This window comes from Chelonia mydas, chromosome 1, assembly GCF_015237465.2.
Source record: "Chelonia mydas isolate rCheMyd1 chromosome 1, rCheMyd1.pri.v2, whole genome shotgun sequence".
NCBI lineage: Eukaryota > Metazoa > Chordata > Testudines > Cheloniidae > Chelonia > Chelonia mydas.
In genome coordinates, this window is record NC_057849.1 from 125,356,551 (window position 1) to 125,428,639 (window position 72,089).

Genomic DNA, 72,089 nt, shown 5'->3' on the forward strand with positions numbered 1-72,089 from the left:
AGTGTAACCCTTTCTAGAGTGAATAGTCCTAATGAAGTCAATCCCACTAGTAAATTGATCCTATAACTATCAACAATTAACTATATTTTTGTTTCAAGGCAGACAAAGGAGGGTCACTTCTACTGCTCAGCTGTGAAATTTTTCACTAGAATCTTAAATATATTTCATGTCAGGAGCTAGAAGATTTTCCAGAACTGAAAAAATATTGCTGTTCCCTTTTAGTAAGGATTTTCCTCTTCAATCGTCCTTTAATTGCAAGAAATTTACTAATGGTCAATATAGTTTCCCCCTTGTCAACTTCTGGATTGCTGCAAGCCACAATGTCATTAAAACATCAGCATTCACCATTAATTAATATACCACACTATTTCCCTGTATTTAGAATTGAAAATGATTCTCAGGTATCATTGAATATAAAACCACTGTAAATTTTGGTGTTTTAAATTTCAACCGCTCTCAAAAATTACGTAGAGTTTGCTACTGGACTAGATGTATTTTGTGAAGAAAGAGACATTAAAGCTGAAAATGACTTCTTTCCCCCCCTTTGAAAAACTTAAAACAAAACCCAAAACAAAACAATATTTGTTGTCAAAAAAATGTATTAGAAATGTTTCAAATTTTTGTCTAAGTGATTTTTCATTGGAAAACTTTTTGATGGATGATTTAAAATGGGTTTATTTCCAGTAATCACAGGATTCCTGCCCTCAAGTCATGATTTGCTCGTAGGAATCTGATTTCAATACTATTCAGTAACCAACAGGGAATTTACTATTAGACTGATTCATGGAAGAAAATAGGTCGGGATGGGCTCGGAATTCTGGATCTCTGTTACTGAAGTTAAGAGTCAATTTAAATTGTAAGATTTTATTTAACGAAGTTTATTTATTTTTCATGAAGTTTCCCAGACAGATAGTATTGGAGAAGAGACTCAAGTCCTTTTGGGGGGAGAGGGCAGGTGAAAGTGTCGTCAGGGGAAAGTATGAGCAGGAGCAATATACACTGCTAATCCTTTTCTAGAAGCACTCTTCTAGATGTGAAAGAAAGTTCATTCTCCTTGGATCATTCAGATCTTGGCCTCTCTGCTAAGAAGATGAACTGGGAAATTAACATTGATGAAAGGTTATTTATTTATTTGGACGATAAGGGCAGCCAGCACATCCCACAGCCCACGCCGCTTCCCGCAGCCTCCATTGGCCTGGAGCGGAGAACTGCAGCCGGTGGGAGTCGTGATCAGCCGAATCTGTGGACACGGCAGGTAAACAAACCGGCCCGGCCCGCCAGGGCCTTTCCCTGAACAAGCGGCGGCCCTAGTTTGAGAACCACTGTAATATACAGATTAATATGTATATAACATAAAAGTCAAAAAGAAATTAATTGAAATGACAATATTGAAACTAAATGTGTCTACGTTGTCATTGAAACAAAATGTTTCAACATTTTACATTAAAAAAAATCGTCAACTTCATCAATTTCCTGCAAAAAGTTTTGATTTAGAGAAAACTTCATTTTTTTGATGGAAAACTATTTTGTTATTTTATTTTTATTTTTAATCAGTTCTAAAAACTATACTCAGAACAGTAAAAGTAATTGCTGCTCCTGACAGGCCAATCAGCTTTCAGAAAGCACCAACATTTAGTCCCTTGAACATGATCTTCATTTAAATCAGTGACCTACACATGAAAGAGTCTTCATCCTATCATGAATTCCTTGTGTCATCCGTTCTTTTACATTTTTCAAGTTTATACAATGCCTGTAAATTATTTTGAAGAGGATGTTTAGAAATAGTGTAAAATATTGATTAAAAATACCATATACAATATCCGCAAAAGAACTGATGGATCAGCACATATGAACAACCACAATAAATAAGATTTATCTTCTATGTTAAGTCAGTGAGACAAAGTGTTTGGGAAAAAAAAAAACTCACTTAAAGAACAATTACAAAAATACCAACATACAGGCATGCTTGACTTCCAGGTTAAAATGTAACAATACAAATGAAAGACACAGACATTATGGCTGAAAAATACCAAGCTATTTTACAAGTGAAATCCAGGGAAATTTCAGTTGCTGTGGATATGTGGTAAAGACTTATAGTATTTTAATAGAGTCAGCAACACTATGTCAAAGCTATTTTCTGTACATTCGCATCTTGCTGCAGTGTACATTAGGAGGTTATATCAGGTCAGGAGACATAAACTAGCCAATACACCATAAATTTTAGAAAGTTCTTGGAGAGCTTAGGAAACTAGCTTCATTCTGTCCTGTTAATGATTTATTATGAAAGTTTTAACAGCACATTTTTTTAAAAAGTAAGAGCAGCTACCAGCTTAGACATTTACTACCTCTCCCATGGGTTCAGTTAGAGGGAAGATCCATTTTGGACTCACCTGATTTCTGCAGGCCTCAAAGGTCCCAGTTAACATCTCCTCTGTCATAATTTGAAGGGCCCACTTGTACAAACATTTTCATAGACTATACTAGTCCCCAGATGAAGGATACTGATAGTTGTTTGTATCCACACTTTTGTTTGCTCCACTACTGGAGTCGACAGGCCAAATTTTCTGCTGGTGTAATTCCATTGATTTCTATCAGTACCAGCAGTGTTCATAATATATTCATCTACAACAAATGCTTGCACTGGTCAAATTTGCTGTAGGGTGAAAAGGATTTCTCCATGTTATGTCTCCATGTTATTTTTTTCCCAGCTATTTTACTCAGTTTATTTATTTTAGCAGTTCATCAGCCATATGTTTCTAAACTCAATGTAACAAATGTTTGCCTGTAAAGCACCAGCCAGACTTGATATTCCCAAATATGGTGATATGTGCAGCTATGTTACAGAAGACAAGCATCCAGTTAAATGTAACCTATAAGTACAGTTTTGGCTAACCAAGTCTGAGTAACTAAACAAAATTTAATATAATCGTTACATGTTCCTGGTACATCTCAATTGTCTCTAGGGCAACCATCCCATACGGCAATGCAGCTCATACAATCAGGACATGGTTTTCAGTACTTCTCAGCTAGACCTTGCTGAAGATCTCACAGAGCCACTGTGCACTGGAGCAGCCAGAGTGGTTGGGCATAATAGAGAAAATACCTGAATAAGCATTCATCTAATTATGCTCACAGTAAGGATTCCTAGACTTCTGGATTTAATTTCTGTTTGATAGCTGGACTCTTGTTCTAGATACCCATCACAAGAAACTATAACAGTAATAGCAGACTACATGACAGCCTAGTAATAACCAATGGAGCAATGAATTCTCTGGAGTCAGAAAAACTTGGTTGTCTAAACGGTAATTCAATATTAACATTAGAAAATTGCAGATTTGTCCCCTGAAGCTGGGTTTGACAGAATAGCAGAGCAACATAAAGAAATAATCAGAAAAAGATCATGTCCCATACAGTAAAAAGTAATAAAGAAATGGCTAATTTCACATTACAGTCATGTTGAAAACACAAATCTCTATGTGGTTTTCATACAGAGTAATCTTTGCTCAAAAATGGGCATGGTTTTGCTTGAAAAAAAATTGTGTAGCACAGCAAAATACTCAAAAAAGTCTCATTTTAGTGCATCATCAAATACAACAACAAAAGAATACAGCATAATTTCAGAGTGTTTTTTCATTTCATATAACTTCAGTGAAAATTCAATTTACTGTAAGCTAAAGTAATAATTTATGAGTAGCTAGTTTTGGATTCACTTTTTCAGTTACGATGTTAATCAGGCACCACAATAAAGAAGTGTTTGTGTCAGATTTCCGCAAGGGGTCAAACTGGAATGCTCAATAGTGCTGGATAAAAAGGAAACAACTCAGGAGACTTATGGTAAAACCAAGGATGCCAGAAAATGGGCCAGCCAGAGAAATGTAACCTACTTCTTTGGAGACCTGGACAAGATTTTGAGCTATTATACCACTCTTGAACCAAAGGAGGATGTGGACCTTGCTGCCCTCCCTGAGGAAAAGCAGTAAGAGTCATCACAGGAGGAACCAGAGTAGGGCAGTGAAGTGCTGTCCCCCGAAAGTCAGGGTCTCTTTGGGATGCAGGGCCTGAGGACAGCCTTGTAGGAAATGAGACTGATTCTCAGCCAGAAACCCAGGCCATGACTGAGGAGGCAGATCCTGTGGAAAGAACCTCAGCATGTGAATATCTATCTTTACAATGTATACTATACTGCTGTGCTAGCTTCTGCTCCAGGTGCCCCACAGCTGAGGCCATTTTTGATGGATGTTGGCTAGGAGACTTTCCAAGTCTCCAGCCCCCACTTCCCACTCTCAGCCCCCACCTTCTTCTTCTTTGATATCCATCTCTCCGCTCAACAGTGACAATGGGGCTGACTGAAGGCTTTCTACCACCTTCTATCCTGTACCAACTTCATGGTTTTATTCATCTGTAAATTTTTTTGCTTTATGTCATTTTTCACTGTGTCTATCCAATGCATCCTCAGTCTTCCTCTATTTCTAGTTCCTTATACTCTGGTATGTATCATCAGATATGGTATCCTTTTCTTGGCCATTCTTGACATGTCCAAACCATCACAGTCATCTTTCTTGAATCTTCTGCAACAGCCTTATTTCTTGCCTTAGCCTTTTCTCTTATCTCTTCATTTTTTATTTTCTGCAGTCTTGTAATTCTTAGTGTTCCCTTCAGACAGTTCATTTCTTCAGTCAAAATCCATCATTTGCTGACTTTCCTCATATTCCAGCTCGACAGTTGTCTCATATATGCTGGGTCTTTTTGTTTTTAATTGAATTATCTTTAGCCTTCCAGATTTTGTAGAATTTTATGAATGTAATAGCTGCTAGTTTGATTTTTCTTTTATGTCATCTTCATGTAACACTAACGCACACAAGGGTGTTGGCAGCAGGAATCAAACCTGGAACCCCTTGAGCTTAATGCATGAACCTCTACTGCCTGAGCTAAAGAGACCTCTCTTTTAGCCAAGGGTGTAACAGGCTCATAAATCTCTACCTGGCCAAGTCACCCATAGAGGGGACAGAATGCAACACCAACCAAGCAGGGGTTACATTCACAATTCCCATTTTTTCTATACTAGTCCTACTGAGCCAATAGTCAAACAGTTCCTTTCTTCTGTCCAAATGATCTGAGAATGGCTTTATTAGCCAGAGCAGCAAAGGATAAGCCAGATTTCCCAGGATAACTGGAATAATCTCCATACCATTAATGCCCATAGTGATCCTGGGGGCTAACTGTCCTCTATCCATTAAGATAAATAAAGCTGAATTCCTAAAGATCCTATTGTCATATATTTATGCATTGGTGACTGTGGCAGATTCACAAATATAAATCAGCCCTTGGAGCACTATGGAGAAATACCCCTTTCTGTCCATAAATTCTGAACTGTAGTGAGGGTAGCAAACAATAGGCACATGGATCCCATTAATTGCCCCAAGTTTGAGAACACCATCTCCTGAGCATTACCAAGGTTATTAACCTGTTCAAGACATCACACACCTGCATGACAATCGCACTAATAGTTGATCACCCTAAGCCAAATTGGTTGACTGCAGACCAGTAACATTTGGGGTGGCCAGCTTCCAGATGGCAATGATGACCCATTTCTTCAGGGGTATGGGTCACTTTATGTTGGTTCATTTCCACTATAGCTCCAGGGCTATTTCAGCACAGATCTCAGAACAGGTTGCCTTTGCTATCCTGAAATTCTCTAGCCACTACTGGTCCTTCTCAATCAATCAACAATAGTTTCCTGAACCTAGACATAATGCTTCACTGTTTGAAGATGTTTCAGGAACAGCTTCTGTAGTTGCTTGGTGTCCTTATCCTCATCCTCCTTCCTCTTCCATTGCTGCAGCTGTTGCTGGAAGAGTCACGGATTCAGCCACATCATCTGCTTGGTGATGCAGTGAATGAAGTCCAAAACCGAAGCCACCTGGCTTCAAATGCTCAAATAAAGCCAAAGCACCTCTATATATTGGAGGTTGCCTACTGCCTATTAATTTCATTGGATGACAGCTGGTTCTTTGTGATGCGTACTTTGCTTAAGAGCCTTTGGTGAAGGATCTTGTCAAAAGTTGTCTGAAATCCAAGTACACAATGTCCACTGAATCTCCTTTCTCCACATGTTTTTGACATCCCTCAAAGAATTCTGATAGAGTGAAGAGGCATAATTTCCCTTTACAAAAATCATGTTGACTGTTCCACAACATATTGTGTTCATCTATATGTCTGATTATTCTGATTTTTATGACAGTTTCAACTGGTTTTCCTGGTACTGAAGTTAGGGTTACCAGCCTGTAATTGCCAAGATCTGCTCTGAAGCCTTTTTAAAAATCATCATTACAGTAGCTGTCTTCCAGTCATGTGGTACAGAGTTTGATTTAAGAGACAGTTTATGTACCACCTTTAATAGTTTTGTATTTTCATATCTGAGTTCCTTCAGAACTCTTGGGTGAATAGCATCTGGTCCTGGTGACTTATTACTGTTTAGTTGATCAGTTCATTCCAAATTCTCCTGTAATGACACCTCAGTCTGGGACAGTTCCTCAGATTTGCCCCCTAAAAAGAATGTTGCAGGTGTGGGAATCTCCCTCACATCGTCTGCAGTAAAGATCAGTGCAAATCATTCAATAGCTTCTCCACAACAGCCTTATGTAACTTGACTGCTCCTTTAGCACCTCGAGTGTCCAGTGGCACCACTGAATTTTTGGAAGGCTTTCTGCTTCTGATGTACCTGGAAAAAAATTCCTGATAGTTTTTGTCTTTTGCTAGTTGCTCTTCAAATTCTTTTTCGGCCTGCCTAATTATACTTTTGCACTTGACTTGCCAAAGTTTATGCTCCTTTCTATTTTCCTTACTGGGATTTGACTTCCATGTTTTAAAAGATGTCTTTTTGTCTCTAACAGCGTATTTTACTCTGTTGTAAAATTTCACCTGCTTCAGCCTGGCTTCCACTCTACATCCCAGAATACGCAATGAGAAAAATCCCAGAATGCAAACCTCTCAGCAGCGAATTCAAGGACCCTCCCAGTTTGCCATGTGTTTAGTATGCACCCTCCCAGCCCCTGCCTTGTGTACACAATGATACAAATTGGAAGAGGGCACAGCTGCCCGGTGTGCATGCTATTAATGCATCTTATGTACAGCACACTATCTAATGTGCATCATCTCCCTGTGAACGAAACCCTGCATGTAGACAAGACTCAGGAGATTTGAGTTCAGTTCTAGGCTCTGCCACAGACTTCCTGTGTGACATAGAGTAAGTCCACACAAGACTCTGTGCCTCCATCCATAAAATAGGGACAATACTTTGTTTGTCTCTCTTGTCAGTGTTGGCCAATCCTGCAATTTGTTGCATGTAGACAGAGTGCTGTGACTATGCAGAGTCCCACTGAGTCAATGAAGTGCTATGTGAGCAGAATGGTTTGCATAACGAAGAATCAAGGTCTTCTCCTGTGAGGTCTCTGAAGCAGTGAGCTTCTCTTATTATGTGTTTATACAAGTGTCTAGCACAATGGGGTGTTGACCTCACCTGGGGCTTCAGGTGCTACTATAAAACAAATAAATAACATCAGTTAAATAACCAAATAAATAAAATAATAAATCAAGCATTTGCGAGATATGGGTCAAATGTAGTATAGAAAGGTGCATTAGTATTATTGATGACTTGGAATACATTTAGCCCAATTAGAACTGAGACTCTATAGTGCATGCACACAACAAGATATCATCCCTCCTCCACTGGGTTTACAGCCTAATTTAATACAAGTTCCATCTTGGTCCTGATATGAAACCACTGAGTTTCCATTGATTTCAATGGGCTTTGGATCATGGCCTACATGAGTTTAACAACAGTAGGAAAGAAGGTAGAGAGGTGAAGATGAAAATATCTGTAGCAGGCCACCTATGGACATAGCTTTATGGTTCTGAAACATTTAAAACATTTAAAGTAAATAAAACATGATCAGCAACCTTCTTGTGTTTAACAAGGCATGATAAGGAAGCATTTATACTCTCAAGGATTTATCAGATTATATTAAGTCACACAAAGATTCACCGTTTAGGCGCATGAATGTGAAAGAGTTTGGTGGTCACAGTAGTTGTCAGTTTGAAAATACTAGAATATAAGATCTTCTGTTTATCCACAAAGATGATAGAATACAGGCAACAGCTGTGTAATTCTCCCCACATTGTCCTGCAACTTTGTCTCCATCCTGATGTAGTTTCTTGTGGAAGTAAATCCACGCTGGTACACATAGGTATAAGGTTAATTATGTTCTTTTTATATGTAGCAGTTCTCTAGCAATCTGCTCCACACTCTAACAACTTGTTCAGTAGACTGACTTGCGGGAGCACAGAGGCTCTCAGGCTATAGCACTGTGGACTAAAGGGACACAACATTACACCTGACAGGTCTTTGCTATGGAAGGGAGGATAGTATAAGCTCTACACTTGGTCCTTCTTTCTCTCTTCTGCTGAGATAGACCTCAGTAGTTTTGTTGTTGCAAGTGTTTTTTATATGAACACTGGCTTACTGGGACCTTCACTGAGCCTTCCATATGGCCATTAGATGGCAAAGATGTGCAGGCACAAATGACAAAATCTGGATTCAAAGAAAAAAGTGCTAAACTATTTCACTCATTAATAATTCCCTGAGTTATCCAGTCGTTGAACTATGTAGACTTCAAAAAAATAGTCAATATCCATTTAACTTAATAATGAATCCTATTATTTAGAGCGCAACAATCATTTCTTTTCCTGTAAAAAAAAAAAAGAACAAAAATTCTGGCTAAAAATTTTTTACTTATTTTTTTAAATTATTAGTTTTTGCTAGAAATTTTGAAATTAAATCATTTTTTTGTAAAAAATGACATCATATGAAAAATCTTTTGACCAAACTCCATTTTTTCAGTGGGAAAGTGTGTCTGTTAAAAATCTCAACCTGCTTTACAGATTTAATTGTCCCTATTTCTGGTTTCTTGGCAAGAAAATACTTTTTTTACAACACTCAAAATTGGGGCTGCTGTTATAGTGGCAACTAGCACCTGGCAGGGTTTCAAGCTTTAACTGTATATGCCATGGTCTCTAAAATATGAGATATGTAATAATTCAATTAAAGAACCATCCCAGTAAAAATATATGTATTTCTCATAATAATCCATTTTTAAAAGTGTTAGAGAGGTGGGAAGACTTGAAGAGGTGACTGCTAGTACCCAGAAATTACAGGACATGATTAAAATGCTAAATTTGTAATTAATCTTCAGAGAGACAAGACAGAAGTTGGTCCAATAAAAGATATTACCTCACCCACCTTGTGTCTCTAACATCCTGGGACTAACATGGCTAGAATAACACTGCAAACAATAATTAATCTTTCTCAGTAACAAGACTGGAACAAATATTTATAAGTCAAATTCTTTATTCATAATTGTTTCAGTTCCAGTTACACAACAGAAAATAAATAAACCAAAATAAGTATCTATCTATCTATGCCAGTTAATGAGAATGAATTCAATCAGAAATTGGCTGTTGCGACAACCACATCGAATGGAGGTTTTTTGGTATTCTGGGGAGATACTTTCAAAGGCACAAAACACTGACAACATAAAAACAAAATAAAATACAATAACACAGCAGAAAGGCAACTAGACACCAAATCTCATGGAAGGTCAATGCAAGTTGGGTGTTCAACTCCCATTTGTGCCTTAAAATCTCCCCCAAAATTAGCAAAATGAAATGAATGTGAAAATGCTGCTGTTATGAGGTTGAAATTAGAAAGCTAATTTTAATTTTGAAAGGCAACAGAACATTCACCAGTGTGCTGAATATTAGTTTAAAGTAATTCGTTAACTTATGTTAACTCAAGGGACTAAAATGTCTTTATTTACAAATAAACATGTTTATAATGAATCTAAGATGCTCTTTAACTTATGTAAATATGGTTTAATTTCTCATAAATCTAATGGTTATCTATATGCAGATTTGGTATCAACCTCCCTGTTGATCTAGAAATGTTAAGTTAACAGATATTACATTTATCTTGATTAGTGTAATTCCCCCATATGTTAACAGTCAGAAATAAACAAACATAATCTTTACACTATATTAGTATTATAATGTCAAGCCAGTGTCACTGAGGTTGTGGTTAAAGAAGTGGTTTCATTCTAAGCCTATGTACATTTTAAACACTTATACATTTTACAAAAAAATAATTTAATTGAAACATTCTCTTGCTTGTCTTTGGTTCAGACATTTAGAAAAGTTTGACAAAATTCCATTTAACTTATGTTAAGATCTAAATGTGGGGTGGAGGTGGGGGTGAGGGAATGGTTTACCAGTTTGATTTTCTTTTTAGATTTTTATTGTGCTTAGATCATTTTTAAAGGGCTTTTCTAAACTTAATATATACTGTACAGAAGTCCTGCACTCAAAAGTTAGGAAATGCCAGAGTTAAGGTTGCCAGTGCATCTCTGAGTATGTGTGGAGTATGATTTTTAAAGTCTTAAAACTTGGTCAGATTTTCACAGGGCTGGAAAAAAGTACCTTCCTGAGAGAAATGCCACTACCCTGCAAAATTTTATGTCCCTGCTCAAAATCATGGGGGTGTCAGAGCATTTCCAATAAAACATCTCAACAGTTTTTAACATGAGCAAAACAATGTATTTTTCTCTAATCTCATTCTTGGAAACAGTTGAACCACTGTGGCTAATTTTAAAAATGACAAAACAAAAACTAACGAAGAAACAAAAAAAAAATCTGCCTCTCTCCCAGAAACTAGCACAAGAAAGACAACCAGCATGGGAAATTCCAGTCCAAATGGATAGAATTTGGCAAAGTTATAAACAAACGAATACAGGATCTTAGAAAGGGAAGTGTCAGGCAATCTTAATAATAGGTGGTGCTACCAGAACCATCTATAATAATAGAGTAGTACATTCAACATTTTTGCAGGATTGTGCATAGAAATAAATATACTAGCATATGAAAAAAGCAAAGCATTATGTATCCACATTGAAAGACAATGTGAAAACTGGTTATGATGATACAGTTAGCCAAAGTCTTATAATGTGTCTTTGGGGACCCTTAAACTCCCTGGTTATTCATCCTTTTCCTGGTATTCCTCACCGTGGGCTGAATCCAAAATTCACTAAAATCAGTAGGAATCTTTCCACTGACTTCTATAGCTTTAGAGCAACACACCAAGAGTTTTAACACGTTGTATCATTATTGAACACATAATCCAAATTTTAAATATTTTTGTGACTGTGGAGCCCAGAGTGCATTTCTCCTGGAATATTGTGAAATCTGAAGCTGAAATCTAAGAGAGGCAGCCAATTTTTGACCCTTCCATGCTGCCTTTAAACATTGTTCAACTCTGAAAAGTTATCATGTGTGATGAATGTGGGAGTGTTCAGTGAATCTGGACCCAGGGGTGCTGGAACCAGAGGCCCATGTCCCTGGCCCATGTCCCCACTCCGCAGGCTGTGCCACCCAGTCCCAAGGATTGTGATTTAAGTCATTAAGGCTGAATGGGTCTAATTGGCAAATGATGGTGCAACAATCACAGGACTAGTCTCTTAGATAGGCCGGATGGCCATCTAGAAGAAACCACTCTGAGAAAAAAAAAAGACTTCACACCTAGGCCCTTTAACAAAGACATTGACCAAAATGCTAGGGCCAGAGAACATAGGGAAGGTGTTGGGATTTTTTGAGAACATATCCTGGGGAGTGGGAGCAAATGTGTGGGCCACGCAACATCTGGAAGGAAAACAGAGACCAGGCTGGCTCCCAAGAGCACTGTGGGTTGAAAGAAAAATGTAATTGAGTTCTGTTGTATTCCTGAAATTCAAGGGAAAGCCTGTCTAACTTAGTTTGTGGTGAAGTGTATGATTCAATGAATCTAGATATGAATATAGGTGGTTTAATTTGCTAATAAAACCACATATCATAAGAAGGCTGTTGGTCACTATATAGCACTGCTCACAGGCTCCTGAAGAGAAGAAACATAGGAGTTCTGTGAACCTCCATGATAATAAACAGTTAGCACAGCAAGGGTGTGGTACCTACATTCTGGTTTTAGAGTGGGATAATTGCAAAATTCCATCTGAAGACAGGTAAGAGCATGAGGCCTATCATCTAAAGGGTGTGCAGGAAGGCCACAAAGGGGACAGAGGTGCAAGCAGGCCCAAAATCATGATACTGTGTATAAATGTCATTATTGGGTTCAACATTTAGTGCCTCTCAATAAATTTAATATCCAATTTTTAAATTTACAAATTAGAAGGTGTTTTTTCTAACATGGCAAACTCCAAATGGGCATTGTCAAAAAGGGTTCTTACCTACCTGGGCATTACCATGAGTCAAAAATTAGAAATTAGAAGATGCAGCCCAAATAAGCCCCTGAGCAACAATACTATGCCCAGAAAATTCTCTCATGGCAGACAAGGCCTATATATGCAGAAGCAGTATTAAAGGCTGGGTGAGATGTCTCACTAGGCTGCAAAACTTAAATCAGCAGCAATAAAATATCCCTTGTAAAATATTATACCACACAAGTATCCAGATACTGCTGGTCACCATGTATTCAGATCTGCATACAGCTAATAAGAGAGGACAATACACACTGAACACAACCCATCCAGTTTCCAGTAGACAAGCTGTCATGTTTTCCCACACACACCAATGGTCTTGATTCTCCACCATTAAAGTCAACAGGAGTTTTTCCAGTGACTTGAAAGAGAGCAGGTTCAAATTCTAAGACCCTGATCTATGCAGATGGAGAAGTCCACCCATTCGGATCACCTTGCAGGGTCAAGAGTTAAGACTGGCTACAGACAAGCAATCTTTCAACCCACTTGTTTTTCTCATCATACCAGATTCAGAGAGGATTTTAAAATGTAAAGCAAATGAAACCATTTATTTGTAATGTGCCACTGAATTAAACATGATGCTAGGGACTGCCCATTTTTGCCTAAGCAACCAAAACTGAGTAAAACCTGCATAGGTGTCCAATGGTGTCCCTTTGAAAAGTCCCTGCAAATATACTAGTAAACAACATATCTGATTGACTTGTTCAAATATAAAGGGAAGATAGAGCCAAATGAAGGCACAAAACACCAAGGATATATAAATAATGGTGAGAGGGAAAAGGACATCTGACTCTTCTCTTTTTCTTGGAGCTTTATTTTTTATTATTAAAAATATTATTTAATAATATTAATTAATTAATATTAATATTATTAAATATTATAAAAATAATATTTTTATTATTAAGTTTTCTTGAAACCTTAATAAATACAGCTGCTGTATGCAGGAAACAGGAAAATTCACATTTCCTATATCCTATAAGCACAACAATTTCTCCCACTGCCGAAGTTGGGGATAATTTCCCCACATGAAATAAACCTGAAGTACTGGATATGAATTTCCATCTCTATTCTGGATGATCTGTTTGTCACGAGGGTGGGCCAAATATGCTCATCTATCACTTGGAGAAAGGAAGTGTAAGCTCACAGAAATTTTCCTGTTCATTGTGCTACATGGTACGGTGGGATTTTCATAGTTGTGTGCCTCCAGAGTGGATAGCAGGAGTTTTCTCTAAGCACTGAGGTATGGAGAAGAGTTCTGACAAGAAACAGCATTGGCTAAAGGCTGGGTGAGCATCATGTAGAATTTGGTGAATTTACGTATTGATGGCCACCTTATTACAGCAGACACGCTCACTCTGTCCTGAGATTGTTTGTGCTCCTATGGACCGAACTTCCACACTTGACAGAAGGAAGAACATTTATTGACTTTCCTTTAGGAATAAAGATTATGATTGTGAGGACTAACTGTCTGAATTGAAAGTACAATACTGGGACACAGCTGGGAATTAGATGGACACCTTACTGAGCCAAAATGTTGGTTAGAAATTTGAAATGAAATTTGACATTTTCCTCAGAGAACGTCTGCATCAAGGCGGCCTGGCTGAGCCATCTGCTGTGGTGGTGGCAGATAAAACCAGAGGGCTTTATGGGGTTGGGTATTCCTTTGCTGACAGTGACTCACAGGTGTTGTTCTGCCCCCAAACGGCAGACAGGCTAAAATACACATTGCAACAGACCTTATAGTTACTACACTGAAGAATACATTTTTTATTAATGATCTGTGCTTCATTCAGTACAACTATTAAAAGGATAATGAGGCAAAGTTGTGTATTGAGTAGATCTGCAATCCTGATCACCCCTGCCTTTCTACTATAGTTGTTGATTGGTGTCTTACTAGTGAGGCTGGTGTCCACAGCACTTGCAACTTATTAATGGGCTGATCTAAAGCCCACTGTTGTCAATGGGAGTCTTTTTATTGATTTCAATAAACTTTGGACCAGGCCCTCACTGCAAAAGTTGTATGCTGTTTAGTTAAGAATGAACAGGAAGAATCATCGTGTGGCTAAGAACCAGGACATCTGCCTCTGTCATGGATTCTAGGCAAGTCAGTTATGGCCTGAAGTCACAAGAGTCATAGTTAGTTGGTAGCATTAGTAGCTAGTCAGCCTTTTTTTGCAAATAAATTATCTGACAAATGTAGCCCTTTTTCTGTTTGTGAAAACTCAAAAACTAATCCTGACTCCTGCAGATTCATCAGTAGTTGATGAATAGTTTATGTGAACAAATTTAAGCGTATGGGGTGTTTGTGAAATTGTTCACTTCATCTATACACTAAGTTGTTTATGCTTTCAGTTGAATTACAATATTTTTGGATCAGAGAATAACAAAAATTAGAAATGACAAATAGAGATAAAACATTTGATTGCATGTAAGTGTACCCAAAGAACAGGTATTTCTGAAACACTAGGGTGAACAAAAGCCTGTTTGTAAGAATGCTGATGAATAAGGGCCAGATCCAATAACAGGATCTGTCCAGGTGGATCTTTGCATCAACATGGAGCCCCGTTCCCTTCACCTGGAGTTCTGCAAGGACACAGAAATCTACCCCACAAACTCATGTGCACAAATATCCATTCCGATTTTGAATGAGTGTTCACAGGTTCTGGGTTTTTTTGGCAGTACTTGACCAGCTCTACATTTTGCAAAGGAAGAAAGGACTAGTCTTTCCCAAATTATAGTCAGCACAGTGGAATTATTCTTCTTAACTCAATCCATTCTTATCTAGGAAGGATCCAAGCAATGTTTATAGATTGGTTATCTTGACCTTGGAACAATATGATGATGGTTACAAACCGTGATTCAGATTATAAGAAAGATTAACATAATCTCCAGTATACTGTAGATGTATTATAAACTCAGTAGTTAAAAGTCTGAAGACATCTGACAGTTAAAAAATAACTGTTAATTAACACTACATGTGATCCAATATAAAAATTCAGAGAGAAAGAAAGAGAGAGAAAAGCCTAAAACCTTGTGGATCTAATGTTTTGTGCCCATCTTTCATCTGACAATGATTGCTTTTACTGACATGGAGTATTACCAATTCCTGATCATGGGAGAGAGAAGGAAAATGTCAGTTATGAGTAAGCAAACATTTACTTGCTTGTGGTCCTTCTACTGCCTCTATAGCAGCTGTAGTGCTTAACTAATACTAGAAGGAAACGGCCAAGTTAATTTCAGCTCCACAGGAAAAAAACTGATTGCCTAATGGACAGACCAATTGGTAACTAAATGCATTTTATTTTCAAGCCTATGAGAAATTATTGCAAACATTGGTGAGTATGAATAATTTTAAATAGGTATTTGACATTTTCCTTTCAATTAATCATTTGATAATGATGATAACTATACACTGTTTACTTCATCCAGAAGAACCTCAAATCTAGATATAGATTTGAGATTCTTCTGGATGAAGAAATCAGTGTATAGTTATTATCATTATATATACATGGCAGAGAAAGAGGACACCATATTTACTGGAAACCACACGCAGGGTTTGAAATAGTCAAAATACAACTACTGCCCAACTGAAATTTGGAAAGGTTTGGAGTATAAACTCCCTACCCTTTAGAAAATATGAGAAAAAATGTAGAAATATATATTTTTCCTTGTCATTTTCCCTGCAAAGTCCGAAAGAGGGCTGAGTCCTAAAAGGGTCTGAGGTGCTTCAAGGAATTGCCTAACACTTTAATCTTCTAATTAAGGCAATGGGATTTGAGCATATGACAGATACTGTAATCCCATGCAATATCTTTGTGGACTATATTGTATTAAATGTATGTATCACTGTGGGCTGTGGGGGAGAAGGGTTACCACAACTTCTCCAGGAACTAAGAACAGTGGGGGGTGACTAAGGTGAAGTTGTAAACACTTCTACAAAGGTACCACCCCTGGGGAGGCTTGCAAATGTTGATTCAAACTGGGATTTACAGAGACCAACAGACAATCCTTTTAATATAAAAAGGCGGGGTTTAAACTGACTCAAAGCCTTCTTTTTGATTTAGCAAACAGACATGACATTCTGTCCATGGCGGACTCCAACCCTTGCAGAAGGGTTGGAAATACTTTGGCCTAGTAGGCCTGAGAAGACTGATGGATTTAGTATGTATATAGGAACATTTATTGTTTAATATATTCTTTCTCTGTAATGCTTTTACTTTAAGAATAAATGTGATTGCTTAGATGGAGCTCTGTGTTAACTGGTAACTACTGGCAATACACTGTTGATAGCCCTGAGACAAAGCAACACAAAGGTGCTGGACATTAAGCAGATTGGCTTGCTGGGGAGAGTTGATATTGCAGTGTAAGTCAGGGAGGCATGCAGGCTTACAACCCTTGGTCAGCAAGGAGTGGGACAATAGTCCTGCCCAGAGACAGGTGATGGCTGGAGACCTGCGGCCTCCTGGAGTACACCATGCAGGGGGAGATAAATTGCAGTTACTCTGAAACTGTGACGTAGAGCACATAGAACTTTGTGGATGAGTCCTATACCCAATGCCTGCTGGAGATCCCAAAATATCTAATTATAATCATATGATGCAGGACTTGCATCTGAACAAGGGTTTCTAGGCTCCCTTCAAAAATTCTTGCAGTGCCCTTCCTATCATCTGTAAGTGACAAGCACACAGTTCTTACCTTGTTTGGAAACTTATTTCAAAGCACGTATCCTGGTTTAGTTCTTGATAAGAAATTCAATAGTGCCCCACAAATCTATTTTATAGAAATAAAGGGAACTCAGAATTTTTAATTAAAATTATACAGCACAATACAGACATAAATCAGCCACTTAGAAATTTGTAGCCTAAAATATCGTTACGCTACGTGTTTTCCTTTGACTGCAAAGAACTATAATTTAAACTCACAATTTTTAATTGGTGCCTGCCATGGTATTCATGCATTCCTGTAAAACTGGCAATAATATTTCAACAGGTAGCTGAAATAGAAATTAATATCTCATTTAGTTCTCATAGCTCACTAATGGGCAGATCTCCAGTGAAATGCTAAGCCAATAACCAATATTACTGTCTAAATGAAAATTGTATTTTTCTTCTCCAAAGCATATTAACAAATTAAGTAGTCTGCCAACAGCCACAGAAGAACTTGCTGCTGTTGACCAGTTGTCCATTCTATAAAATTAGAATTTATGCAAAATGATAGAAATAAGCATAGGATTAGAACAGGGTGAAATTTTCCAGCTTCTTCGTTTACTTGCAGAAAAATGCAGTTTTAGTTAATCTAAAACTATTTGTGAATTTGACATGAATTTGCCAAATAATGCTTGGGAAGATTTAGGAACTATTCACAATGTGGATAAGAGGTGGTTTTATCCACTGATTAGAATACTCACCTCATTTCCCTCTTCTGCTTGATGTGGAACAAGGATTGAATTTAGGCCTGCCTTAGCCACTGGGCTGTGAGATATCCTCATATGAGCAATTTTCAATCTGGCATGTCGAAACTGTTTCATTATGTATGGATAACTTAATAACTAATTTAGTAAGAATTTGAACTTGCTATTCCCACATTGCAGATGAGACCCCGAGCCACTGGGCTATAGGATACTCTGGGATGGCTTCTTTCTCAGTCTCTCCTGTTGAAGCTAGCTCACTGTGTATAAAATACTTGAATAGCTCTTGAGAGGGGTGGGGGGAGAATTACACTCAATTTGGGCTGAACCTTTTTTTCTCCTCAATTTTTGGAATGGCCAGAAAATCCAAAAATCAGTTATTCACCCAGCCCTATATAAATCAGTTATTAACCCAGCCACCTGCTTTTGCAGTCACCTAGCCCTTTGCTCTTGCATATAATCCAGTTGTCTGAGTTTGAAATGGGTGAGGCTTGGGAGGCTCTGCAAGAGCATTTCTCATTGCAGTGGGAGGGATTAGCAACTGATGCAGGTTAGTGTTGGGAGCTGAGGGAGTAGTGCATAGAGCAGGGATATGTCTACACACGGATAAAAAACGTGCAGCTGACCCAGGTCAGCTGACTTGAACTTGCAGGATTCAGGATCTGTGGCTGCAAAACTGCTGTGTAGAAGTTCTGGCTCGGGCTGGCACACAAGCTCTGGGACCCTGCAAAGGTGGATGGCCCCAGAGCTTGGGCCTGAACCTGAACATCTATACAGCAATTTTTAGCCCCACAGCCTGAACCCTGTGAGCACAAGTCAGCTGACTTGGGCTAGCTGTAAGTCTTTTATCCCCATGTAGACATATCGCAGGTGGCTGTCAAAAGCATTTTTCATTGGAAGTGGAACCTGTGGGTACATGTATCAAGTGTCTAGGGAGAGGAAATTCAGATGGTTTATCACTTCAGGCAGCAAATTAACTGCTAGCTGGAAGGTGAGAGCGGTTTCGGCAAATTGTTTAAAAACTTTCTGGGACAGCTATTTCTGGACTGTCTCTTTCTCTGCTCCAGGATCCAAGCTCCTGCACTGTGGGGTGTTTAACAATCCCTGCCAACTGTCCTTGTTCAAGGACAAGCCCTGAGAATGCAAGATATCCATTGCCACTGACCAGCTCTTATTATTTCTACTTTGACGATTGAGCTCCTGGAACACTGACATTGCCTAAATCTCTAAGTATGAGTTCAATTCTTTTGATTCATAGTCAGCTTGTTTAGGCCATACTCAACCATACAATACTAACCAGGTTTACTGGAGAGTTTTATTTGGTTTTCCAGTTCAATCAAGTAGATCAGCAATAGGATCACCTCTTTTATAAATCTAAAGAATGTATTTATGTATTTTCTTGCTAGTTAAATGCTAGTTGTTATTTTCTTTGTTAGTTTCTTTGGTAGTTGAATGTTACAAATGAGCTGTTTGGTTTGTAGCAAATGCTTATTATTTGTGTTTTGACTTTGCATTGATAAAAAATAAGAAGCAACACTGGCTTTGGTTTACCTGTCTACGGAAATTTGAATATTTTCCAGATTCCCAGTTTCCTCTGTTCACTTGTGACATTATCAATCTAAAACAATTATCTCAATTCCTTTGCATAAATACCTTCTGCCCTGACTGTACGACTACAAAGGTAATTAAAACAAAACATGTGGACTCATCACTACAAATCTACATAGTGTATAGGGACATTCAATGAACCAATCGTCAACAGTGCCAAAATAGAACAGTAGAAGCCACTAGAATGTCAGCTTTTGTCAATAATTTCTACAGATACATAGTACATAGACATTATGGAGACAAGTGTGTTGGAAATATCTGCATAAATAACTCCTAACTAATTAAAGGAGGAAACTGTTGCAGTCTCTGAGTATGTCTCTATTGCAATAAAGGATGTATGGCACAGCCATGTCTGGTCCAGGTCAGTTAATTTGGGCTCATAGAGCTTGGGCTGCAGGGCTATATAATTGAAGGGTAGATGTTCAAGTCTCTGGCTGAAGTCTGGGTTCTGAGATCCCGCGAGGGACAAGGGTCTCAGAACCTGGCCTCCAGCCAAAGCTCAGATAGCTACACAGCTTCTTTTAGTCCCATAGCCCAACTCCCATGAACCCAAGTCAGCAGACCTGGGCTCCGAGACTTGGTGCTGCAGGTTTTTTAATTGCAGTGTAGATTGAACCTAATATTCCACCGTGTGGTAACTGTTGACAAATGCTGACTTTTTTTTAGAACTAACCAGCCTAGAAACATGCAGTTAGCAAGCCCTTAGAATTAGTTTTCAGTCTAACCTATGGAGTTAGTGGAAGATACTGCTCTCATGGGCCTGACCCAAAGCTCACTGAAGTCAATGGAAGGGTTTCAGCTAACCGCAACCAGGTCCATAGGGATCAGGTCCATGTGAAATTTTATTTATCCAGTTATATGTGGGGTAACACACACATAATTAAAAATGTTACTAAATTACACATAGGAAATTATTATGTTCCAGAGAGCAAAGACCATAAGAAGAGGAGACACTTCTTACTGACAGGGAGGAAATGACTGAGAGTCAGAGGGAAGCTTGGAAGCAGTGACCGTGAGATACTTGTATTCATCATGATAATGAATAGGATCATATAATGCAGCTATATAAGGACATTAGATTTCAGGAAATGAAATTCTGGTGAATTAAGAAACCCAATATAATAAGGTGCAATGTATTATAATACACCAGTGTGGAAGCATTCTGGCAAATCCTCAAAGAGACTATGATTAAGGCACAGCTAACTACAATTCCTCTCAGAAAAGAATGTAAGGAATACAAATCAGTCAATGTGGATGCACAAGGGGCTGCTCAAATTGCTGTGGATAAAAGCAAACCTGTGTTGGAAATCGAGACAATTCAGAGTCAAGGCTCAAGGGGAAAAGACAAGGGCAACAAAAAAGCAAAGTAGGGTTAATTCTAGTCAAATATATCAAGGGGAATGAGAAAAACTCACAAATATTTTCACACAAAAAGAAAAAGAACTGTTTTCAGTAGCTTTGGGTCTGGGAAGTCAGTAGGGTTATGTCTACAGTGCAGCTGGTAGCATGCCTCACAGCCGTGCAATAACTCTGCTTGAACTGGTGCATTAAATATAGCAGTGTGGATACTGCAGCCTCTGCAGGAGCTTGGGCTAGTTGCCTGAGTCCAGGCTTTCCTAACGCTCTGGGTCAGAGCTTAGATGGCTAGACTGAGCTGCCGCCCACGTGCCAAAGTCCTCACTGATGTTTTAGTTCACTATCTCAAGCGGAGCTAGCATGTTTCTGTCTACACAGGCTGGGAGCATGCTTAAAGCTGCAGTGCAGACACATCGTAAGAATCATTCTGTTTCCTTCCATGGGCTTTGCATCAAACCCGAAATGAGACTCCTTTTCCTGTCTCATTGCAACAGAAATACTGCACGGTGACAGTTTTTACACTATAGAAAGGATGACAAAAAAGTTGTTTTGCTTTGTTTCAACTAAATACCAAAAAAAAATTTCTATTCTGAAAAAGTGGCAAATATAGGGTTGCCAGGTGTCTGGTTTTTGACCGGAATGCCCAGGCAAAAAGGGACCCGGGCGGCTCCAATCAGTACCGCTGACTGGGTCATTAAAAATCCGGGTGGCGGCACAGCAGGGCTAAGGCAGGTTCTCTGCTTGCCCTGGCTCCACACAGCTCTTGGAAGCAGTTGGCATGTCCCTGTGGCCTCTAGGCACAGGGGCGATCAGGGAAGCTCTGTGCAGCTGCCCCCGGTCCCAACACCAGCTCCGCAACTCCCATTGGCTGGGAACCATGGCCAATGGCAGTTATGGGGGCATGGCACCTGTGGGCTCAAGCAGCATGCAAAGCCCCCTGGCCCCTTTGCCTAGGGGACATGGGGACATGATTGCCACTTCTGGGAGCTCTGCGGAGCCAGGGCAGACAGGGAGCCTGCCTTAGCCCCTCTGCGCCACCGACCAGGAGCTGCCTGAGGTAAGCGCTGCCCAGCTGGATCCCATGCCCCGATCACCCTCCAACACCCCAACCCCCTGCCTCAGCCCTGAGCCCCTTCCTGTACCCCAAGAGCCTCATCTCCAGACCCACCCCAGAGCCCACACCCCAGCTGGAGCCCTCACCTCCTCCTGCACCCCAAACCCCTGCCCCAGCCCAGTGAAAGTGAGTGAGGGGTGGGTGGAACCATGTGGTGGCAGGAAGGGGGGATGGAGTGAGTGGGGTGGGGCCTTGGAGAAGGGGCGGGGCAGAGGTGTTCAGTTTTGTGCAATTAGAAAGTTGGCAACCCTAGGCAAATGGCACAATTTTCTTCCAAACACAAGGGGAAACATTTGTTCTCCTCAATACTGTACACTTATATTTTTGCATCTCTTTTTAAATAGTCTTTCAGAGTGCCCAGCCAGTCAAAAGAAAATAAAAACTCTTCTACCCTTATTTTTAACAGTAGTATTATCTGTTTAAAATGTACCTATTTAGTATGAGTCATGTTGTAGTTAATTTTATTTTGCTGTCTTCAGTTCTGTTATGATGCCAGATATTAAATACACTGGCCCTGATTATATTCCCCAGGGTCTGCTAACAGAGAGGACACTCTGCAAATGAACCACACCTCATCTTTGAGAATTAAAAAAAAAAAAATTTCAGTGCCTCTGAGGCAGCAGCCCTTTCCCCCCACGGACTGTTCATGGTTCTGGGGATCCATGCAACAAAAAGGGAGTGCAAGAGGAAATCTGCCCGGCAGAGATCAAGGGGGAGGGGAGAGATAAAACAGCCCCAGGTTATGTTAACTTTTCACCAGGCCTCTTCCACAGTGTGTTACCCAAGGTAGGTGAAAGCTGCAGAAACCATAGCAACAAGTGAGGCTCCAAAGGATCGTGCACTGCCAGAGGCGAAGCCGGAGGGAGGGCAGGGCGGAAGGGGGAATTGTCTGGGGTGCTGAGTTGCTACAGAAAAAGCATATGGCACCCACAAAGATAGTCCTGGCTTCCCAATGATCTCCTGAAATACATGGAATTTGAGTATAGGCTTGATACTTTGTTCCATGTGGTGGCAAACTCCACTCTCAGAACAATCCCTTTGAGGCCCCATTTCTATGAGTAGGGGCAATCTAGACAGACAGACAGACAGACAGACAGACAGAAGTGGGGCTTATAGCAGAGAAGCACAAAGATTTGAACAACCTAGAACAGCGGTTCTGAAACTGAACCTGGGGCTTCAGCTTTGCTCCCTCCCCCACCTGGGGCAGTGGAGCTCAAGCTTCGGACCTCCCTTCTGGGGTCATAGAGTAATTTTTGTTGTCAGAAGAGGGTTGCAATGAAGTCTGAGAATCCCTGACCTAGAAGATGATATTTCTGACGTTGCCAGTTGTGCCATTACATTTATTGCAAATATTTAAATAAGCGAGCTGTTAAAAAGTGCCTTTTTGGCATGTATTAAATGCACATTAGAGCATTACTCACCTCCGTTAACTGAAGTGGAGAGTATCTTCAACATTCTATACTGTAGTAGTTTCACGGATAGGTTTAAACCTGATTCTTTGGACACAGAACATTTTGGTAGGAGGACATTTGAATATGGGAACATTCTGGTGTTCAGGTTTTCCAGCACAGGAGGGGTCGCTTCAGAGGAGATACGGGAATTTTAGGAAGTCAGCACTAACAATATAGTGATGTGCATTAGTGAGATAGCACTAACCCAGGACACGATGAACTAAGTGTCAATTAGTTCCCCATAAATTGTATATAATAGATGGTATTACATTTTATATTCCTGGGATGTGACATAGCTACTACAGCTCAGTACAAAGGGTGCTTTACATTGTGAAATGAAAGAAAAAGGGCCTTTTTTCAAATCAGTGGATTACAATTGTTTCTACTGAAAAGGTATCTACAAGGGATGTCTATTTCCCTGGGGGCTTAGTGTGCAATCAATTTTTAGTCAGAACTCCCTACTAATTTCAATGCCCAGTTCTGTTTAAAAATTGATGACACAATAAGCCTCAGATCTTAGTTGTAATGTATCTCCAGTAATAACTGCCATCCATAACCCATGCTACCTTCCTCAGGCAACATTCAGAAACCAAGAAATGATGCATATAAATCTGCCAAGCCTAGTGTTTTCCCAGTAGGCTTTTGCTTTTTGACCTTCTGCGCTGGTCTACTGAAAAACCCAACTAACCAACTATTTTTGCTGGTGTCTTGCTCAGGGCTTCGTGAAGAAAAAATTAACATGTAATCAGTGTGATCTGTGCACGTTAAGAAATAACCTTGACACTAGACTATTTTAAAATCATCTTTTGTTTCCATGCTTCCAAATCCAGATTCCTCATACTCTCACAAGGCATAATTATAAACATTTGTTTTCTGTTTACTTTAATAACAATAAAAATCGAACTACTGCTTTTCTCAAATTTTGTCCCCGTCAGGTCTGAACATGAGAACTCTGGAGTTCACATTAGAATTGTTCATGTTATTGGAAGGGAACAGAGAATAAAAACAAAAGAAGCTCTTGATGAACCAAGGAAAAGAAAAAGTAGAACACTTTTACCTTTGCATCCCTGACTTTTCTGTGCATGATCCCCTTGTGCTGTCATTATTAGTTGTCTAATGATATGTCTACAAGGCTGTTGAAAAATGGCTCGAAATTTTTGCATTTTCGTTTGACATTTTCAAGTTTAATTATGAGGTAATTAACTTAGGAGTAATTTTAACATGCATGTGTTTCTTAGGTTCTCTACTTCTTTAGGACCTTAAATCATGGAAAAATAGGAATGAGAATAATACTGGAAATATGCCACTGCAATCCAGGCAATGATCTTCTCGTATTGCAATCTTAATACAGTATTATTTCAAAATGGACAGGCATGTGCTTCAAAGGGTTTTGTGCCTGAAATTATGTGCACATATGAACAATTATAGATATTTACCATCTTCTTTTTTTTTTTTGTTAGAGATTGTTAGCACCTATTTACATATAATATTTATGTCCTAAAATAGCAAAAGTATTTTTCCTTGAATGTACCCAAATGCAGTGTGATAAAATGACTTTACAATAAAGATTCAATATGAATTATAGTTTTAGGTAATGCCTTAGTGGATTAAACAAAAATCACCAATTAAAAAACTAAAAGAAAACCTGAACAGATTGTCTTTTAAATGGTAACACATTTTCAAATAATATGCAGTCACCTACGGAGTACCCTGTGCCATATCAAAATAGCTGTTATGTAATGAAAACTCTCACATCCTCCAAAAATAACCCACTAGCTCTATAATGCAGATAGAAAAGTGAAAATCAGTTATCTAACAATATCTCAAAATGTAACAAGGTAAATAAAAGATGCAGTATAATAAATAAAAAGGCAATGTGTGGAAAAGTTCATATTCCAGTTATATAAATCAGACTCTTTCCTGATATGGAAAAAAGAAAGTTTGAGATTGAGAAAGAGAGAGAAGCCTGCCCGGGCTCAAGGGAGACTAGGAGATCAGAAATCCCATGAAGAGATCAGAAGTCCTATGGAAAGGGGAAGGAGGGAGGGGAAGAGAGAAAAGGACTGAAGAGAGAAATCAAAATATGCAAAAGAGAGAGACCAACATATGGAGTAAAAAATTTCAGAGGGGGAAGAAAGGACACACAAAGAAAATTCATCATCTCCATTTTCCAACACTGAGGTTAGATAGGGCAAACTCCAGTTAGTTTCTTGCCTTGTGTAAATGCCACCTCAAGTGTAGGCCTATTTCACAGATGGTGAACAAAGAGGCTAAGCAACTTATTCAAGGTCATGTGGGAAGTCTGTGGAACAGCAGAGACTTGAATCCACTTCTCCCCTCTGCCTTCGACTAGTGCCCTGACCAGCCAAAGAAAAATAGAGGGAGGAAAAAGAAACACAGAAAAAGATAACCGGGCAGTAAAAGAAACAAAGAGCAGAAATATTGCCCTGAACTCACTAAGTTCCGTTGTTAACATTTATTGACGATAAGTAGAATTACTGCCAATACAGGTTATTTTCTTACTAAAATATTGAAAGAGAGAATCCCAGATATACACTGTAAGAGAACACAGCAGAGTGGTAGCAGTATCAGTTATTCATTGATGTGTTATGTTGTTATCCCTTTTGACCGGAAGTTAGTGTTGTATATTTGGTTGTCATGGTAAAAGAACCTTGTTGTTGCTACAGCAACTGAGTTAGATTATTAGGGGATAGCCCAGCCAGTTTTGGCTGGTTTCTGGTTAGTTCAGTGTGTGGCAATAAATGGCTGTTTTAAGGCTTACAGCTCTCTGTGTCTCCAGTGATTTCTTCCTAAAACTGTTGCCCCCAAAGATATAACAACATGGCAACAAGGATGGGATCTCTGTGCTGCCCCAGCAACAGAAGGAAGTAGAAGTCAAGGTACAAAAAAACCCCTTTTTGCTGCTGGAAGGGGGTGAGAACTGGCTTGTTTGCACTGACTGTGCAAACTGAAACTAAAACCATGGCTACACTTACAGGGCCACTAGAACCTTTTGAGGAGACTATAGTGCAATGGCACCTATATACTGAGCGTTTTGAGCTTTTTGTTATTGCAAATGACATCACGAAATAGAAGAAGGTGCCAATATTCTTAAGTGTTTTAGGGGCTAAGACCTACGCCCTGCTATGCAGCTTACTATACCCAGTTAAGCCAGAGACCAAATCTTAAGGTGACATTGCGGAAATCCTGGGGTCCCATTTTTCTGGGGTCCCATTTTTCTCTAAAACCATTGGTACTTGCTGAAAGATATAGGTTCCACAAAAGAGACCAGAAAGAAGACGAAACAGTTGTACAATTTGTAGCAACTTTGAAAAATCTTGCAGGACACTGAATTTAAGGAGATATTAAATGATGCTCTACATGACTGGTTAGTATGTGGCCTGCACAGTAAAGCTATACAGAAGCGCCTATTGACAGAGCTTACCTTACAGCTGACCTTACAGAAGGCTGTTGATATTGCGGTCTCCATGGAACTGGCAACAGAGGAGGTGCAATACATCGGTGCACCCCTTAGGGTGCACAAGGTGTCACAAGAACCTACCCAAAAAACTGTGCAGAGTCAGGAATGTTACCGCTGTGGTAAGCTGGGTCACCATGCCTCAGAATGCTGGTGTAAGGAGCTGGTGTGTCGACACTGTGGCAAAAAGGGACACATTGAGTGTGCCTGTAAACAAAAGAAAAAGAGGCCTGTGGTCTGGCCGACCAAAAAGGGAAATCTGCATACCCTAGAGCAGACCCAGGATGACCAAGGAGACACCTCATCACAAGAAGAAGTGCCACTCCACGTTTTGTCTTTGGCAGTGGGCTCACATGAATACAGGGTAACCCCGTTGTTGGACAGCAAACCTATATGTATGGAACTGGACACTGGTGCAGCTGTCTCGCTGGTCCCCGAGGCTGTGTATAAAGAAAAGCTATAGCATCTTCTGCTTAAGGCAACACAAATAGTTCTGAAGACGTATACGGGAGAAGCTGTGCCCATGTTGGGCACTACTGATGTTAAGGTGGAGCTCAATGGATAGGCTGCTAAATTGCCACTGTTTGTGGTGAGAGGTAATTACCCAGCCTTAATGGGTAGGTCTTGGCTTAGGAAGATCCAGCTGAACTGGGCAGAAGTGCACCGAATGACTAAAGAAGAAACCGGTCTACCCGCTATACTAAGGAAACATGCTGCTGTTTTTGGAGAGGATCTGGGAAGTATGAAGGGAATCACTGTGACGTTGAACATTAAACCTGACAGTCAACCAAAATATCTGAAAGCCAGAACTGTGCCATGTGCCATCAGGCTGAAGGTTGAAGCGGATCTGGAGTGCCTGGTCACAAATGGAGTCCTAATACCAGTTACCCATAGCTCATGGACAACTCCTATCGTTCCAACAGTGAAGAAAGATGGCTCCCTCCGGATTTGCGGTGATTTTAAAGTCACTGTCAACTCAGTGTTGTGTGCAGAGCAATACCCGCTTCCCCGCATCAATGACCTCTTCGCAGGCCTGGCTGGGGGACAAAAGTTCAGTAAGATTGATCTGAGTCAAGCATATTTACAGATGCACATCAATGAAAAGTCCCAAGAGTTGTTGACTATTGTGACGCATAAAGGGGTTTATCGATACTGTCGTCTACCCTTTGGAATAACGTCTGCTCCCGCCCTGTTCCAGAGGGCTATGGATCAGATCTTGTGTGGCTTGCCAGGAGTCCAGTGCTATCTGGATGACATCCTGGTCACTGGAAGGAAGGAGGAGGATCACATAAAGAATTTAGAGGCTACCCTACAAAGACTGGAAGAGAATGGCCTACAAGTCTGCAAAGACAAGTGTGAATTGTTCCAGCCCTCTGTTGAATATTTGGGACACATCATTGAAGCTACAGGTCTTCTTAGGCCCCTGCAAAGTTAAGGCTATTTTGGAGGCTCCCCCTCCTCGAAATGTTAGCCACTTTACTTGTTTCTAGGACTATTGAACTATTATGGAAAGTTCATCACACAGTTAGTCACACTGCTAAAACCGCTTCACGAACTCCTTGGGCAGACCAAGGCCTGGAAGTGGACTGAAGCCTGTGATGTTGCATTTAACAAAGCTAAGGATGCATTGCTAAATTCTGAAGTTCTGACACACTTTGATCCATCCTTACCCCTACACTTGGCCTGCGATGCCTCCCCTTATGGAGTGGGAGCAGTTGTGTCACACATTATGCCTTCGGGAGAAGAGAGACCTATTGCTTTTGCTTCATGCACACTAAGCAAAGCAGAAAATAACTATGCCCAAATCGAACGTGAGGCACTGGGAATCATTTTCGGAATTTGGAAGTTTCATCAGTATCTGTTTGGATGGAAGTACCTCTTCTCACAGACCATCGACCTCTCACTTCAATTTTTGGACACTCCTCCCCCTGCATTCCCCCATTATCTGCTAGTCGTATGCAACGTTGGGCATTGTTGCTATCCGCGCGCACATATGAAATCAAATATTAGAAATGCACTCTGCACGGCAATGCGGATGGTCTCTCAAGGCTGCCTTTGCCAGTCAAACGTCAAGATATTGCCCAGAAGGAAATCTTTTACTTTGAACAGGTATAGAATACACCCATCACCGCTACTCAGGTAAAGAAGGCAACTTGACCCAGTATTGTCCCAAGTTATGGACCTGGTGATGCATGGAACATCTCTATGAACCTCTCCGGTCTCACCCGACTTTTTTACCTACATGTCCAGGAGAACGGAGTTATCGATCCAATCTGGTTGTTTGTTATGGGGGAGATGTGTCATTATCCCACCACTACTGAAATCACAGATGTTAGAACAGCTACATTCCGGTCACTGTGGAATAGTGTTCATGAAGGGAATTGCACAAAGCTATTTTTGGTGGCCTGGATTGGACAGTGCTATTGAAGAGAAGGCAAGATCTTGTATGTCATGTCAGGGTGTGAGGAATGCACCCCAGTGGGCACCCCTATACCCATGGGACTGGCCTGAAAACCCATGGCAACGTATTCACATTGACTTCGCTGGCCCACTTGAAGGAAGCATGTTCTTGGTCGTGGTAGAAGCCCATCCTAAATGGCCAGAAGTCTCTATAACGCAGTTCACTACTGCAGAGAGTACTATCCAAAAACTAAGGGGACTCTTTAGTCGTTTCGGTCCGCCAGAACAACTTGTGAGCAACAATGGACCTCAGTTCGTCTCTCAGGAGTTTCAAACTTTTATGAAGACAAATTGGATACACCACATCACTTCAGCACCATATCATCCATCAGCCAATAGATTAGCTGAAAGATTTGTGCAGACAATGAAACAAGCTTTGAAATCGGCAAGGGGACAATTATCCATTCAAAAGCACCTGGACACCTTCTTACTATCCTACTGAAACACACCTCATGCTACGACCAAGGCATCCCCAGCCTTTCTAAGGATGGGACAACAGCTGCGCACTTGCTTTGGTCTGCTGAAACCTTCTGAACCCTGACAAATTGTGCAACATCAGCAGCAAGATCAAGTCATCAGGCATCCACCCAGAGCAAAAGACTGAACCTTTAGCCTGGGACAGCTGGTTTTGGCTTGGAATTATACTTCTGGAGGTAAATGGGTCCCTGCCACTGTCATCGCTCAAACAGGGCCTGTTTTCTACACAGTCTGGACTGCAGAGGATCTCACCTGGCGGCAACATGTAGATCAGCCACTGCCAGATCATACCAGTCCTCAGGACACATTTTCAGCTGAGTTGCCTGACTTCACCGCTTCCGGCGAGACACCAAATCAAGAGTCACCTGTTCCTGACTTTCCCCCTCTGTTACTGCCAGTGGCAGAGATACCCCCCTGCCTGGAACGAGCTGATACCACATCCTCACCCATTTGCCCTATGAACCCTGAGACCATTCTGAGGCCTGCACCCAAGACACTTTTGGGAGCAACAACACCAGAAGGCCGCTGTAATCCACCTAGAGACAGAAGGCATCCTCAATGGCTGGATCTTTAGCTAGGACGAATCCATGGTTACGGGGCAAAATAATCCCTGGGATTTAGCTGGGAACAGAGGCAGTCTCCCCTCCTTCTCTAGTTTAGTGTTTGTTTTATTTAGGGAATGTTCTTATTAAGGGGGGAGGAATATGTTGTGTATTTGGTTGTCCGGGTAATAGAACCTTGTTGTTGCTATGGCAACTGAGTTAGATTAGGGGATAGCCCAGCCAGTTTTGGCTGGTTTTTGGTTAGTTCAGTGTGTGGCAATAAATGGCTGTTTTAAGGGTTACAGCTCTCTGTGTCTCCAGTGATTTCTTCCTAAAACTGTTGCCCCCAAGGATCTAACAGTTAGCCAACGTTTAAGGGCCTGCAGGTTGTTTCTGTTAGGGGAGGAAATTGATGGTGGATCCAGGCATCTTTAATGCAACCCCATTTATTTACAAAGAATGTACAGATTCCTGTTCCAGAAGGAATCAAACAACAGGAGATAGCTTGTTTGTTTATAGCTCCAAGCCTCTTTTAGGCAGCATTCAGCTCTCTCACACTATGATGTTTCTCAGGGTCACGCTCTCAATAATTGTTCAGGCTGTTGTCTGGCTTTTTTGCTCATTTTCGGTGTCTGCTTTTCTGTGTTTCTCTTGCTTCTCCCTATGGTCACAGTTTGGAGGTTGCCACTCTGTTGCCCCAAGAACAGATTCAGGAATCCCAAAGTAGCCCTCCTATTGCTTGCTTTAGACTCTAACCTATTAATCTGTTCCTGGAGGGTGAAAGGTGGGCGCCCACCCTAGTGAATTGCCAGGGTTTACCAGAGATCTCTCTACGCCCTTCAGGAAACTGCTCAGAACAGACTAGATCTGTTCACCGCTGGGAGGAATGGATACAGCCCTCCACTCAAAGGACTGACACCCACACAGTACTTTTCCAAAACAAAGTGTTTCCTTTATTTAGTCTAACCAATCTGTCCTAATATAATTAATCTAAACCTAATTTAAAACATAAACAAAAATCCCCTCACACAGGTATACAAGCTGAAGTACTCAAGGCTGTACTGTGATACAGTTGGAATGCCTTAAGTGATTATGTTCTGCACATGATCAGCCATATGCAGGATACTGACAGCAATCTTAATATACTTTAAATTTTATACACAGTAACAAACATACACATAGAGACATCCAACTTTATTATCCCAAGCATACACATTCATTTATCCGATTTCTATTCTATATCCTATACTATGGCTGGCATGCTTACTGTCTGCAGGCTTTTCTTTCCCTCTGTTCTGTCAGGGTCCTTTTGCTCTGTCCCAGCAACACCGCTGCTCCTGCTGCCATCACCCTGCACTTGCTTCTTCCTTCAGGTCTTCTTCTTTGCTGTTCTTTACTCTTGTAGGTGTCTCTTATCTTCTCCTTCTTCTGATCCTGCTCCTAACCAACTAACTTTTGCCAGTCTGCTCTCTGCTTCTTCTAGTTTTTGGCCTGTTCTGATTGGCTTATATTTCAATCCTGGCATTAACATATCTATCTTCCAATCATTTTCAGACCCCCTCTGATTGGTCCACACTTATAGATCAATCACAACTGCTAAATCGATGGTGACCCTCCCTGAAGTTTTGGAATGACCTTTTCCTGACCTCAGTCTCTACCCTGCCTACAAAAACATTAGTCAATGGCTGACCCGTTTAGAACTGCCATCTCACTGTCCTTAGCTGTGTGCCAACATTGATTGCACACTTAAAATTACTAAACTTTTAAACTATAAGCCATCACCTTATTTCTTTAATGTAAATTTATTTGTTAACTTATGCATCTTAAGATTATGGTCTACTGCTGCCACCCTATTTCTTATCAATTTTAATTAAATGTTTTCCTTCTGCCCCCCCCCCCCCTTTTCAGTTAATGGTGGCAAAGCAGTGTTTTTCAGTGCTGTGCTTGAAAACAAAATAGAGCAGCTCAAAATCCTTCGTATCACCCCCAAACTGCAAGGCTTGGACAGATGTGGAATTTTTCCTCCACGCATGGCCCTGTTGGCCTGGCTAGAGCTGCCACGCACCCAAAATAGAAGTCAAACTACACCTATGCTTCTCCGTCTCTCTCTTTCATACATGCCTGTACCAAAGAATACCCTTCTAAGTCCCTCTCCTACAAGGTTCAAATTTCTGAGTGGTCTCACAGTGCATTTGGGCAGCGACATGTGCCTGTGTTGGGATGGAGGCTGCTATTGTTTCATAAAGGAGTGTAACTCTTTCTTACAGCTATCCTAATATTGGGTGATGGTTTTTATCCCCTTCCCCACCCATCCAGTTTCAATGAGATTTAGCCCAACCAATCAGAATATTATAAAAGTTATGTCAATTATTTTTATCACTTCATCCATTTGCTCCAACTTTCCTCAAATAGTTAATTCATTTATCTAATATAAGCAGGTGTCATTGACTTTTTGTTTAATTATTTTATACTTGTCAATAAGATGTCCACAGCAAGCACTTGTCTTTGCAACTATAGTGATTAAAATATTTAATGGGCTGCAGTAAGTAAAACCCTGAATAGGTGTGTACCTTGATTTAATTTCAATATATCAGGATATTTTTTCTAACACCAGCGCTGTAAATGAGGTTGTCAGGTTTCTTGAGGGAAAGAAAAGAAATTTCTGGCAGCTTTTTTTGATGTACACACACTCAAGTTATTGGAACCATTTAAAGGGGAACAGCTTCTAAACTCTGCAGTAACAAAGCATATAAGAACAGCAGTAAGTTAGATAAAAGTTTGAAAGAAAGCAATATGAAGGTACAATTAAGGAAAGTAATAAAGAAGAGTTTTGAAAACCAACAATGAAGAAAATAAAGCAGCATGGTATTTGCATCACCTCTGTATCATCAGCATTTATATACTATCCCTTCAAAAATTAGATTGCCAGAAAATGATAAATGACAACAATTTTAGGAAAATGTAGATGAAATGCTACAGTGAAAACATCTTTGCAATACTCTGGAGTTTTGTATGGTGCCATATACTACCAATTTTGAGTCTTATTTGAGGGTGAAGAGTTGTGCCTTCTCTCTCTATTCTGGAAATATACACAATGCATCAGAGTTTTGTTTACTGGACTGAAGTTTCCACGGTGATTTTTTCCCCTAGTCTTTATGCAAACTGCTGTGTTAAGCTATGATATTTCTGATTGAATGGGTTGATAACAGCAATCAAGAAACATTACAGTTTAGCATAGAATTATGCATATAAATAGGCATGCTATAACCAAGACTCCGGAACCTACTTTGGCAAACAAATTTCAGAACAGTAGAATTATAATAAGGGCTTGAAAGAGTATATAATAGTAGATGATCATACAAAACAGCAGAGGAATTACTCACCTGAATTAAATAAGATTGATGAAAAAAATGAATAATGTATCAGGAAAAAATAACTGAAGATAACCATTTGTCTTGCTGGAGGACCTACAGAAATAGACACATCCCAACTTTTAAACTGCCTACTGTTTACTCAGTAGCTCACTCAAAAAATCAGAAAATTGATGTAGTGGAAAAGACACATCTGGTCATTAATGATTTCTCCTCCATCTACTACTTTTCCCTTCTCTGTTACCCCCAATCCTCTCTAAGTCACACGCATACATACTGCCTGTTCACTGAGTACCTAGTTCTTCAACTCTTACTTGATCTGTTATTTTTAACAAAAGTCATTTCAAACTAAGAGATCAAAAGGTTTCATTTCAAAATAGTTGAAATGAAAAGTTTACTTTTTTTCAGAATTTTGGTTTGTTTTGTTTTTTTCTGACACAATTTTGTGAAGCCAACACAAATTTTTGAAATAGTTCAGTATTGCCAGTTTTGCCAGAAAAGAGTTTCAGCCAATTTTTTTTGCCCAGATCTACATTTTCTTAGTGCAGAACTCCTAAGATTATTACTGATCAGCAGATTCCTTATACTCTAACATTCATGCTTGTTTCTGTCTTCCAGCTGAACAAATAACCCCTTACAGGGATTTTTCCGTTATGTATTCTTTTTTAAAAACAAACAAACAAACAAACAAAAACAAAAACCTACATGCTTTAATTTCATATGTACACTGATGTATGAGCAAAATTAAGGGGGATGATTGATTGCTTAGTACTTGTATAGTGTTATTTTCTAAAGGGCCCAGTCTGGCTCAGGACCCTGGTGTAAACACACACAGAAAGCACCATAGGCAGCCTTAAATCTTGCATTTCCAAACTTCTATTTGTCTATGCAACCTAAATACATTTATTTGAAATTCCCTTTAAAAAATGTGATTTCTACTAAGATTTTTTTAGAGGAAAAGGCAAAAACAAAGTTCTGTTATATAAAACTGTAACTATCCCTTCCATCAAGCATAATCAACAGAGCTTGAATCATGAACCTTCATCACAAGGTTCATCACATATGAGTTACACTCCAGAAGTATGGGGAATGAACTTCTGGTATTATGTGCTGAGTCCAACAGGTGGTTGGGGAAAGGCCAGCCCAGTGAATCAGTGTCACTTATTCTCCCACAGATAGCATCCACATGTTATGCTCCAGAAATGGAGATGAACTGCTGGAGCAATGTGCTGGGTGTGGGGCATGAGTCTGGCCCAGCACTCCCTCCCCATTCTCCCCTTTAGAGTTCCAACAACAGCTCCCTGGCACTCTAAGTACCGTATATGTTGCTAATGCTGGCTTGAATGTCAGATGAGAATGCTCATGTTCAGTTATGTTTTGGCATCTTACCCAAGTTTCCTTGGCAATACAAACTAGAGAAGGGAATTATATGGGGCTAATCTCATGTACTTCTCTACCCTAAAGGCTTTCTCCCTGCCAAATTTCAAATGGCAGTTGCAAACGATAGAAGAATTGGAGAGTCTTGAAAAAAAGATGCAAGGATATTTTATAATGGAAAGTTTTAGGAAACCTAAATATAGAAGTCACTATCAGCTCCCATTATAATATACATATATCTTATTTTCTCATACTGTCCTATTATTATAACTGTGGAATGGCCTTTGATGGAAAAGGGATACATTCTTGGAAGTGCACAGGAAAATGCTGGGAAACATATTGGAAGGCAATCAGATACTAGAGTGATGAGTAAGTATAAGCACCTATATAGAATAGAATTATATATTCTATTTATGATATGACACAGGGAAACATCATGTGCTACATATACATATTGAAAAAGAACATGAACTGAAAAATTTGGGCAAAGGCACTTGGATATTTAAAAGAAAATCTGAAAAAGGTAAAAACAGTTCATGGATAACTTGATATGTGCTTTAAATGAGACATAGGTTTCAGCCCTTATCTTCAAGGTGTTCCAGGGCCTGAGTTTAGGGTATGTAAGGACTCATCTTCACAAGGGAGCCAAATCAGCACTGCTGCAATTGATGCAGTGGCATTGATTTAGTGGGTCTAGTGAAGACATGCTCAATCGATGGGAAAGCATTTTCTCATCAATTTCTGTACTCCACCTCAATGAGAGGCAGAAGCAATGTCGGCGGCAGAGCATCTCCCATTGACATAGAGTGGTGTGGACCCCACAGTAAGTAGATCTAAGCTATGTCGGCTTGAGTTACGCTACTAACATAACTTAAATTGCATAGCTTAGATCGACCAGCAGCAGTAGTGTAGAACTGGCCTAAAAGACTGACTAAAGCTTCAGGATGAAGACTTTGGTAGACAATTCAATAAAGCTCATCTGTGTAGGAGACAAAGCTTTCTTGTGAACTCCCACAGGAATTATGGACCATCACAAACTTCGTCACCTTCCACTCCATAGGCAAGGTACATTTTTTTTGATTTCTCAAAGAGTAACACATAGAAACACGTCATCACTACTTGTTCCACCTTGCCCCATTAACCAGGGTCAGTGGTGCACACCCATACCTCAGCACTACTTTTGCAAACCAGCTGGGCACACTTAATATTCTCAGACTGAAATCAGAGTTTTCCTTCTGCTAGGCTGACTGCCTGTCACTGTTGAAGAGCCCCACTGGCTTGATAGGGGCACAGAGAGAGCGAAATGACTGAACTCAGTTCTCCTTAGCCCCAGTGCTGGACATTCCCCACTGTATTACAGGGCCTCTTCTAAACACATAGAATGTGTATATTTAAAAATATCCCCCCTCAAAAAACCAACAACTCAACAGCAGAAAAATAACCTAATATACTACCAAAACAAAACATTCCATTGCACACAATTGTCCCTTTCTGGTGGATATGAGAGAACAACACATGACAGCTATATAGCCACATTGCTTAATGCACTATTGGAAGGCAATCAGATACTAGAGTGATGAGTAAGTATAAACATCTATATAGAATAGAATTATATATTCTATTTATGATATGACACAGGGAGACATCATGTGCTACATATACGTAGAAACCTGATAGTATATTTCAGTTCATTTCAGGTAACACTCCTTTGTCCATGGGTAGATGCAAGCATATTGGAGGCATTGAATTGGTATCACGCTTCACTGACTATATGAATGCACTACATTTACATAATTTAACACATTCCTGAGGGTGACTGAAAATTCTAATCAGTTGCAAGTGAGTGGATAATGCAGCTTTAAAATGGATTGTTCACACAAAATGTAAATACGTTCTCAAAGTAAAGTAGGATTGAAAAGTTGAGTATTCAACTGTTAAGCATAACAGCTTTTTGTTTCCCCCCCCAGTTTTGTATCAGTACTTTTATATATTAGGCAATAAAACCCATGAACAATGTTTTGTCTAGTTGACATGTAACCTAGAGACTGTGCTAAAGTTTTTGCAGTTTTGTACTAGACGAAATCACAATAGGAAAACAATTATACTCATGAATTTGCATATTGGATTGCTTTCCATAATGTGCTGGTTTTTGGATATCCAGGGAAAATGGGTTTTTTACAAATGTACTCCCAAATTTACAGATAAAATAACATTTTGTGGGGGCTAGATTTTGACTTTACACCTTTGAGTCACAATTTCTAACTTGTTTTTTCCTTGTTGCCAGGGTGTTGTAATTTATGCTTGGCCTCTACCAGCAGTGTATTACTACAGCTATGTCTATACTAGCACTTTTGTCAGTAAAACTTTTGTTGGTCAGGAGTGTGAAAAAAATACACCTCTGGCTGACATAAGTTTCACCAACAAAAGCACAGGTGTAGACAGTGCTGTGTTGGCAGGAGACACTGTCCCACTGACATAGCTACTGCTGCTCATTGAGGATGGTTTAATTATGCTGACAGGAGAGTTCTCTCCCTTCGGCATAGAGTTGCTACATGGGAGACCTTACAGCAGCTTGTCACTGTAAGGTCTATAGTGTAGACATAGCCTACATCCATCCCTGGACTGGGCTAAAGTTCATCAGAGAGGCTCCACCATTAGTTCTCCTTGTCCTTCTCCTTCTGTTGTGACCCAGCCTGAAAATTCTAAGACTTTCTAATTTGCTGACTTTGTTTAAAAAAAGATTGTTTTTTATTCAAACTGAAATACAACTTTTTGTAATTTTTCAGACTTGTCTTCAAACAGAAAAATCCATTATTCACCCAGAAGAACAGTGAGCTGGGACAGAAAAGGCCCTCTGAATAGGAAAGATTTAGAGAGAGGAAAGCTTGGTGAGATAGTGTAGGCCTCCAGCACCAAAACACTAGATTCAGGGCAGCCATACAGGTGCAGAAGCGAGTGGCTATTGCCCTGTGGAAGCTAGGAACACCAGACAGCTATAGGTCCATTGCAAACCACATTGAGGTTGGAAAGTTTATTTTCGGGGTTGAGGTTATGCAGAGTTGTGAAGCAATTGATACTTATCTACCCACAGGTGGTTGCCATAAAAAAAGTTCCAGAAATAATATATGTTTCTGAACTATCATATTGCCTCTATATAAATCCATGGTGTACCCACATTTTGAATACTGCTTGCAGATGTGGTCTCCCCATCTCAAAAAAGATATATTGGAATTGGAAAAGGTTCAGAAGAGAGCAACAAAAATGATTAGGGGTATGGAGAGATTAATAAGAGTGGGACTTTTCAGCTTGGAAAAGAGAGAACTAAAGGGGGATATGATTGAGGTCTCTAAAATCATGACTGGTGTGGAGAAAGTAAATAAGGAAGTGTTATTTACTCCTTTTCATAAAACAAGAACTAGGGGTCACCAAATTAAATTAATAGGCAGCAGGTTTAAAACAAACAAAAGGAAGTATTTCTTCACACAACACATAGTCAGTCTGTGGAACTCTTTGCAAGGGGATGTTGTGAAGGCCAAGACTATAACATGGTTCAAAAAATAATTAGATAAGTTCATGGAGGATAGGTCTGCCAATGGCTATTAGCCAGGATGGGCAGGGATGGTGTCCCTAGCTTCTGTTTGCCAGAGGCTGGGAATGGGTGACAGGGGATGGATCAATTGATGTTTACCTGTTCTGTTCATTCCCTCTGGGGCACTTGGCATTGGCCACTGTCAGAAGACAGGATACTGGGCTAGATGGACCTTTGGTCTGACCCAATATGGCCGTTCTTATGTTTGTATGTACGCAGGGGCCATCGATGGCATTCATATCCCAATAATTTGTCCAAAACAAAGTAGTAGAAGGAAGCAACTGAGTATGTGAACATAAAAGGTTACTATTCTGTCATTCTGCAAGGCTTATGGAATCACAGAGGCAGATTCATAAATACAAAGATAGGAAACTCTGTAAAGACTCATGACACCATGGTGCTGAGGGGATCAAGAATGTACTTGAAGGGGGAAGAAAGGACTTTATTTCACAGAAGTGATATGGTTCTGCTAAGTGTCACTCAAAATGTTATTTTGGGGACCCCACATGCCTGCTCCTAACTAGGGTCATGAAACTGTATCCTGACATCAGTGACCCCAGAAAAAGGAAATTCAGTTACAAGCTAAAAAGCTGCAGAATGTTCAGGGAGTTAATGTTTGGTAGGAAAGCTCTTTGATGCTTCCTACTCACCCATCTGGATGTCAAAGTGGCACACACCATTTGTGTAATCGGCATCTGCTGTGAACTACGTAGTTGTGAGAGTAAAAGAGGAGTGCTTCCTTCCTGAGTAGGCTTAGGACAAATCTCACTTATAAACTCTGTATAGGCAGCCAGGTCCCACTCATGCACACTGGTCGTGGTTCCCAGCAGGAAAGGGAAATCAGGGATGCCATATGTGAACACATCTTTGCACAACAGGGCAGCAGAGGATGACATCTGCCTGTGCCAATGGACACCTTTACATCCTATAAACCTGGAAAAGTACAGGAGGGAGCACGGTTACATACTTATGGGTTTGTGATGGCTTTGTTTCCCTGTAGCTCAGGGGTTCCCAAACTTGGTTCATGGCTTGTTCAGGGTAAGCCCCTGGCAGGCCGCAGATGCTTTGTTTATCTGAGCGTCCGCAGGTACGGCCACTCACAGCACCCAGTGGCTGCGGTTCGCTGTTTGCAGCCAATGGGAGCTGCGGGAAGCGGCGTCGGCCACCGCTTTCCGCAGCTCCCGTTGCCCGGAAACGGCGAACCGCAGCCACTGGGAGCTGTGAGTGGTCGTACCTGTGGATCGTCAGGTAAACAAAGCATCTTGCGGCCCGCCAGGGGCTTACCCTGAACAAGCCATGAACCAAGTTTGGGAACCTCTGCTGTAGCTGAAGGTTATTAGCTGTTTGTTCCTGTGACAATTCACACATTAAAGACAATTATAGCCGGGCATCTGCATTGGGTTGTCATCTTAGGGTTGTATTCGTGCAGTGGAAGGTGACAGCAGAGTTTAACATGATCATTGTGCAAAGTTTTTGCCAACGTGACTCACATTTGTTTACAAACCTTTGCTATGCAGAGCACTCAATCTCCCAAAGACCTTATCAACATTTGCTTTGTGTGGAAGAGTGTGCACCCATTTTTTTAACAGTTCAATATCAGTGGTGCTAACCACACTTACTGGCAATTATGCAGCACTAATCCCTGCTAAGTTTGAAATTAATAAAAGTTTGGGGTTTTTTTTGTTGATGGGGGGAAGGAGGATCCATTTAATCACAGGACACTCTCTTTGTCTGGGTTGTTATTGGAATTGTGTCTCAATTTTCTGCATTGTGAACTAAGCCATAAAGACATTTATCTACCCATTTTCTGTACTGTGAGTTCTACTGCTTTGAAAACTGGTCGTGCTTCCTGTAAGCACATAACACTAACTGCACTTTCCCAATCCCTCTCCCGTACCCTTGAGACTTTGGATACTTCTGAACCTGGGGTACAGGGTGGAGGGAGGGGCACATCCAGAAAAGTATTTGCAGAATGATGGCACCAGATAGTTACACCATTACATTCCATGTGCTGTGAATCATTGGGCCCAGTCTTGAACCCTGAAAACATTTTCCATTCATCATACTTAGGAAGGAGGGTCCATATATACAAGACAAGGAAACTAACTTTTATTAAAAGTACCGTATAGAATGTTTAATCAAGATAATTTTAAGAAAGAAATGTCAACCAACAAAATTTAAAACATTACAAGAATAAATCTGTGAACACTGGCCAAATGTTAATGTCTCTGCACCTATCTCCTCTCCCTCCCCCTGACAAGGGGGGCGGGTGGAAATGACAGAGTAAAATAGCACTTGGGGACCACTCCTATGTGGGACTTAGTGGGGTTCAGGAACTTTTGCATGCTTATCAGTCCTCTCCTGGACACTTGGAACGGGTCCTCCTTCAAGGAGCTCAGAGTGCAGGTGGAGTATGTGGTCCAGGTCTCTTGTGGGGATTTCTAGAAAAAGGGACCTCCAGCTCAGCAGCAGAAGGAGGAGGTAGCAATTCATGGACAGATGCAAATCCCACAGCAGAACTTGGACCCCAAACTTGTTCGGATGCGGGGAAGCAGTAGACTTGGTATATCTTGACTTTAGTAAAGATTTTGATACTGTCTCACATGACCTTCTCATAAACAAACTAGGGAAATGCAACCTAGATGGAGTTACTATAAGGTGAGTGAAAAACTGTTTGGAAAACCATTCCCAGAGAGTAGTTATCAGTGGTTTACAGTCATGCTGGAAGGGCATAATGAGTGGGATCCTGCAGGGATCAGTTCTGAGTCCAGTTCTGTTCAATATCTTCATCTGTGGTTTAGATAATGGCATACAGAGTACACTTGTAAAGTTTGCGGATGATACCAAACTGGGAGGGGTTCCAAGTGCTTTGGAGGATAGGATTAAAATTCAAAATGATCTGGACAAACTGGAGAAATAGTCTGAAGTAAATAGGATGAAATTCAATAAAGACAAATGCAAAGTACTCCATTTAGGATGGGGCAATCAGTTGCACACATACAAAATGGGAAATGACTGCCTAGGAAGGAGTACTGCGGAAAGGGATATGGGGATCATAGTGGACCACAAGCTAAATATGAGTCAATAGAGTAACACTGTTGCAAAAAAAGCGAACATCCTTCTGGGATGTATTATCAGGAGTGTTATAAGCAAGACACGAGAAGTAATTCTTCTGCTCTACTCTGTGCTGATTAGACCTCGACTGGAGTATTGTATCCAGGTCTGGGCACCACATTTCAGGAAGGATGTGGACAAATTAGAGAGAGTCCAGAGAAGGACAACAAAAATGATTAAAGACCTAGAAAATATGACCTATGAGGGAAGATTAAAAAAACTGGGTTTGTTTATTCTGGAAAAGAGAAGACTGAAGGGGGACATGATAACAGTTTTCAAGTGTGTAAAAGGTTGTTACAAGAAGGAGGAAGAAAACGTTGTTTTTTTAACCTCTGAGGATTGGAGAAGCAATGGGTTTAAATTGCAGCAAGGGCAGTTTAGATTGGACATTAGGAAAAACTTCTTAACTGTCAGGGTGGTTAAGCACTGGAATAAATTGCCTAGGGAGAGTACCGAGTCTCCATCATTGGAGATTTTTAACAGCAGGTTAGAAAAACACCTGTCAGAAATGATCTAGATCAGGGGTGGGCAGATTACGTCCTGCAGGCCAGATTCTATTTTAAGGAGCTCCTGCTGGGGATCGGGGTCTGGACCATGCCCCGCTCTGGCGCTCCGGCACTCCAGCCAGGGCACAGGGTCGGGGGCTGCTCCACGCTGCTCCCAGAAGCAGCCGCATGGCCCCCGTCTGGCTCCTATGCACTCCAATGGCCCTGCTCCAATGGCCCCCTCCGGCAATCCAATGGGAGCTGCAGGGGTGGTGCCTGCAGAAGGGGCAGCGTGCAAGCCACCTGGCTGCGCCTCTGCATAGGAGCTGGAGAAGGGACATGCTGATGCTTCCGGGAGCCACTTGAGGTAAGCGCCACTTGGAGCCTGCACCCCTGAGCCTCTCCCTGTGCCCCAACCTCCCGCCCCAGGCCTGATCCCTCTCCCACCCTCCAAACTCCTTGATCCCAGCCTGGAGCACCCTCCTTCATCCTCCAGCTGGAGCCCTCACCCCCCCGACCCCAGCCTGGAGCCCCCTCCCGCACCCTGAATTCCTCATTTCTGGCCGCACCCCAGAGTCCACACCCCCAACCAGAGCCCTCTTCCCCTCCTGCACCCCAACCACAATTTTGTGAGCATTCATGGTCCACCATACAATTTCTATTCCCAGAAAGTTTGCCCTCCCCTGGTCTAGATAATACTTAGTCCAGCCATGAGTGCAGGGGACTGGATTAGATGACCTCTCGAGAACCCTTCCAGTTCTGTGATTCTATGATGCTATGATTCTCAGGAACCGAAGGTTCTGCCAATTGAAAAAGAACAAGAAGGCCTTTTTTTGTTTGTTTGTGGGGGGGCTGGGTTGCCTTTAGAAGAAGCAGAGAAATCCCCCAATGTAACACAGTTTTGCTGTAGAAGGCCACAGTACTGATGCTTTCCAGCATTACAGAAATGTGACTGTTCATATCCTTGGTTCTCAGGCAACTTTTGCAGCCCACAAGGAAGGAGCAGAGGAGACTAATGGTAATAAAAATGTATTAAAAAATAAATAAAATGTCATAGTGTCTGAAGGGATGGGGAGGGGAGAAATGGTAATTCCTTCCATGGACTACGTTACCACTTTCCAATTTCTTCTTTAAAAGCTGTCCAACGTTTGGAGTACAGAACTGTTTTCAAGATACCAAAATGGAAAAGAGAGGTGGCTTTCAAGTCCTGTGGCGAGATCTAGAAATCTATGTGAGAGAGTTGTTTGTGAGAGAGTTATAGTCACCCCTCTACATATTGATGAAGGAGGGGTTTAGTCAGCCTTGAAGGAGGAACAAGCAGATTTGTGCTGCTAGTGAAGCTCAAGACCCAGCTGGAGTTTCTGCTACACCAGAAATTTGCTGAAATATACTAACAGAATTGGAAGGCAATTTGACTGGAAATTGACTATTCACAGCTAGCATACAGAAAGAAGCAAACCATGAACAACCCCCTGCTCACGTCAGACTCCCTCTGCTAATGCGAGAACATCTGGCCCCTGTGCCTGCCTGACAGCAGTGAAATGGACTGAAAGGGAAAGAAAGAGATACCACAACTTTGTTTTATTCCTTGAAGTTTCAGTTCAGCACACGAGCCCCTGACCTCTTCATTGCACAGGCACACCACACTGTGTTTAGCCAACCACCAGACCAGATCCATCTCCCACCCCGTCTATCCCAGCTTGTGAAGCATGGTCTAGTGCAGAGACAGATTAGTCACCAGGGACAATGACAATAAAAATTGTGTAACCTTCCAAGGGAGAAAGGACTGCTGTGACTAACTTTTTCTCAGGCAACCAAAGTGTTCTAAAATGGTTCCCTCCCTTTTCCTGGAACAAAGCTCTCCTCTCCTTTAGATACCCCAGCCCGCAGTTCCGTGTGGCTCTCTTGAAAGGGGACAGAGAGATTGGAGGAGCGGGGAAGAAGTTCTGAGACTGTATAACCTGCTAAGGGTCAAAGACAGCTGTTACTAACTTAGGACAACTATAATTTTTCTAAAAGTGTGCCATATCCAGTCGGGATCTCTCTGTCCCATCCTTCCCTTCCCCCACTTTCACATGGCCCTGGGATGATTGCTGTCTGACTGCTGGCAGACAAATGTGTGGACACAATGATTTTTCCTTAATAATCTGTTCATTAAAGCTATTATAACAGCGTCAGCAAAATCATAGAATCATAGAATATCAGGGATGGAAGGGACCTCAGGAGGTCATCTAGTCCAACCCCCTGCTCAAAGCCGGACCAACCCCAACTAAATCATCCCAGCCCGGGCTTTGTCAAGATTGACCTTGAAAACTTCTGAGGAAGGAGATTCCACCACTCTAGGTAACCCATTCCAGTGCTTCAGCACCCTCCTAGTGAATTTTTTTTTCCTAACATCCAACCTAAACCTCCCCCACTGCAACTTGAGACCATTACGCCTTGTTCTGTCATTTGCTACCACTGAGAACAGTCTAGAGCCATCCTCTTTGGAACCCCCTTTCAGGTAGTTGAAAGCAGCTATCAAATCCCCCTTCATTCTTCTCTTTTGCAGACTAAACAATCCCAGTTCCCTCAGCCTATCCTCATAAGTCATGTGCTCCAGACCCCTAATCATTTTTGTTGCCCTCTGCTGGAAGTTTTCCAATTTTTTCACATCCTTCTTGTAGTGTGGGGCCCAAAACTGGATACAGTACTCCAGATGAGGCCTCACCAGTGTCGAATAGAGGGGAACAATCACGTCCCTTGATCTGCTGGTAATGCCCCTACTTATACAGCCCAAAATGCCATTGGCCTTCTTGGCAACAATAGCACACTGTTGACTCATATCCAGCTTCTAGTCCACTGTAACCCCTAGGTCCTTTTCTGCAGAATTGCTGCCTACCCTTTCAGTCCCTAGTCTGTAGCAGTGCATGGGATTCTTCCGTCCTAAGTGCAGGACTCTGCACTTGTCCTTGTTGAACCTCATCAGATTTCTTTTGGCCCAATCCTCTAATTTGTCTAGGTCCCTGTGTATCCTATCCCTACCCTCCAGCATATCTACCACTCCTCCCCATTTAGTCTCATCTGCAAACTTACTGAGGGTGCAATCCACGTCATCCTCCAGATCATTAATGAAGATATGCAAAAAAAACCGGCCCCAGGACCAACTCTTGCGGCACTCCGCTTGATACTGGCTGCCAACTAGACATGGAGCCATTGATCATTAACTGTTGAGCCCGACAATCTAGCCAGCTTTCTATCCACCTTATAGTCCATTCATCCAGCCCATACTTCTTTAACTTGCTGGCAAGAATACTCTGGGAGTCTGTATCAAAAGCTTTGCTAAAGTCAAGGAATAACACATCCACTGCTTCCCCCTCATCCACAGAGCCAGTTATCTCATCATAGATGGCAATTAGGTTAGTCAGGCATGACTTGCCCCTGGTGAATCCATGCTGACTGTTCCTGATCACTTTCCTCTCCTCTGAGTGCTTAAGAATTGATTCCTTGAGGACCTGCTCCATGATTTTTCTAGGGACTGAGGTGAGGCTGACTGGCCTGGAGTTCCCCGAATCCTCCTTCTTCACTTTTTTAAAGATGGGCACTACATTAGCCTTTTTCCAGTCATCCAGGACCTTCCCCCAATCACCACGAGTTTTCAAAGATAATGGCCAATGGCTCTGCAATCACATCCGCCAACTTCTTTAGCACTCTCAGATGCAGTGCATCCGGCCCCATAGACTTGTGCTCGTTCAGCTTTTCTAAATAGTCCCGCACCACTTCTTTCTCCACAGACGGCTGGTCACCTCCTCCCCATGCTGTGCTGCCCAGTCCAGCAATTTGGGACCTGACCTTGTTCGTGAAGACAGAGGCAAAAAAAGCATTGAGTACATTAGCTTTTTCCACATCTTCTGTCACTAGGTAGCCTCCCTCATTCAGTAAGGGGCCCACACTTTCCTTGACTTTCTTCTTGTTGCTAACATACCTGAAGAAACCCTTCTTGTTACTCTTAACATCTCTTGCTAGCTGCAACTCTAAGTGTGATTTGGCCTTCCTGATTTCACTCCTGCATGCCTGAGAAATATTTTTATACTCCTTCCTGGTCCTTTGTCCAATCTTCCACTTCTTGTAAGCTTCTTTTAAGAAGTGTGTTTAAGATCAGTAAGGATTTCACTGTTAAACCAAGCTGGTCACCTGCCATATTTACTGTTCTTTCTACACATCGGGATGGTTTGTCCCTGTAACCTCAGTAAGGATTCTTTAAAATACAGCTAGCTCTCCTGGACTCCTTTCCCCCTCATGTTATTCTCCCAGGGGATCCTGCCCATCAGTTCCCAGGGAGTCAAAATTTGCTTTTCTGAAGTCCAGGGTCCGTATTCTGCTGCTCTCCTTTCTTCCTTGTGTCAGGATCCTGAACTCGACCATCTCATGGTCACTGCCTCCCAGGTTCCCATCCACTTTTGCTTCTCCTACTACTTCTCGGTTTGTGAGCAGCAGGTCAAGAAGAGCTCTGCCCCTAGTTGGTTCCTCCAGGACTTGCATAATAGCAGTTAATCAGAAATCAATAAAAGCATAAATTGATAATTGTGTCTTATTCAAGAGTCATTCAGAGTGGAGCAGAGTGAGGAGTGGATGGAGGGAAGAAAGTCAAAGTTTGGCAAGGGATGGGGTGTGACAATGCAGTCTCATCAGCACTGCAATTCAAATACACAGAGATATAGTAATGTATGGCATGTTGTTCAGGGAGGAAAAGTTATTGTGTAATATTTCAGATGCCCTGGATCTTAAAATCATGAGTTCAGCACCAGAGCAAGAGGGGTTATTGGTGGGGACAGTGGAGGTCCATTGCAATTTACCAGACTTGGGTTCTGATTCCTGCTGTGGTTTGAGGTACTCCTCAGATTTACTGGGTGGGGAGTGTGACAGTTTCCCCCCGGGGTGCCACCTGGAACTGGGGTACAACTGAGACCCCCTGATCAATCAGCCTGGGCTCCCTTTACACTGTACTTTTGTGACCAGCTTGTCAAGCTCTCTCCCAGGCTGCAGCCTGCACTTTTACCAGCACACATACAGGTAGAGACACACCCAGCTGCAGTTACATGCAGACACTACGATCAGCACTGCATAGGAAGGCTCTGTGATGGGTTGCCCCCCTCCCCTCCTTATGATGCCACCTGATGTACTGGGATACCACTGAGCCCACCTGTTCCACCAGCCTGGACCCCCTTTACCCTGTCTTGCTGAGTGAGGCTCTTAAGTCTCCTCTAGCACACACACAGGCGGGGTCACACCCAGATGCAGAAAGACACAGATATTGAGATCAGCTCTGGGAAGACTCAGCTTAAGGAACTTGCCCCAGAACTCAGGTGCCCACCTCCCTGGTAGTGCAGACCCAAAGGTGTATTGTCTTGTGCTGTACAGGGATTTATACAGTGTAAACTCATGAAATCCACCTCCTCCCTCAATGTGGAGGAAGGTATGCACAGCTTTTTACCCATCCCCCATCCCAGTTATGAATTGCACAAACTGCATTTTAGAATAAACAAAATCAAGTGTATTAACTGGAAAGGGTAGATTTTAAGTGATTATGAGAGATAGCAAACAGAACAAAGCAAATAAAACTAAACACACAGATTAAACTGAATACACTAAAGAAATTGGCTACAAATAGTAATTTCTCACCGTAAATGTTGTTTCAGGCAGATTGCAAAGATTCTTGAAAGCCAGCTGCACTGGCCTGCAGATTGTAACTTCAGGTATTATTACAGACTAGACACCCTTCCAGCCTGGGCTCAACTCTTCTCCCCGCAGTTCAGTTCTTGTTTCCAGGTGTGTCCCAGTGTCTCTTTGGGTGAGCAGGTAGAGGAGAACCATGATAATGTCACTCCCCTGCCTTATATAGATTTTGTGTATGGCGCAAACCCTTTGTCTTCCAGTGGAAAAACACTGGCATTCCAAGGTGGGGTTCAGTACCAGGCGACTCAGTCCCATGTCTCTGCAGGGTTGTAGCAGTCATTACTCGCAGGCTGTTTGGAGCATCTACCGGAAGACTAAACTCTTTCACAGTCCATTGTCTTTGCTGACGGGCCATCAGCCCTGTCTGACTTTTTCATTGTTGTATATGAAGGGCTAGTCATGGGTGTCACCGAAAGTAGCACATTTGAAATACAGATATATGGTAAATATTCCTAGCTTCAGATACAAAAATGATACAAGCATACACATTTGATAAACACGTTCAGTAGCTCATACCCTTTTAAATGATATCTCACATGACCCCTCTTGCATAAAACATATCTTAGTTATGCCATATTCATATCATAACCATATTTCTGTGAAGAATATGGACTGGAAAGTCACTGGCTCCAGCTAAGGAACTTCCCAGCTACTCACCCCTGTGGAATGTAAACCCAAAATTATACCATCTTGTGCTGCACAGGGAATTGTACTCATGAAATTCGCTCCCTCTCTTAATGTAGAGAGAAGTATGCTACAACTTTCTGCCCCAAGTTATGACTCCTACACACTGGTTTTAGACAAAGCAAAAACACGTTTATTAACTACAAAAGATAGATTTCAAATGATTATAAGGGATAGCAAACAGCTCAAAGGAGGTTAACTAGCAAATAAACAAAATATGCAAACTAAGCTTAATATATTAAAGAGATTGGATATGAATAGGAAATTCTCACCCTAAGTGATGATACAAGCAGGCTGAAAATTCTTAAGGGTCCAGCTGCAGTTGCTTACAACTGAAAAACCCCAGGTGTTCCTTTCACAGGCTAAAAATCCCTTTAGCCTGGGTCCAGCACTTCCCCTAGTTCATTCTGTGTTCCTTAGGTGTTTCCAAGAGTCTCTTTGGGTGGGGAGTCAGTGAAGAACCACGATGATATCACTACCCTGCCTTAAATAGCTTTTGCATACAGCAGGGAGCCCTTTGTTTCAAAACTTGGTTCCCACGCTAATCAGTGGAAAAACACTGATATCCCAAGATGGAGATCAGCACTAGGTGACCTGATCTCATGTCCCTGTAGTGACACAGCAGCCATAACTTGGCGGCTGTCTGTAGCATTCTCAGGAAGGTTCCCTGGTGAGAGATAAACTTCTTCTAACGCCTATTGTTTTCACCTAATGACTCATTAACCTGAATGGGCCCTTCCCAGCTAGCCATCTAGACTGAGAGTCTTTTGCCTAGTGGGTATTCCCCAGATGTAACTACATTTGTAATACAGGCATATAGTCAATATTCTTAACTTCAGATACAAAAATGATACATGCACACAAATAGGATAATCATATTCAGTAAATCATAACCTTTCCTGAGACACCTCATGTGACTTATTTTGCATAAAATACATTATAATTCTGCCCAAATCATATCATAATAATATTACTGTGAAGAATATGGGGTTCAAAGTGTCACAGGGACGTTTCCTGTAATGGCTCCTCCTGGTAGAGCTGCAGAAATACATGCTCTACATCCTCCAGGACTTCCGGATCATCCTCCATGATCCTTGCTGCATCCTCACTCTGGCCACCATCAGCATTCCATCACACCAAGAGGCAGACATGATTCAGGAGGGGATCATGAACTATTTCAGGTTCTGTACAGGGGGCCCTTGATGGCATCTGGTCAAGTTCCTTGCAGAAGGGGCTTGTACGATGAGCCCTTCCATAGTAATTGTTCAAGGCTCCTGTACAAGAGGGAAAAATACTCAAATGTGTTCCTGGCACTGAGCTCAGCTCCAGCCTCTATGAAATTTCCCAGGAGAGGTGAATGTTCCTGCCACTCCAGGAGAAGTTGTGGAGGATGAGGTACTCAACTACATATTGATAAGCACTGAAGTATGGTCAGCAGACCAGGCAGTTGCTCTCAGAGCAGGATCCATGGTCACCAGCATTGATCTAAACAGTGCACCAGAAAGCTGCTTTGAAGTGGTCAGTGCAACTTTCTACTACCAATGAAAACAGGGGTCAGGGAGCTTTGTAGGTTGGGTAAGGGTCAGGAAGAAAAGGGTGACTGCATTGTTGGAACATTGAAACTCAAGACCCTTATCCGTGTCCACACTGCAAATTGGCATGGGTATGGGGCCATGTCACAGCCTGAAGCATGCCAGCTTACTCACCCTCTACTCCCCTTCAGACATGTGCTTCTGGGGGAGTTAGTCATGAACAATGGAGGGGTTAAGGGACAATCAAAAACACGTGGATATGTGTACAGTTGCTCATGTATGCAAATCCAAAGAGGAATGGGTAATAAAAACATTCAACGATTTCTATTTGTATGTTAGCTTTTATATTATGTTGATTTAGTCTCAGAAACACTAAAACTTGGGCTTTGTATTTCTGGGAAAGACAGAGCCAGCCTCTTATAGTAAACAAGGTGCAGGGGAAATAAAATTGTTCCAGAAGTGCCATTTTCTGGAAGCAGATGTAGGAGCAGGTGTAAAAAGGCCAAGTACAGAGATCTCTTCCCATAAATTGGTGGGTACCCACTTTTTGCAGTAGTCAAAAAATAAATAATCATCTTACTTTGCACACGTCAGCCAATGATCTCAAAATTTAGTATTATGAAACCAATGTTATTAATGGGAAAACAGAATTAAGAAGAGGTTAAATGTTACAAAGTGAGTTAGTGGTATAGTTTGGAATAGAGTCCAGATCTATAAAATAGGTAGGACAGAACTAAAAGCCATCAGAACCCTAATCCTATCCTATCCTCTATAATGCTTCTTCTAGTTGGACACTGGTTATTGGATCCAAACAATATTGACTATCTAATCAATATTGGCTAAGCCTGGGAAACAGGGGTGATGTAAAATAAATGACACTGATACATCACCTTTAGGGTAAAACACAACATTTTAAGTTATTCTACAGTGCAATTAGTAAAGCATTTGCCACAAAATGCCCTTCAAATACATTGTAGCACACCCAAATCATGGGTACAATGACTTAAAATGATGGTGAAAATAACTTTTAAAAAAACCCTCAAAGTTCTAAAAAAGAATTATAAAACTTAAATGTGAAGGAAAGGAATTGTACACCTTAAGAAAACTATCATTTAAGTTTATTCAGGGTGGCTGCTACAAGTCTGAGAGGACTGTATATGATCCTTTGAGCTAAAATAGATAATTTCCACAAGGGTGCAACAGATGCTGCAGCACAATGAGTCTAAAAATAATTTTTCAAGGGTATAATCAAAGATGCCATATGGTATGTAAACTGATGGTTTGACTTTTTAATGAACACTCTTGTCCTATGTACAATACCTTTATTGTTGATCACTTTTTCAGTCTGCTGTGAATCACTGTACTTCTTCATTCCAGTCAACATCCAATTTAAAATTACATCATGTTGATTTAAAGTGTTGCCTCATAACATGCACTCAAGAATTTTTTAGTGTCTTCAGGGTCTACACAGCCATTTGCTGCTGCAATGTGCACTGTGTAGACAAGCTGTCAGTTTCTGCCAGTGGGAATAAACACAGCCACCTCATTCCTAACACCTCTGATCAGTTTGGGATCTAATTCATGCCTAACACCAGGAAAATTCACAAACTAGACATTGCCCAGCTTATCTCACCCTGTGAGGCCTGTTCTAGTAGGTGTGCTCAGAGGCTGACTTCGAGCATCTCTATCAAATTTGGCCCTGCCCGCAACACTGGAAGGGGTGGTGGTGTTGCTTACCTCTCCCTCAATAGCTCAGTGGTTAGATACCGCTATAGGATGTGGGAAACTCAGCTTCAAGTCCATCCTCTGCCTAATGTGGAGCAGTGGCTTGACTGCAGGTCTCCTATGGGCGAGGGGAGGGCTCTAGTTACCAGACTGTAGGATTTTCTTGGGTGGTGGGTTCTTTCAATCTCTCCTGCTGAAGCTGTTCCACTTTGTATAAAATACTCACTGAAGCAAGGGCTTGCTTAAATGTACGAGCAATAGGGCTGATGCTATACCCCTCTTCTCAGCATTTCTTACTGGCTCCCTGCTAAGCATGCAGCGTTTTGTGAATTCCCTTTTTACACACCTCACTTTCACCATGCACTGTGTAGGGAGCCAGAGTGCCTAACCCATGGCTGTGAATTCCACTTGGTGACAAGACGCTTAAAAATTAGGCGCTGCAATATTCCTCCTATTTGCCCCCCTGTAAATTCCATCCTAACTGCCTGGGACTAGAGAGAAACTTCTCCTGGAGGCATAACAGTTTAGAAATGATCATGTTGGGCATTCTTATACTTTTTTTCCTGAAGCATCTGCTACTCGTCACTGGTAGAGACAGGATACATGGATCATTGTCTGATCTGGTATAGAAATTTCTCTATTCCTAGGTTGAAAACAGAAAAGTCTAGATCAGCAAAGAAAGAAATTAGATACATATTAGTATAATTTAGTTCCAGCTGGAAATAGATTCCATAAATTCTCTCGAGATCTGCTATAAAAATAAAAACAAAACAAAACAAAAAACCCTCTCCTATATATATAGCACACACATATAAAAATAGATCACATACATCTAGATTTTTCAGAGATGCAGAAAAACAAAATCCTGCTTTTTACCCTATTCTGTCCCTCCACTGTTCGCACCTTGACTCAGTCTTTCCTCTAATCTCTCTTCCTGGCCAATATCACTCATTGGTCCAGTTTGTGTGTTCCTAATATAGTAATCCCCCAGGTGTCAATCTTATACCTTTTCTCAACAGAGTACAGCTCTGGCCTCATCCAAGAATTAATCTCATAATTTACTGGACGACCTTTGATCAATCACTTGCCATCTCTGTATGAGCTGGCCATGACAAAGTTTGCTTCACAGATTCATCTTCTTATCAGCCTTCAGCTTCGTTCTTTCAGGCATCCCAATGACTGTCTGCTACTCCAAACTCAGCTCAGTTTGCTCCCTTTCTGATGGCTTGTGTTGATTTGACTTAAAAATTTACTTCTTTCCTCAGGGCCTGGCCAATGGCTCCAATGGCTAACTACTATCTGTTTTTGCCTGTGCCTGCTACTTTCTTTCTCCCCAGTAATGTAGTTATTCTCCTCCGTCTTCTCTCTCTAGGTCTAAGGCTGTTGTACTGGTTCCTTTCACAAGAGCCATAGCTGCCTTTTCCAAGGAGAAGAGGAATTTATCCTATTTACTAACATTTGCTTGGTTGGGCACATCTTTTAGCTGTTTTACGGGTGGATCAGTTATTCATGTTTTCATGTTACCCATTATTTCAACCACGCATATTGATACAATAACATTTCTCTTTATGCTAAACAAGATTAAAGGGTAAAATGTCTATTCTATATCCTTTTTGGAAACTTCTGCAAATGGATCTCTAAGCCTGTTCATCTCCGGTCATAAACCCATTTATTTCTAAAATCACAGGCACTCACATTTTACACACTTCAGATTACCCATTAATATCCTTAAAGAGTAGGGCATGTCAGTTAGAGAACTTCTTATTTCAGTCATATTCCAAACGTTGGTGATCATCTGTTACATGGATTTTTTTTTCTGAAATATAGAGTGTTTCCTGAGCATCTCCCCATACTTCTACATATAACTTCCCTAGTGAAACAACATGGGTTTTAATTAGAGTTGAATTCAAGGTGATAAATGAGTTTTGAATTGGGACAGAAACTTTCAAAAATTTAGACATATTCAGATCCAGGGTTTGGTTCAGTCCAGTATAGCGATATTGACCACTTGTAAAGTTCAGCTCCTGATCCCAAAGTTTATGGGTATGCCAATTCAAAGTTTTTGTTTACTCCCTTCCCCCATGTAGTTTATATGCAAAGCACACCTCTTTAAAAATAAAAATGTTCACATATATCAGGACCAAAATGCGCTTGATATTATTATTTGCATATATTTCTGTATTGTATGTTAGAAAGCAGATGTGAGCATTGTATTGGAAATAGCTTTGTAGAGCCAGAATACTATAAAATCTGCATCCACTACACATTGGATCACATCATTTTATATTATATGTATGATTAAATAATGACCTGATATCACTTGAGTAAATATAAAATGTTTAGAGATTTTCATTCATTTAATGAAATGACAACAGTAAATTCAGTGCAAGTTTGGTCATTTCCTTTTGTCAGATCTAATTAATTATTTATCTGAAGAGTCAGACAGTTCTTGCCTGTCTTTATAAGACTACCATTCCTTTTTCTTACATTGTTTTCCCCAAACAGATTATCTATTGAAATCACTCATTTAAAAATTAGGAGCCAAACTGATCTGGTCTGTGCCTCTCCCTGAGGAAGGAAAAAACTAATTCAATTCTGGTCGGAAGGAATTCATATCTAGATCGGCAACACTTTGGAAAAGCCTAACAATGGAAGGAAGTGGTGCATGATAAGCATTACCATTGTTGCTAGCTAGATCTCAGTGGGAAACCAGTGAAAAAGAGTCACATTAACTGCATTAGTCGGGATGAGTAGAACAGAGAGCTCACTCTAGTTTTCAGACTTCCACTCCAGATAGGTGGTGGAAATGAGGTTCCCACAGAAGTGCTACATAGATTCATGGAACCTACCACTACAAGCCAAGAATGAAAGTGCATTCATTGAATTGGATAATTTGGTGGGTTTCTTATTCATATATGCCATTAGGATATGTACAACAACAGTTTTACCCTTGTACTGTGCAAGTGCTACAGAGCTAATATAAAGGGATTTTTTACTTTTTCTCAAAGAAAACTAAACAATTACTTCTTAATTCTTTATATCTTTTTATTGAATATCATAGATTTGATTTTAGAGTGGGGAATGAACCAAGACAGTATGGTTAAAAACATAAGAACATAAGACAGGCCATACTGGGTTAGATCAACAGTCCATCTAGCCCTGTGGCCAATGCCAGGTGCCCCAGAGGGAATGAACAGAACAGGTAATCATCAAGTGATCCACCCCGTCCCACATTCCAAGCTTCTTAATAACTTCATAAGCTGACATTGATTTTTACATCAAGCACACATTGATTCCAATGGGATTTCCGTGTGCCCAGTGATGGCAGGCTATGGACCTAAATCTCTAAAATCTTTTAAATCACATATGACTTTCAAACCTGTGTACTACTTGACCAGTGCTATTCTCACTTCTAGTTTATCCAGTTATTCCTTCTCAGCGACAAGTTATTCTATCCCCTTCTGGATCAACACATGACCATTTATTGTACAGCATCTAGTAGATTTTAACACTGCAACAGAAAACGGAAAAGTGTGAAGAAAGTTGCTCAAATAATTTATTTTGCTGTGCATCTCTTTGCTTAGACATGGAGAGAGTCATTTGAGAGGTGAGAAGTGTGTTTAAAAGCAATCAGACAAAAAACACTGCAATTTGTATGTAAGAAATTGATTTTTAGTGCTCTATGATTCCATCCACTTCCATACTGATAAAAGAACAATGGACTGTGGTAACTAGTAAATGAGATCTCTTCCCTATTCTTGTATTTTGAAGTTCTGATAAAAATGTAATCACTTCTAGCAAGCAGATTCTACCACCTAAACTGCAAACACAACAATCATGTCAGATAAGTGTTCTGTTTACACAGCATTGTCATCACTGCACTTCTTAATGTAGAAAACAAGAGAGAGCCAATGTGATTGGAAAGCAGGGATACCCATAATCATAAAAAGCTTCTTAAGTTTGTTCTGCTCAAAGATAGCTAGTTTTTTACTGATTATAGTTCTTTGTTTGGTTCAGTCAGTTGCCAGGATTTTACAAGGGCTAGCTGTAACTTAAGCATCAGATTTTAGCAAATAATGTATTTGATGAATTTAGGGACAGATTTTTAAAAGTATTTAGGTGCCAAAAGTATTTAGTTGGACACAGATATACCTTTAAAAATCTAGTCATTATTTATTTTTTCATGCAGAATATCTGTCAGCCGTCAAAATTTTCCTAAAATATATTAGTTATTCAAAAATAATTTTAGTAATTTTTTTTATTTTACAACCTTTTTTCCTTTTAGACAATATGGAGCATAATTATTCAGTACACTAGTCAGAGTTTGAACGTTGATGGTTAGACACATTTTTGCCCCCTCTTGCTAGCTAAGTAAAAATCTTATTGAATAAGGGGTTTTACAGTCTCAGAGAAAGGTTGCACATATGTTGCATATAGATAAGGGAGGTTTGGTACCTTTAAAATCTTTCCCCCCTGAGTTATGCAAGTTTTGCCTGTGGTATCATTCCTAGAAAGGTTAGGTTACTCTGATGTTCATAGGACGGGTGAAAAGTTTTAATCTGTGTCATCAGATTTACACAAAATCATAATTTGTATGTAGTTTTGAAAAGACCTGGTTGAAATGATTAGAACAATAACTTTGTTCATCAAAAAATGATCTTTTTTTCTAAACTGATTTTTTTCTACAAAATTGATGCCTTCTTTGACTTTTTATCAAAAATATTACCAGATCTGGATTTTTTGTTTGTTTTTTGCTTTTTGGTATGTTTTGTAAAATGAATGAAATGAAAACTTCAAAAAACATTTTGATAGTAATTTCAATAATATTTGATACAATTAAACTAAGATGTTCATAAATTTTAAAGGTTTGTTTTAAACCCCAATTGAAAACAACTTTTCCATCCAGCTCTAGTTTTGAAAAGTGTGGTCAGATCCCATTCCAGGGTCCCAAGGCAGCGTAGCCTTGTGGAGAGAGCATGGACTGAGATTTGGGAGACCTGAGTTTTATTCATGGCTAATCTGCTGGGTGACCATGGGCAAGTCACCTCTCTGTGCCTCACTATCCCCATCTGCAAATTGGGGATAACAATAATAAATCCCTTTATAGTGGTTTTGGATCTATTGATGAAAAGTTCTAAATAAAAGCTAGGTATTATTATTCTTAGTTTGGGGTTTGGCTGACGCCGCCCATCTATTATATGGACAAGAAGCATCCTGTACAAAATATACATACTGCCTTTATTGGTCATAGCACACAGTGAAAAGAAGCAGCAGCAGAAGGCAGTGTATTTATTTGGTTTGCCAAAAGACATGTTTAGACTCCAATATAATGCAAGGTAACATTGAAAACAGCATAGATGTGTCATCACAGACTGGTTACTCCCAGATCACAGTCACAGAGAAACATTAATTGGTTTGCCTAATTTTACTAGGACCCAAAGGGAGTCAAGTGACTTGGGATCCTTTGAATCGAGAGGGTGTGGCACAGTGTGTCCAGTCACAGGCTCTCTTTTTATTACATTCAGTTTTGTTACATACTCAATAATGGCTCTGTTTATTTGCAAATCTTTTGCATCTGTGTGTGAGTTTATAGTCCAACGTGCTTTCAGTATCAATTTATGTATCAATATCTTCAGCTTTGTACTTATAAATTGAACACAACCCACAGGCAAAGTCCAGCAAGCTTTAAATCTGCATTTCAAAGTGAGAATAAAGTCAGCCTTCCTAATAACTGGGTGAGAAGAGTTCTAATGATGACATATATAAGATCCCAAAGCCCTCATTTTACTAAACTGCAGATGGAGTAAGAAAAAAGGTTATAGCTAGACACATAGAAAAGTAACATTGGATTCATTCAGGCCAACATAGCCCAACATAGTCCGTCAGAGTTAATTTATGATCCTCTGGCTATCTGAGTCAAGAGTCAATGCACAGGTCTTAGATAGAAACTTTATTATTATGTAATGAGTTAATAAAATAGCTATGCTGGAAAAGAAAATCCATGGCTTTTTCAAAGATAAGAAGCTGCTTTTCAGCACACTGAATGTCAGGATTTTCAAAAGCTGATCTAAGTGGGCAGTGAACTGCAGTTGTCTAACATCGCTGTATCGCTTTGTGGCCATTCTACAGTGAATATTGAGGTCGCTGTTTCTTAAATGAGATCAATGTTTCTGAAACCTTACGTTTTATTTTAATTCCTCATGATTTGAATTTTAAAACAAGGGTTCATTTAGAAATATATGTTATCATTAGAGCAACGCTAAAATACCCTAAACATTTTATGAATATGTCATTACATTTTCAAGGTTGTGGTACCTAAAACAAGTTTACACAATGTTTTTATCTGTGTACCTTCCATACTTGCAAAAAAAAGAAGTAGAAAAAATAATAATAAAATAGAATAAAATAAACCACATGAGATTACATCTACTGATGGGTTAAGAATTACACGGCTAGTTGTGCTAATTCAAATTAAGTTAAATTGATATGGATCAGTTTTAGACGAAATTAAATGTTCAAATAATGGTTTGTTCTAGCTTAACTGTCTCAATTTTCAAAGCTATTTTTGTTGAACTGGTGAAACTTTGTGTGTAGCCCAGTCCTGAGAAAGGACATTAAAAATATCCCGGCACATTTTCCATTTCAAAAGAGGTCCTTCTAGAGTGCTGCATTATTTAGGCCCAAACTGGGAGTAAATAAAAGAGATGCATCTTTGGGAAAGAGGAATGTGCAAGCATGGAAGGAAACTGTCCTAGGGATGGGGGTTTCATGATCACTGCTCCCAGGAGAAGGAGGTGGGTGGTGGTGGTTGGAAATTCTCTCTTCAGGGGGACTGAGTCACCTATCTGCCGGCCAGACCGGGAAAACCGAGAAGCCTGCTGCTTGCCAGGAGCTAGGATTCATGATGTGGAGAGATTGCCGAGACTCATCAAGCCCTTGGATCACTACCCCTTCCTTCTTCTCCACCTAGGCACCAGTGATACTGCCAAGAATGACCCTGAGCAGATCACTGCAGACTACATGGCTCTGGGAAGAAGGATAAAGGAGTTTGAGGTGCAAGTGGTGTTCTCATCCATCCTCCCTGTGTAAGGAAAAGGCCTGGGTAGAGACCGTCAAATCGTGGAAGTCAACGAATGGCTACGCAGATGGTGTCGGAGAGAAGGCTTTGGATTCTTTGACCATGGGATGGTGTTCCAAGAAGGAGGAGTGCTAGGCAGAGACAGGCTCCACCTAACGAAGAGAGGGAAGAGCATCTTCGCAAGCAGGCTGGCTAACCGAGTGAGGAGGGCTTTAAATTAGGTTCACCGGGGGAAGGAGACCAAAGCCCTGAGGTAAGTGGGGACGTGGGATACAGGGAGGAAGCACGAGCAGGAGAGCTCGAGAGGGGAGGGCTCCTGCCTCATACTGAGAAAGAGGGATGATCAGAGAGTTATCTCAAGTGCCTATACAAAAATGCAAGAAGCCTGGGAAACAAGCAGGGAGAACTGGAAGTCCTGGCACAGTCAAGGAATTATGATGTGATTGGAATAACAGAGACTTGTGGGATAACTCACATGACTGGAGTACTGTCATGGATGGATATAAACTGTTCAGGATTGCCGGGCAGGGCAAAAAAGGTGGGGGAGTTGCACTGTATGTAAGAGAGCAGTATGACTGCTCAGAGCTCCAGTATGAAACTGCAGAAAAACCTGAGAGTCTCTAGATTAAGTTTAGAAGTGTGAGCAACAAGGGTGATGTCATGGTGGGAGTCTGCTATAGACAACCGGACCAGGGGGATGAGGTGGACGAGGCTTTCTTCCGGCAACTAACAGAAGTTACTAGATCAAAGGCCCTGGTTCTCATGGGATACTTCAATCACCCTGATATCTGCTGGGAGAGCAATACAGTGGTGCACAAACAATCCAGGAAGTTTTTAGAAAGTGTAGGGGACAATTTCCTGGTGCAAGTGCTGGAGGAACCAACTAGGGGCAGAGCTCTTCTTGACCTGCTGCTTTGGGAAGAATTTGTAGGGGAAGCAAAAGTGGATGGGAACCTGGGAGGCAGTGACCATGAGATGGTCGAGTTCAGGATCCTGACACAAGGAAGAAAGGAGAGCAGCAGAATATGGACCCTGGACTTCAGAAAAGCAGACTTTGACTCCCTCGGGAAACTGATGGGCAGGATCCGCTGGGAGAATAACTTGAGGGGGAAAGGAGTCCAGGAGAGCTAGCTGTATTTTAAAAAATCCTTATTGAGGTTACAGGAAAAACCATCCCGATATGTAGAAAGAATAGTAAATATGGCAGGCGACCAGCTTGGCTTAACAGTGAAATCCTTGCTGATCTTAAATACAAAAAAGAAGCTTACAAGAAGTGGAAGATTGGACAAATGACCAGGGAAAAGTATAAAAATATTGCTCAAGCATGAAGGAGTGAAATCAGGAAGGCCAAATCACACTTGGAGTTGCAGCTAGCAAGAGATGTTAAGAGTAACAAGAAGGGTTTCTTCAGGTATGTTAGCAACAAGAAGAGAGTCAAGGAAAGTGTGGGCCCCTTACTGAATGAGGGAGGCAATCTAGTGACAGAGGATGTGGAAAAAGCTAATGTACTCAATGCTTTTTTTTGCCTCTGTCTTCACAAACAAGGTCAGCTCCCAGACCGCTGGACTGGGCAGTACAGCATGGGGAGGAGGTGACCAGCCCTCTGTAGAGAAAGAGGTGGTTCGGGACTATTTAGAAAAGCTGAACGAGCACATGTCCAGGGGGCCGGATGCGCCGCATCCAAGAGTGCTAAAGGAGTGGGCAGATGTGATTGCAGAGCCATTGGCCATTATCTTTGAAAACTCATGGCGATCGGGGGAGGTCCTGGACGACTGGAAAAAGGCTAAAATAGTGCCCATCTTTAAAAAAGTGAAGGAGGAGGATCCAGGGAACTACAGGCCAGTCAGCCTCATCTCAGTCCCTGGAAAAATCATGGAGCAGGTCCTCAAGGAATCAATTCTGAAGCACTTACATGAGAGGAAAGTGATCAGGAACAGTCAGCATGGATTCACCAAGAGCAAGTCATGCCTGACTAATCTAATTGCCTTCTATGACGAGATAACTGGTTCTGTGGATGAAGGGAAAGCAGTGGACGTTTTGTTCCTTGACTTTAGCAAAGCTTTTGACACTGTCTCCCAGAGTATTCTTGCCAGCAAGTTAAAGAAGTATGGGCTCGATGAATGGACTATAAGGTGGATAGAAAGCTGGCTAGATTGTCTGGCTCAACAGGTAGTGATCAATGGCTCCATGTCTAGTTGGCAGCCGGTATCAAGTGGAGTGCCCCAAGGGTCGGTCCTGGGGCCGGTTTTGTTCAATGTCTTCATAAATGATCTGGAGGATGGTGTGCATTGCACCCTCAGCAAGTTTGCAGATGACACCAAACTGGGAGGAGAGGTAGATACGCTGAAGGGTAGGGATAGGATACAGAGGGACCTAGACAAATTAGAGGATTGGGCCAAAAGAAATCTGATGAGGTTCAACAAGGACAAGTGCAGAGTCCTGCACTTAGGACGGAAGAATCCAATGCACCGCTACAGTCTAGGGACCGAATGACTCGGCAGCAGTTCTGCAGAAAAAGACCTAGGGATTACAGCGGACGAGAAGCTGGATATGAGTCAACAGTGTGCCCTTGTTGCCAAGACGGCCAATGGCATTTTGGGATGTATAAGTAGGGGCATTGCCAGCAGATCGAGGGACGTGATCATTCCCCTCTATTCGACACTGGTGAGGCCTCATCTGGAGTACTGTGTCCAATTTTGGGCCCCACACTACAAGAAGGATGTGAAAAAATTGGAAAACTTCCAGCGGAGGGCAACAAAAATCATTAGGGAGCTGGAGCACATGACTTATGAGGAGAGGCTGAGGGAACTGGGATTGTTTAGTCTGCAAAAGAGAAGAATGAAGGGGGATTTGATAGCTGCTTTCAACTACCTGAAAGGGGGTTCCAAAGAGGATGGCACTAGACTGTTCTCAGTGGTAGCGGATGACAGAACAAGGCGTAATGGTCTCAAGTTGCAGTGGGGGAGATTTAGGTTGGATATTAGGAAAAACTTTTTCACTAGGAGGGTGGTGAAACACTGGAATGCGTTACCTAGGGAGGTGGTGGAATCTCCTTCCTTAGACGTTTTTAAGATCAGGCTTGACAAAGCCCTGGCTGGGATGATTTAATTGGGGATTGGTCCCGCTTTGAGCAAGGGGTTGGCTAGATGACCTCCTGAGGTCCTTTCCAACCCTGATATTCTATGATTCTAAATAGCTTTGGAAGGATGTTGAAGGTCTTAGAAATCAACCAGAAGGAAATACAGTCACACAGGACATTGACATAAGTTGATAGTGTGGCTAAAGAAAAATTATCAGATGTTCCATATTAAGTGACAGATAATATGTGAGGGACAAGATAAGCTGTGAGGATATGGTTATGAGCCTGTTGAGACCTTGTTATAGGTTGAGTTGAAACCTCATTGTGATTGATAGGTGTGAATCCACTCTTCAGTGAACATAACTGTAAGGATAAGCCCTCACCTAAGAAAAAGGAATATGTGATCCCACCCAGGAATATTTTCCAAGTATTGTTTTGGGTAGGTATGCATAGTAGGTTTGGGAGGGGGAAGGCAGGAAAGACAGAAGACCTGGGAAAGACAGAGAGAGAGAGAGAGAGAGAGAGAGAGAGAGAGCCTGCTGACCCAGCTAAAAGCACAGTCACTGATCCTGGAAGACACTTGGGGAAAAGTATTTGAGGAAGGGGTGCAGGCTTAAGAGAGTGTCCTTGGTGCTGTGAGAAAAATAAATTGTTTTCCTGCTGTTTGATTCCTTCTGAATTCAGATATGCAGGACTTTGTACACTCTTTGTAAATAAAAAAAAGTGCATCAAAGCAATACCTTACTAGTACCAATTTCTCCTCCTAATTTGTAGGAACAACCTACTAGACCCTGATTTTTTGTCTAGTTGCTCAGGTCAAAAGAAGTAACAATATTCATAATCAAACCCAGCAGCTGCCTCATTTACCACTGGTTTGGTTTCAATAGCTTTCTTGGTATGGACATCTTACTAGCATGGAAGAACAACAAATTACAAAGTTCACTGCGCAAAGAAAGCTGCTATCACATGGTTACCAAAAACCTTCAATTGCATGAGAAGATCACCAATGATGAACGTACATGAACAGCCAGAGAATCTGTCCTAAAGACCTAGCTAGAGATCAAGCCAGGTGGCGCTCAACCTCAAAAGAGGCTACATCCCTTTGGCATTTGCCATGATGATTCCCTAGAGAAAGAAATATGCAAGGGAGTCCCATATGATGAATATGGAACCAGGCCAAAAGTGCTTTCCTTGATATCATTAATGCTAATACCTTAGATACCAAAGTAGGAGTTAGGCACTTACATAACTTTGAGGATCTAGCCCCCTCTCAGGCTTATAGTGTTCATGTCTAACTATTATTTAGTCTCTTTTTCCTCAAAAATAATAATAAAATAATAATAATACATTCATTTTAGCTAGAGCCTTGGGTCAGACATGAACAAATGGAGGGTGCCCCCTCCCTAAAATATCCTGTGAGGGTATTTGCTGTGGTCAAGTGGATCTGGGACCAATGGATTTGTGCAGTTTGATTATGCTCTTCCCATGATCATCTCCATACACACCCCACACTCCTATGGAATAAGACATGGGAGCACTTGACTCCATGGAGCACAAGGGGTTGTCAGAATAGCATCTTCACGGCCTGAGCCTGATACACTGGACGTGCAGTAGGCTTTCATTTGTCCTTCCACAGTCAGGAACATTTCTCCTCTATATCTCCTTCATAATATGCAAAACATTGCAAGGTTTTCAGATCTACATATCACGGTTTATATAAAAAAAAAACCACAGTATGAATCCTGTAGCTAGGGCCAGGTCCTAAATTCATGTACATGTACTAGGTTTCTCAACACAAATAAAATAACAAAGTTCTTACCTCAAAGAACTTACAAATTAGATGTGACACTACCAGCTAGAGAAACAAAACTGTAGGGAGGGATGAAGGGAAGAATGATAGAGGAAAACAATCGAAAGATAGCCTTTGTTAAATAACTGTGTAAATAGACAGCCTGGTGGAAGAAAAGGCTGTGGTTTGTAAATAAATTATATGCATCAAAATAAAAGTGGGTTCTAAGAACTAGTGGGATCACTAGTCTAATACAGTACCTATGTTGTTATATGTAAAGAGAGGAAGAGTTATAGATAACGCAAAGGCAAGAACTATTCATCTGAATTAATAGGTTGTGGATAGGAAGCCTGTGGAGATGGCAGGGAGATGTACAGTCAGATTGGAAGGCCGAGAAGATTTTGGATATGCATATAGAAAAAATCACGAGCCAGATCTACAGCTGGCATAAATCAGCATAGTCTTTGAAGTCAGTCAGTCAACCAATGCTGAATTACACCATGTCTCCCAGTGTTTAGTACCATTCAGTCCACTTTATTTATACACACAAAGGCTAGTAAACCTGCTGTCTCCCAGCATGCTCAATGTTAAATTGTAGCCACAAAAATATTCTTAAAATTCCAGTCAAAAGTCTGGTTGACCTTCTGATGGCAGGACATGCTCTCTTAAAAATAGCAGGACAGATTTGTTACCAGAGTCATAACTGCAGCAGAACGGTCTCAATTTTGACATCAGTTACGGTGAAGAACAGAACAAAATGTTTCAGCCTCTTGTTTTGTGGAGCTATTCAGTATGAGTTTTTGTTTAAATTCCCATGTCTTTGCTAGAAAGCAGTTACATTAGTTTCTCAGGTATATTTTTGCACCTGTGCCTGAAAGATCTCATCATCACACTTGTGTTTGTTCCAGGCAAATTCAGTTTTGTTTTCACTTCCATGTAAATGTTTTATGTGACTTCCCCCCCCCCACTTTCTTTCTGGGCACTTTGTTTTTGTCCCCCAGTATATATAATGATTTAGATCTTGTGGTTAGTTTTCAGTGTTACACTTTCTTAAATGCCAAGGAAAAAGATAAAGAGGTACAAAGCTTCACTTACAAGGTTAAATCTAGAACATATGAAGCCTTCAGGAACCTATAAAAGATTCATCTTCAGTGTTAAATGGAGATACATATGAGTTCCAGCTGAAAAACTGAACTAAATAGCCTGGCTCATTTCCATTGACTCCGAGCCTATTCATCAAAAAAAGTGGAGCTGGTACTTCGTTTAGATCCAGGCTAATGCCCTTGGGCAGCTTCACTTAAGATACATCAATCTTTCAAACTGATGCTGGATTCCCAACCCCCAAACCCAGCAAGTTTATCCAAATTGTGAGTTGCAGGAATTCATTAAAGGTCTTAGTCACAACATGTCTGTACTTTAGACTGTGTTAAGCAACAAGAAATATATACAGTGCTGATCAAAGTTAATGACATTTCTTGTTTTTCCCCATACTAATAAAATGTTCTATTAAAAGATTTTGTTTGTTTGCTTGCTTGCTTTTAAAGTATTAACACTAGCTCTGTCAAAATATAGTAGCATTTTGGATATTCATAAGAAGTTTTATTCATTCCCCAAAGTAGGCTGTTACTAAATGTGTTAATAATGTTTAAAGGCTCCACCTAACCACTATTTCATCTCCTCTTATTTTGAATGGGACAATGTGCTATCTGGGGCCAAATGCTGCTCACCTGGCTCATCAAAATCAACAGGAACACTCAAAGCAAGCAGAATTTGACCCAGTACAATTATCAAGAACATAAGGAACACTAAAAGTACCTATATTTCATGATACATTTAATAATACAAAATGGAACAGATTTCAATTCTGGAAATTTTGTGAGACATTTCAAACAATCATTGAACCATAAAATGAATGTCTTCCATCAGTTTAATGCACCATGTGATGCTTTGTTATATGGCTAACTCTGAGACCTGGCTAAAAGAATCTGAATATTAATTCTGCATATCTTCATTTTCAATGCCCTCAGCATACTATGCTTCTTGCCATAGAATTTAGCATTCCTTATTTTTCGGGAGAATGGAATTCTGTTTTTCCAGAAAAAAAGGGAAGAAAAGGAAAATGACAAATGACAAAGCCCTGGCCTGGATGATTTAGTTGGGGGTTGGTCCTGCTTTGAGGAGGGGGTTGGACTAGATGACCTCCTGAGGTCCCTTCCAACCCTGACATTCTATGATTCTATGAAAATTAATTGTTCCGTATAGCACCACATTGCTGTTGTGCCAAGATATATAAGTCCCAGATTTACAAGTGCAGTTTCACCATGGCCAATAGGCCTAATTGAGGACTGGTGTAACTGAGTATAACTCTGAACAGACTTGGCATTTCCCCTACTAACACTAAGACTGAATGTGACCCTTGGTAATTACACCACACCACCTGGTTCAAGTACTATCACATGTAATAAAAAAAGTATGTTAACAAAACAGAAAATCTAAAGGCAAAATTATATGATGCTCAGAGTACTGCTGTGAAAGCCCATATGAGGGGAGAAAAGGAAAACAACCAACTTGCATTTATTTGATTCCCTTACCAAATCGTCAGAAATGTCTTCACAGTTCCTAAAGGATAAAATGTACACAGACTGGAGCCTCTAATAGTATGTTTTCAATATACATCTCTATCCAAAAAAGCAACTAGAGAGTGATCCAAAGTTCACTGAAGACAGTGGAAATATTCCCAGTGACTTCAGATCAGAGTACTCATTCTTAACTTACAAGAAGGATAAGGGCTGTCATGTCCACAGGCAAAGAAAATAACTATAATTAAACAACAAACAAGTTGTTTATGTATCGAGTTATTGAGCTGATATGTCCATTACTGTGATTCAGTGTGTTACAAAGGGGGTACTTGAAAGTTAAGTAATAGAATAGCAAGGAGAGATGGTGGAACAGAGAAAAGTAGATAATTAGAAGTATGGGAGAGATGTGATGTACTGTAGCTACTCCTTCCTAAGTGAAATTTATTGGCCAAACAATATGGTTTAGGAGTTACCTGGAGGAAAATAATTGATCCAGATTGCTGTTTCTTGAAAAAGTAATAATTTCTCTGAGTGTTGAGAATACTCCCTGCTTCTATTCATTTAAAGAAGGATGGTCATGATATTTTCCTACGGCTTAGGGCATCCCACTAAAAAAGAGACATTGTTAACACTTATTGTCTAAGAGCTTGAGTTCACTAGAAAATGTTGTTATGTTTGTATGTAATTTTGAAGAGTCGAATTTGCTGTTATGATGCTTACCATGATTCTCCCTGTACTATACTGAAAAATCAGTTGTGGTCAGCATTATGGCAGCTATCTAGATTCTATACACCATGTTCAAACATGATAAAAGGTGCTCCAAGACAAGCTTTATGATACATGGGAAGAGGGAGTATCTTCATCTAGGGTAGACACACACAGTTTAGTCCTACCAGCTGCCCCCAGCCCCCAACCCAAGGAGTACAGAGGGTGCAGAAGAGTGAGGACCTCAGCCTGCATAGGACACAATGTGTCATCCTATCCCATGAGCCCAAGGCCCACTACAAAATCCCAGATTTTACCTCTGGAAACTGTCCTTTTAAAAGGACAAAACCAGCTGCAAGTTGTGACAAATTAATAGTTCAACCAAGTACTTCAGTTAGGTACTAAGTGCATTCTTATTTAACCCACTGTGTCTTGAAGATGCTGCAAGGAAGGCAGAAGACTCCCAGGTCCTCTGCCAATTGGCCCATGTGAGAAAAAAGTCTTTCCTGACCCTCATTCTAGTTCAGGGTGAGGCTGCTGAAATGGTGCTGAAAGAGGCTTCACACAGCCCCATTCCAGGCTAAACCCTGGGAGCTGGGGAATGCTAGCCAATCAGCACTCCTCCCCCTCAGCTGGCCAGTGGGTGCCAGAGACTCCAAGGCAGCCCTGCTGTCCCTTAGTGAGTGTCTCCCTCCTTTGCTGGTGGGACTGTCCCCTTTTACCACTGCCTCATCAAGTTTCCCCACTTGTTGAGGCAGGTGGGTGGCATTTTCAGGTTTGAAATGTCAGTTGTAATGTCTGTAGTTCTGCTCTGCCAAAGATTGCTAAAGTCCTCCAGGAAAGAGAAGTAGGTCAGGACCTGGTATTGCTAAGAAAATTAATGCAATAAATAAATTAATAAACGTTTTGAAGCTGTCTTTTTATATCAACAAAAAGGAACTTTACAGGGCAGCACCTTGCCCTCCCTTTTCTTTCTTTCAGATCACATTTAAGTGGCAGGGCTCATGGGTTCAATAACACTAAGATTCTGCACGCTCTTCACAAATAATACTGAATATAAAATCTCATGGATTTAAGGTGTAAGTAACCTGCTCGTGTTATTCAATACACAGCATATTGCAAGCAGTTGGCACCATCCTCCACCTTCTCTTTGCCAAGTGTAATTTTTTTGTTCTGTTTAAGAACATGTGAAGTACAAGCTATCAATTTTCCACAGGTACTGAGCAAACTGCCTCTAAAATGTTCTTTTAATAACTTATTGGGGGAGAATGCTATGGCCTTTCAGTCAAGGATACCTCTAATTGTGTTGGATTTAGTTGACAATTTCCTAGGATCTTGGGAAGTGATGAGGAAACAGAATTTGACAATAAACTGAAGTTTTTGACATCCACTTGGTCTCTAGTGAAGTTAGAATAGTGCTATTAAAAAAAACACTGGCTCTCAGGACGTAGCAATTGCTTTGCTCTTTTGTTTTTCTGTTCTGCATATAAGATGCAGATATTCTCTCTTTATAAGAAGAATCTTTCTAAGATACTAGCTACCAGATTGTGACGAATCATCAGTAATACTGGCCAGACAATGAGAAGATGACTCATTGTTGAGCTACTGAGGCAAATGAAATAGAATAGAATAGAATTAATCTTGGAATTATGCTCTGAAAAGAAAAATCAGGTTACATTTGAATAGGTATATGCTGCACAGTATGTAGCTCCCAATGAAAATGTGTAACTCATATACTATAGCAAGTTGTTGGTGAAGTATTCCTTAAAGTTCAAGGTTGCAGGACTGATATGAGGACAAAGTCTTGTCATTCCCGGACCCTATCGCTTTTCCTCTCACTAACGTCCAAGTGAGCACACACACTGATTCAAGCACAGAAGCAAGGGTGGCATGTGGTCCCTTTGGCCCAATCCTGCAAACCCTTCGACTTCAGTGGGACTGCTTGTGGTAGTAAAGTTAAGTACATGTGTCAGGGGGGTTTTGAGGCACTGTTGGTGGATTTTAGATATAAGGAAGGTGTTACCTGCCATGAGGGTGTCATCCCAGTATGGATAGTGGTGTTGCAGCTGCTATACCAGCTCCCACTGTTGGTATGCACAGGGGGTTGACCAGTGGGAAGGATGGCATCTTCGTTAAGGCACCAGATTGAGATTCAGGAGACTGGGATTCAATTCTTAGCTCTAACACAGACTCCCTTGGGAAAGTCATTTAATCATTTAAGCCTTTGTTCCTCATCCATGAAATGAAGAGAATGCTTTCTGTGTCATAGGCAACGATAAACTCATTGCTCTATTTGAGGCATTCAGGTACCTTGATGATGGTGGCTCATATAAATAAAATGATATATACAGATAGAAACCCCTATATCACATTGATCCCTGCTCTTCACGTCAGTCCTTCAGGGCCACTTGTAGTCAGAATTGCTTAGAACAGAACTTCACTCCTCTGATGGTTAGAAACCTTCATCTAATTTCAACACTAAATTTCCTGGTGGCCACTTTATATCCATTTGTTCTTGTGTCCACATTGGTACTGAGCTTAAATAATTCCTCTCCCTCCCTGGTATTTATCCCTCTGATATATTTATAGAGAGCAATCATATCTCCCCTCAGCCTTCTTTTGGTTAGGCTAAACAAGCCAAGCTCTTTGAGTCTCCTTTCATAAGACAGGTTTTCCATTCCTTGGATCATCCAAGTAGCCCTTCTCTGTATCTGTTCCAGGTTGAATTCATCCTTCTTAAACATGGGACACCAGAACTGCACACAGTATTCCAGATGAGGTCTCACCAGTGCCTTGTATAACGGTACTAACACCTCCTTATCTCTATTGGAAATACCTCGCCTGATGCATCCCAAGACCGCATTAGCTTTTTTTACGGCCATATCACATTGGCGACTCATAGTCTTCCTGTGATCAACCAATACTCCGAGGTCCTTCTCCTCCTCTGTTACTTCCAACTGATATGTCCTCAGCTTATAACAAAAAATCTTGTTATTAATCCCTAAATGCATGACCTTGCATTTTTCGCTATTAAATTTCATCCTATTACTATTCCTCTAGTTTACAAGGTCATCTAGATCTTCTTGCATGATATCCCAGTCCTTCTCTAAATTGGCAATACCTCCCAGATTTGTGACATCCGCAAACTTTATTAGCACATTCCCACTTTTTGTGCCGAGGTCAGTAATAAAAAGATTAAATAAGATTGGTCCCAAAAACGATCCCTGAGGAACACCACTGGTAACCTCTTTCCAGCCTACCAGTTCACCTTTCAGTAGGACCCGTTGTAGTCTACCCTTTAACCAGTTCCTTATCCACCTTTCAATTTTCATATTGATCCCCAGCTTTTCCAATTTAGCTAATAATTCCCCATGTGGAACCATATCAAATGCCTTACTGAAATCGAGGTAAATTAGATCCACTGCGTTTTCTTTTGTCTAAAAAATCTGTTACCTTCTCAAAGAAGGAGATCAGGTTGGTTTGGAATGATCTACCTTTTGTAAAACCATGTTGTATTTTGTCCCATTTACCATTGACCTCAATGTCCTTAACTATTTTCTCCTTCAAAATTTTTTCCAACACCTTGCATACTACAGCTGTCAAACTAACAGGTCTGTAGTTACCCGGATCGCTTTTTTTCCCCCTTTCTTAAAAACAGGAACTATGTTAGCAATTCTCCAGTCATATCGTACAACCCCTGAGTTTACAGATTCATTAAAAATTCTTACTAACGGGCTTGCAATTTCATGTGCCAATTCCTTTAATATTCTTGGATGAAGATTATCTGGGCCCCCTGATTTAGTCCCATTAAGCTGTTTGAGTTTCGCTTTTACCTCGGATGTGGTAATATCTACCTCCATATCCTCATTCCCATTTGTCATCCTACATTACCCTAAGATCCTCATTAGCCTCATTAAAGACTGAGGCAAAGTATTTGTTTAAATATTGGGCCATGCCTAGATTATCCTTAATCTCCACTCCATCCTCAGTGTTTAGCAGTCCCACTTCTTCTTTCTTTGTTTTCTTCTTATTTATATGGCTATAGAATCTTTTACTATTGGTTTTAATTCTCTTTGTAAGGTCCAACTCTACATGGCTTTTGGCCTTTCTCACTTTATCCCTACATTTTCTGACCTCAATAAGGTAACTTTCCTTCCTGATCCCTCCCATCTTCCACTCCTTATAGGCTTTCTGCTTTTTCTTAATCACCTCTCTAGTGAATAAAAATGAGTGTCTCAGTGTCATCCTATAACTTTTGACGGTGTATTCTGTCATCCACATTAGGACATTGTAATAATGCAGTTCATATGAGGGTGGCTGGATTATAATTTTAGGATTGTGGGGAGTTTTTCTTGTTCATGGCAAAGTTCCTGTAACTATCTGAACCATCCTATTTCTCAAATATCTACTTGGAACTTTTAACTTCTTCTTGGACACAGAAACAAAAGGTATCTTTCCACACAACATCTATCTAACTGTCTTAGGGTTTTATACTGCTGCCTGTTACCATAACATCTGAGCGCTTCCCATATAAAATCCATAACAATAGTCAATTCTCTAGTGGAGACTCAGACCCCTTTTTGGTGGGAGGGGGTTGTTAAAAGTCTGCTTGGGGTATTTTTCTAAAGATTTAATTAATTTCCTCTTTTGTTTTTGTTTTTGGTAGGGGTTTAGTGGTAGAAAGGAATATCAGTGTGGTGAGTGTCATTTTTATGATGGAAAGGACTTTTTGAAGAGGAACATTTGCAATAGTTCCTAAATATGGTCAGACTCTGGAGTTGCCTGATCTTCTTCGGAAGTCCATTCCATAGCTAAATATCCTAGACTGAGAATGCTTTATCCCTAGCCCTATTTGTTTTGTCATGAGCTGTGTGATTTGCATTGTCCCAGAGGAATGCAGTTGACTCAAGGGTTCATAGATCAAAATTCAATCTTCAATGTAGCTGGGACTTGACTCATTAATTACTTTAAAAGTTAGGACCAAGACCTTTATTGTTTCTCTCTTTTTTTCTTGGCTC